Genomic DNA, 72,089 nt, shown 5'->3' on the forward strand with positions numbered 1-72,089 from the left:
GACATTCCCTCAGTTTCTTATTCTTTGCCACTACAAAAAGAAATGATAAAAATATTTTTATATAAGTAAAGCCTTTACCCCATCTCTACTCTCTTTGTGATACAGATCTAGTAGTGGTATTGCTTGGCTAAAGGGTATGCCTAGTTTTATAGTCTTTAGGGAATGGATCCAAATTTCTCTACAGAATGGTTATATCTGTTAATAGTTCCACCAGTAGTGCATTAGTGTCCCATTTTTCCCATGTCCCCTCCAAAATTTATTATTTTCTTTTTTGGTCATATTATCCACTCTGATAGATATGAGGTGGTATCTCAGTTATTTTAACTTACATTTCTCTAATCACAATAATTTGGAACATTTTTCATATGACTATAGTAGGTTTAATTTCTTCATATAAGAACTGTCTGTTCATATAATTAGACCATTTAATATTTTTTATATTCTTATGAATTTTGTTCAATTCTTTTTTATTTAAGAAATTAGGCCTTTTTCAGAGACACTTGTATAAAGAATTTACTCAAATTTGTTGTTTCCCCACTTTGGCTGTGGGTAGCTTTTTTTTTTTTTTAAATCAAGAGTTCCCACTAATCTTGGTTGAAAGTGATTTTATTTGTACAGAATCTTTTTAATTTAATGTAATTGAAATCATCCATTTTATTTTTATAATGAAATTCTTCCCTTATTCATAAGAGTGACAAATAAACTTTTCCATGTTCCTCCAATTTGTTTATGGCATTCCTTTTTTTTTTTCTATGTCAAGTATCTATTTTCACTTTATTTTGGTGGATAAGTGTGAAATGTTGGTCTAGACCTAGTTTCTGCCATATTGTATTCCAGTTTTCCCAGCATTTTTTGTGAAATGGTGAGCTCTTCCCCAAATACTTTGGATCTTTGGGTTTATTGGACATTGGGTTACTATAATTATTAACTATTGTGTGTTATTATCCCAATCTATTACTCTTATCTACCACTTTATTTCTCAGTTGGTAAGAGATTGTTTTGATGATGTTATATTGTTTTGATGACTTGAAGTTTGAGAGTTTAAGATCTGGTACAGCTAGACTTCCTTCTTTTTATTTTTAACATTAATATCCCTGATATTTTGACCTTTTGATCTTGAAGATGAATTATTATTTTATCTAGATATAGGTTATAATTTTTAAATAGTTTGATTTTAAATAATAAATTATTTTGGGGAGGATTGTCATTTTTATCATATTAGTTTGGCCTATGCATGAACAATTAATATTTTTCCAGTTGTTTGGGTCTGCTTTTGTGTGAAAATTGTTTTCTAATTGCATTCTTGCAATTAATGGGGTTTATTTTTTGTTATTTTAAATGAAATTTCATTTTCTGCCTTGCTGTTGAACTCTTGATAGCAAATAGAAATGCTGATCACTTATGTGGGTTTATTTTGTATCCTGCAACTTTATTAAAGTTATTAATTATTTCAACTAGTTATTTAGTTGATTCTCTAGAATAGATATATCTCTATTATAGCAAGGGAAGTTACAAAGTACAAAGAAACTGAAAAGAATTGATTAACCACCCACAAGGCTCAGAATTCTCCAAGGTATGGCTGGGTCAGAGTTCTAAACCGTTGAAGGAAGAGGTTTCCAACTGTATCTGGAGCAGAAGGTCAAGCCTGAAGGATGTGAATCTGGACTTTCCTCAGACAACCTCATCTTGTAAGCTGCCTTAAATTAAGATCAAAAGGATTGGGAAAAAGATCCTCATACAGGTGGACAGAGTGATTTTGGAGGAGCCTTTCTCTCTTTCCTGGAACATCTGAGGACTCAATAGCTGGATTCCTGCCACCTGACCCACCAAGGACTCTGTGTGTGAGATTCTGGGTTCCTTGTTGGACTTATCCTTGGAAATCTTTAGTTGAGTTAGTTAGACGGGTTAATCTTAGGAAATTAACTATAGTGGGTTAAATATCTTGGGGCAAATAGTGAGATGCAAACCTTTCCCATTTTTCTTCCCCATCATCCCTTTCTTTGTTAATAAACTCATTTATTTAAGTGTGTTTTTCCCTTTTTGTATAAACCTTTCTCCCTTCCTAAATTCCCCATAACACTATCAATGAAATTCCTATTACATTATCTGCAAAGGGTGATACTTTGATTTTCTCAACACCTATTCTAATTCTTTGCTGTCTTTTGCTGCTCTTACTGCCATAGCTATCATTTCTAGCATAACATTAAATAGTAGTGGTGATAATGGGCATTCTTGATTCACTCAATCTTATTGTGAAAGAGTCCAGTTTATCTTCATGTCTTACTTAATTCTATTTATCAGTTCTTTCTCTTGATGTGAACTTAAACAAGTCATTTTTTAAAGAATATTTCTGTGGCTGTACATAATGGTTCTCTTGGTTCTGCTCATTTTACTCTTCATAAATCCATGTAGGTTTTCCATGTTTTTTCCAAAGTAAAACTGGTTGTTATTCCTTATAGTACAGTCATATTCCATCACAACCATATATCATAACTTGTTAAGCCATTGCCCAATTGATGGGCTTCCCTTCAATTTCCAGTTCTTTGCCAGCATAAAGGAAACTATAAATATTAAAAATATATATTGGTTTGGGGTAGCTGGATGGCTCAGGAGATAGGCAAACAGGCCTCGAGACAGGAAGTTCTGGTTCAATTCAGGACTCAGACATTTACTAACTGTGTGACCCTACACAAGTTCCTTCACCCTCATTGTCTAGCCCTTTTCACTCTTCTGCCTTAGAATACAGTATTGCTTCTTAGACAAAAGATGAGTTAAATATATATATATATATGTACATTTCTAAGCATATATATGTATATGTACACACACATATATGTTGTATTACTTTTTCTCTGATTACCTTAGGAAATAAACCTTATGGATGTATTGCTGTGTCAAAAGGTATACACAATTTCAAAACACTTTGGTATAATTATAGATTGCTCTCCAAAATGGTTGGATCAGTTCACAGTTCCACTAACAGTGTATTAGTGTCCCACTTTTTCCACATCCCCTCTTAACATTTGCCATTTTGACCTTTTATCACATTAGCCAATCTTATATTTTTAATATGATTTTTTTTTTAGCAGTTATTGAGCAGAGGAGGAAATATGGCATAGTGGAAAACCTTCTGGTTCCAGGCAAGTCAGAGAACCCATTGAAATCCTGTGAAAGCTAACTGCCTAACCATGGGCAAGTCCCTTAATAGTACCCTGAGGCACACCTTATTGAAAGCCATGACTAGAGGTGGGAGGTCCTGGCTTCAAATCAGACCTCAAATACTTACTAGTTTTGTGATACTGAGCAAGTAACAGCTCCCATTGCCTAACCTTTCTTTTTCTGCCTTGGACAACATAAGTACTGATTATAAGATGGTTTAAAAACTTTTTTTTTAAATAACACTGCCTTAAGTTTTTTCATTTGTAAAATTAGGTGAGATTATTTCACCTCTGTGATATTTTCTAGTTTTAGATCTATGCAATGTGAGAAACCATCTTTAGATCTAGTGTTATGGTGAAAATGAAAACCAGAATTGAGTTAGGAAACACTGGGCCAGGAATTATGAGGGATTCAGTTCAAATCTGGCCTCAGACATTTACTATCTGGACAATCTGAGGCATGTCACTTAACCTCAGTTTCCTCATCTATAAAAATGAGAATAATAATAATACCTCCTTCCCAGGATTGTTAGGATCAAATGAAAAAAATAATTATGAAGCACTTAGCACAGTGCCTGGACATAATAAGTGCTATATGAATATTAGTTATTATTATTATTCTTAATCTGATTCGATGAAGGAATTTCTGCACTAGGATAATGTTTACATTAATGAAATACTATATCCAACAACTTTCCCCACACAAACAAGCAAAAATCAATTTTCTTTTCCCTTTAACTTGAATGATTCAGAAAACTCCTTTAACTTTAAAATGTGAGTCTACTACAAAATTTCATGATGTCTTTTCTAAATCTCTATAACTTTTTCTCAAAACTTTCAAAAAAATTGGGACAATTTTGAGATCCTGTGAAAGGTTTCCTTTGACTGATTTTTTTTTCTCACTAGATTCATGGGCTAAGAAAAACTTGTACTTTTACCTGGCATTTACAGTGAATTTAGCCTTCTAAGGATAATTTTGTTTTTTTCTCCAAAGCTGAGCTTATGTCACTTTCTGTATGGAGCCTTTCTTGATCCCCCAGGCTGTTTGTGATGTTTCCCCCCCTAAAAAAATTACCATGTACTTATTTAAAATATTTTGATATACATACTTGTCCCTCCTGATAGAATTGAGTACAGGGATTATATCACCTTTGATTTTGTGACTCTTACATCAAATCCAGTGTAAGAATTTAATAAAAACTTGCTCTTTGAATGATTGTCCTTAAAAGAATAGAAGAATATCTGTAGCTTGCAATAATGAAGAATCCATTGTAGGATGTGAAAGAAATTTGGTAGATTATGGTGGAGATGTTCTGGAAGCTATGAGTCTTTATTTACTCATTCCTTCTTTTGACCAGCATTTAAGAGTCAACATGTGAAAATTCTAATGAAAAATAATGTCAATTCATATTTATTTTGATACATTTAAAAAGCATGTAATGGAAATATATATCATATACTACATAAATTATTAGGGAAAATATTCAGGAAGTTAATGAACAAATATTAAAATAATTTGTTTTACTTAGCATAGAAATATGCCAACTAATATAAATTTACTCATGTCTAGTCACAGAAAACAGTAAAAAATAGTAGAATTTTTCCTTTAATATTACATATCAATTACAACTTGGAGAAATCATATATTGTTTAAATCTGTCCCATCTGGCTAATTAACTGGCAGCAGAAAAAGGAAATCACTTAAATGTATTCCTCTTGTCTGGATTTAAAATATATACATATAATACAAAAACACCGTTGATATATAAATTCTTGAAAAGAAAGTGTTAATACTTCATATATCATTTTCCATTTCTAAAGTATATGAAATTCATCCACTGAAAATATCATGTCATTTAAGTAGTACACTTATCATTTAGATAATTCTAAATGTGTGTTTTGTTTTGTTTTGTTGAAGGAAGAGTTAAATTTCTGCAAAATGCTTCCTTGCCTCGGAATTGAGAAATTGTCTTGTGCTTAAAAACAGAGGATAGTGATGTCAGAATATTCTTCTTTAAGGGAATTTTAAATTGATTTTTAAATTCATTTCTTGTCTCTCTCTGGTTAGTCTGTAATGAAAAGACACATTTATCCCTATGTCTACAATTAATAGAATACAGTCTAATTTAATCTTGTTGGTGGTTTTCCCTTTTCATCAATCACAGTGAAATGTGAGGAAAGGCAGCAGCTATGTTCAAAAATATGTTTGGATTCATCATGACACACCTGATGAGACATTTGTCTCATATTTATTATAAGACCATACTATTATTGTTATTATCTATTTGTAGTTATCTTTGTATTTAACAATGGGATATCCTTTTTGTGAATTAGCCTTACTCTTCTTATAATTCCATATAATCCTTGATGACAAAGATCATGTCTTTCCTTAAATTTATATTTCCCCTCCCTTAGTTTGTATACAATAAAAGCCTAATCAAACTTTGTTGAATTAAGAAATAGAGACCTTGCTAAACTGACACAAGGTTTGGCTTCTCCAAGTTTTTTTTTTTTTTTTTTTGTATCAAACATAAACAAATGCAAATAGTTTGAGAGGTCTGGGTACTATTATAATTACAATTTTAGATTTTACATATAACTAGAGGGAAAGTTCCTTTATAAATTTTAATATACATACAGATAATCTGAATCATAGGGAAGAAGAACAAGACAGAGTTTACAAATACGTGGAGGATAAATTAAGACAGCTTTAATTTGTCTTCTACTTCTGTAGAGACATAATCTCAGTAAATTTGGCTGCATTATTACTAAAGACACCAGAAATTGTATTAACATTATGTTTTCATGCTAAATTTTCATTCAACACATAGTGTCACAGTATATTTGAATGAGGCTTTTGTCTATTATGATGTTCTAAAAATGTGCATTTTGAATATTTTACATGCATGTCATAATATCTAAACTACAAGCTAATAATTTATCATGTAACAAATATATCTGTTTAACCTTGACTCTATGCATCAGTGATGACACAGAATCCGACTCCTTTATACATTAAGTATGTAGTATGGTATAAGGTCATGTTGGCAAACCTATGGAAATGCATGCCTGAGCCTGCAGGAAGGGGGCTGCTCTCCTTCCCCTCTCCACTATGCCTGAGGACATTTCTCACATCAAGGGTCCCTCTTCCCAGTAGCCTGGTGGGAGTGCTTTCTCCCTCCCCTATCTGGAGTAAATAGGGCGGCTCAAACATAGAATGAGGGTTGAAGTCTGGGTACTCGGTTTCTAAAAGGTCTGCCATCACTGTTATAGGGGAATCAATGTTACATGTGATTCAGAAGGACCTGAGATCTAATCCCAGATCTTTGTTAACATTATCATGTCATCCAAGCTCATAAAATGGGTTTGATAACACTTGTATTATCTATCTCACTAGATTAGATTAAAGAGTTATCATAGTTCATTGATAGAGCTAGACCTGAAAAGGTTTCAGAGGTTTTCTATTTCAACCCCTTCATTTTACAACTGAGAAAGCTCAAGAGCTGAAAAGTTAGGTTACACATGTAAGAACACAGAGCTACTACATAGCAGAGTTAGTACTTGAACTCAATCTTTCTCATTCCAAATTAAGTGCTCTTGAGATGTGTAAACCATGATGATTATTATCTTTAAAATCACAAATGGTATGACTTTGTAAAGTAGTTGCCACCGAGGTTAGGCTACATAAAAGTGTTGTTTTCCTACAAAATTATGATACCAAATCCTTCCCTTTGTTATTTTCATGAGTAAATTATTTCTTTGAGTTGCATATCTATACAAAGTAATATTCAGACATAGACAGGGAGACATTATCTTTTCTACTTCTCCAAAGAGTAATATTCTAGTCACATTGTATCACCTTTTCTCCCTGGAGAAACAAAACACTTCCAGCAGATTGGTTTCTTTGTCACAGCAGTTCCTGGTCATCATAATTAATAAACAGAGGCTCCCACATGATTGAGTAATAGCTAATCATCTAGCTCACCAAATCCCTAGTTGGCCATACCAGATTGGCCTAATATGAAATGAATATTTTTAGCTCAAATAAATATGATTTTCCCTTCCTAAGTTTATCATTCAAAATATTTGTTCTTGAATACATTGAAGCATGTCAACTTTATTTTTGCTCTAGCTCTCTCAATCTCTCTCTATGCATATAGACACACAGACATATATAAATATAGATATACATGTATCTAATTCATTTCTTTACTTTGTATTCAGAAAATTTGAAGTGTATAATAGAAAAATTCAGGCCAAAAGGTGGTGATATAAAAACTCCCCCCCAAAATAAACTACTGAAAAATTAATTCCTATTTTGGAAAGTGAGGAAATGAATGAAAGAGGAAGAGGGGGATAAAAGAGTGGATTCGAGAATAGGATTCATTAGAAAAAAAGTACATTTTCCTTTGTATGGGTTGAAAATTGACAATGTAGGAAAAAATTTCCTAAGACAAAGAAAAAATACAACACTTGAAATAATGTTCAAATACATGATGGTGAAATTTCCTGTTTTCAATATGAAAAAAAAAATCTGATGGGCTCTATCCTACGCCTCTGTAAAAACAAAACCATGCCAGTGAAAAACTACACACATTGCCTGGTCTGACAGTGACAATAGCCACCAAATCCTCAGCTAAACAGTGTTGGTTAAATCAGTTCTCTAGACACCATTCCCAAGGGCATATAGATATTGGGACAATATTTTTCTGTTCCCATTTTACAATATAGACACTTAGTTAATAGAAAATTAAAGATTAAATTTAATAAGTTCAAGTAATCCTGAAAGCATCTATACTTTGTACTGGCTCCAAGGCAGAAGAGTAATAAGGGCTAGGCAATAGGGGTTAAGTGACTTGTCCAGGAAGTATCTGAGGACATATTTGAACTTTGTTGAACTTATGTTTTTAGAACTCGCTTTCAATCCACTCAGTCACCTAGTTATCCCCTGTATCTGAATATAATTAATGAAATTTTAGATAGGAGCATCATATTATTGATTTGGAGCTGAGGGCTCATCTGGACTGACTTCATGCTCTCTTCCATACTGGTGAAGTAAACACATCCAGAAACCCATTTTTGACTTTTTATTTGTTTTTGGTACCCAGAGAAGAGTCAAAATTTGTAACTCTCTCTACGAGCTATACACGAAGACAGCAGAGTTCAATGAATAATGTACTCATTCTGGACCTAGAGGATCAAGGTTAAAATATTTGTGAAGTCAACCACCATGGTTAAATCTCTCATCCTCTCTGGACTTCCATTTTCTCCTTTTAAAAACAAGAGTATTGAACCAAATGACCCCCAAAGTCCCTTCCAACCCTAGCACAATGATCCTATATCAAACTTTCTTATGATTCTTTCTCAAGTTCTTTCCTGTGTCTCAGTAAAGCAAAGAATGCCTGTGTGCTATTGATTTTGGCCTGGGCTCCTTGCCAGGCAAAATGGGAGAGAGCCACATAATTCTTCTCTGTGGTTCTGAGTTGCTCAGTATAGTTGTTTCTGTGTAGCTGATGATGCACTACTCTCTGCTTCCCTGTTGCCTCATATCTTATCCTCAGTCATTGTAGTCTGAAGTCCTCCCAGCAACCCTCCTCAACTTTTTTACAGTGTAGATCTCTTTTTACAAGTCAAGAAGAGTCTAACTGAATGTTCTGAACATCTTAAGTAGCAATTAATGAAACAAATATTAAGAAGGCAGGTAAAAATCAGCTAACTTCTGGCAGATATAAGTTTTCAGATATGAAAATTCCAACCACTTAACACTGAAGAAAATTTTACAGATGACATTTATTTTTCTTATTATACAATTTTAATTATTTTTACCCTTTCAAAATAATTATAAGCTTTAAGTTTTTACAAGACATGTGAAATACAAACTAAGGGGGAAAAGAACTTCAATAAACTCAAACTATAACTGTTATTCTGTATAATATTTCTTCATACTTGAAGTTACTTTTGTTTTAATGTTTCTAATAAGTAGCATTTTTATCATAGAGCTTATAAAGCTGAAGTTGGTATTTTTTTAAATTTAGATCATTTTATCATCCTTGTTTTCACCTACTACATAAGTACATGGCAACAGTTAAGGACATGGCCTCCCTGCCATCTGGAAAATCCATGTAAAACTTTTTTATTCTCTTTCATACCAAAGAGATATGGCTTTTCTTTTTCTTTTGTGGTATATTTCCAGTACTTTAATATAAAATTTAGGTTGAGTATTTAGTCATGGGCTATATATAGGTCAATGTTAGGTAAAAATGAATTTCTCAGGGGGCAGCTGGGTATCTCAGTGAATTGAGAGCAAGGCCTAGAGACAAGAAATCCTAGGTTCAAATGTGGCCTCAGATACTCCCCAGCTGTGTGACCCTGGGCAAGTCACTTAACCCCCATTGCCTAACCCTTACCTCTCTTCTGCTTTGAAACCAATATTTGGTTCCAAGACAGAAGGTAAGGCTTTAAAAAAAATGAGTTTCTCAACTTTTTCTATGTTATCTACTGGACTTTAAAGCATGCCATGTATGTCTTTCACAAAACTCTCAAAAAATTCCTATTTAATTCTTATGTTGACCCATAAAATATTGATACTGTGATTGTAGAAATAGTGATATGGGAAGGATACCCATACTTTAACCAATTATCTACATGGTTTTGTTATGGCCTTTGTGGCAATCAGTGAAAACAAGATCTTTTGAGAAACAACTCTCTTTTACCATCAAATGTTCCAGTTTAAGTATCTATTAAGAACACGATAGTAGATCATGAAGCAAGCATTCCATTTAGGTTGACAACAGCACTCCATCTCTTTCTGAGTCTTGACTATGAGTAGAGCTTATACCAGTATCTGAGTCTGTATCATTGGTATAAGAAGTAAATACTCTTTGAGTAAAATGAGATCCTGCCACACTGCTACTAGTAACCTCAAGTCCTTTCTCTCTATCTTCATTAGATTGGCATCCATCTTTGTTGCTGAAATGAATCAAATTCAGTTCCTCTGCCAGGAGGTCATATTCTACTGCTTTCTTCTCAAGCAAGGAGTCATTGTATTTAATCTCTTTCTGGATGCCACTTAAGTGTGAATGAATCTTTAAGCCAGCTTTCATACTTTTCTCCAAATCATGTTTAACAGTCTCCAAATTTTTCTTTTCCAATTCTTCTGTAGATGTCCCTTCAGTCTCCTCATTCACATCTATGCAAATGCTTTTTACTTCTTTCTCTATTTCAGCAGATAGTTTGTCAATAAGCAACCTATAATATTGCAACCGTTCTTCTAGATGTAAAATCCCTTCACTCTCACTCAGAGAGTCAGGTGTCTCATTTTCTTCATATTTCATATCATTTTGCTGCTTGACCTCACTGGAACTAGGCAGTAAATAAGAATCCTGGACATAATTTTCTCCCTCATATTCTACCCGATCCAGATGAAATTTTGCCTCACATTTCTCAATTTCCAGATCTAATTCTTTCATTCTTTTGACCTGTTGATGAATAGTATGATCCTGAGAAATGATCAAATGTACCAATGTCTCCATGCTGTCCCGATCTTGTGTAACAGAGTCCTGTTTAATTTTTGCTAGTTTCCTAAATGTTTTCCTGACTATCCTTTTCTGCTTGTCTAATGGCAACATCTTCATATAATTAGCTGGACTGAGTTCCCATTGTTTTTCTGTGTTTTGTACTAGTTTTGCTTCTGCCGTCCTCCATAATGGAACAGGAACCAAAGCATCTGCTTTAACTAGGACAAAATGCATGTTTGGCTGTTCTTCCCCCCAGGCTTTCCAAAGTCTCAGAATTTTAGTGAGTGGAGGAAGGACCCTTTCTGAGCCCCTCCATTTCTCTATGATGCAGTAATCACTGGGCTGTCCAAAAAGAAATCGTTTCTCTCCCAAGGTAGCTTCATGTTCTTCAAGCAACGCCTGGATTACATCAGCCGAAGTGGTGCGTTTGGTCAGGCCACAGACAATCTTTTCTTCTTGGCAAACCCAAACGATAATTTCTTTCTCTTCTCCATCCATGTCCTTAGGTGGTGATCTAAAAAGAAATTGATGAAGAATATTATTTTTCTGCAAATCTTATATGGAAATTCAGAAAGGTGACTGAATGGTCCTAACTTTTTAGGTAACTTCATATTAAAATATCTTTTACTAGACTATATATGATCAAGATTCTTTGGGTATAAAATGAAAACAATAATTAAAAAAAATTCAGGTAATCTGACCACCAAGGAAGTTATTATAGTACTTTTTCATAAAATTACATCTCTAGAAATGGACAGATAAATTAAGGACCATTTCATAAAAACAATTTTACAAATAAAGAGATCTGAGGTGCATCAAGTATAAATGAGCTTCTCATGTCACACAACTAAGAAGAACCAGAAGCAGACTTTGAATCTAGGTCCTCTAAATCCACAACATGTGCTCTGATTCAGGCTATAGAAACATAGGATTAAACAATCAAGGCTGAAAAGGACCTTGGAGATCATTTAATCTAACCCTTTCACTTAACATATGAGGAAATTGAGACTTAGGGAAGTTAAATAATTTGGCTGATTTCATATAGGTTGCAATCATCTAAGGCAAGATGTGAAAACATGTCCTGTGATTCCAGAATCAATATTTTTTTCCTTCCTACTCTTCCATACTATAGATCTTCTATTTTCAAATCCACTACACTTTCCGCTACTCTTTGTTTCCTCAAAGAGCAAAGTTTATTTTTCATTAAGATCTCCTAAGCTCAAACACTTCCCAGCTGTGTGACCCTGGGCAAGTCACTTGACCCCCATTGCCTAGCCCTTACCACTCTTCTGCCTTGGAGCCAATACACAGTATTGACTCCAAGACAGAAGGTAAGGGTTTAAAAAAAAAAAGATCTCCTAAGGTACTTTTAAAAAATATGATACAGTGGTAGATCCCAAGTTAGGAGTTGAGAGACTGTTGTGGGAGGCACCTATGTTGTTGTTGTTGAGTTGTTTCAATCATTCCTGACTCTTCATTATCCCCATTTTGTGTTTGTTTTTTGTTTGTTTTGGCAAAGATACTGGAGTGGATTGTCATTTTCCTTCTCCAATACAGTTTAAAGATGAGGAACTGAGGCAAAAAGAATTAAAAAGCCTGCTCAGAGTCATATACCTGATCAGTACCTGAGGTTGGATCTGAATTCATGAACATCAGTCTTCCTGATTCTAAGCCCAGTGCTCTATCCACTATGCTGCCTCCAAGTGCCCACATATGTGACATGAGCAATTGTCTTTCTTTATTTGGCTCAACAAATGGTAAAATCATAGAATTATGGATTTAGAAACAGAAGAAAGATCTTTGAAGATATTAAGAAAACTCAATCCTAGGAAGGATAAGTTATTTACTTAAGATCATATACATAGTAGGTGGAAGAGCCAGCATTTGAAATCAATTATTCTGACTTAAAATTCAGTGCTCCTGATTATATTGGATGATCTCAAAGACTTCTTCCAGTTCTAAATCCCCTGCCTAAACCTCAGTTTCTTCATCTCTAAAATAAGAGAGTTTCTTTAAGAAAATTCTAAAATCACTTCATGCACTATGAAGGAACATGTTCAGCTTCTTTATTATCTTTATTATCAGATCCTTTTAATAATTTACTGTGTTGATAGCAATAGCAAAACTGCAAAAAGACAAGAGTCAAGAGATTCTATAGGGGGTCGCAGTATAAAAAGGGTTAATAGCCTCCATGCTGACATACTTCTCCTAGGACTAAAATATAAAATTTAGAAAAGTAGATTTATTTCATATCTTCCCCCCCGAATATTTAGCTGCTGCCCTTATCCATTCTTATCTTTATTGTATTTGTCATACTTAAGAATGTGTTGGAAAGAATAGCATGAGAAAGCAAGGAAGATGATCTAAGTAATGATATCTAAAACAATGTATGAAGGTGTGATAGTGAGGGCCTTGAGGTATAAGGTGATCATCCGTCCATGATATAACCAAGCCTGCCATCATTTCATGATTTTACCATTTGTTTATCTGATATTCAGATAGGGAAAAAGAATTTCAAAGACCACATAGATCAGGGCAGGTGGTGGACAATGGATAGAGATAGGGGCAGAGTAGCTAAAGCAGTGGACTCAGAATAGGAAGATTTATGTTCAAATTCAGACTCAGATACTTAATAGATGTGTATACTAGTGGTATCAAACTAAAAAAAATGGGGGACCACTGAACAGTACATAAGAATTTCTGTAGGCTATATATATAATGATTGGGTAAAAAAGGGGGGGACTCCTGTTAACATCATCTATGTTCTATTGTATTCCTACTTATTTTATGAAATATTTCCCAACTAAATTTTAATCTGATTCAGAATACTCTGGAGTGAAGCCAGTCACATGTGGCCTATGGACTGAGTTTTTAACACCTATAATTTACACTATAAATAGAAAGAACATTTAGATATTTAGTGTATTTGGAAAGGAAATTTCGGGAAGGAAACTCCAACAGATTTTTGAAATGAAGGGATTATTTATGGACCTCAGTTTCCTGAGCCATAAAAAGGGGAGCATTGGATTAGGTGGCCTCCAACATCCATCCCAGTTCTAAATCTACAATGCTTTGTTGGCAAAAAAGATTACCAGATTGCATAGATGCCTTGTGTGTGTATGCATACATACACATATATTTATGTAAATGAATCTATAGTTTATATTATAAAATAATGAAAATATATACCTACATATTAAACAATTAACAAATATCTACTTTATAGGGAATATTAATGCTCACCAGTATAAAGAGTCACAGATTATTTTTTTTTGTTATATAAATTCCATTGGAGATATAAGTCAAACTATTTTAGTCATATCTATTTGAGTGGGAAATGCAAAAGATATAAAAGAAAACACATGACTATAATATTTATAATTATATAGAGACAGCAATTTCCACAGAGGAGAGCATATTAGTTCTGGAGTGACAGACCCTGAGTTCAAACACCACCTCTGACAACTTGTTTGATTTTGGGCAAATCAGTTAATCTCCCTGGGACTTAGTTGCCTTAGATACAAAACTAGGGGATTTAGTTACATGATCAGTAAGGTCTCTTTCATCCTAGATCTATAATCAGATGTGAGAATTTTAAGAAACAATCAATTATAATATTGTGTAAAAGTAGTCATTGTAAAATATTATAGATATTTACATAGCACCCTTATTTTATGTGAATTCCAAAGAAACACTAGACATTGTACTTTGAAATGTCTGGGATTTAGTAGCAATGAAGATATTCTCCTTTCCTAACTTCATCTTAAAATCTGTTTTTAAAATCTGTTAAATATTTAAATATGTCAATGTTTATATTGGTAAAATGAATGGACTACTGGCTTTTCTCAGCATATGAAATTGCATCAACACCCCTAAAAGCAACATTGCCAATGAGGGTCACAGACAGTACTTAATGACCTTCAACCTAGAGCTCTTAACTAAATAGGAATGTTTTGTTCTAAGGAAAACCATTCACAACTGGGCTACTTTTTTACAAGTGATAATGCAAAATACTGGACCTTTTGGCTGCTGTTCTGTCTTATGGGAAATTTTTCTTGCGATACTTAAGATAATGAAAAAAAATGATACTTTCACCACTACTGGCTTTTTTGAAAGAGTTTGAAATATATGGTGATATAGAGTGATGGAATTATTTCCAAATTCAAATCAAAGGGAAGTTACCAGAAATAATGTATTTAACTTAATAAAATAATTTCCAAAACTAATTATATCAAACTAGGTGAAATAAAAATTAAAAAGTGAAGCCTGTGGTTGGCAGCTGTTATATAACTAACCTAGAAATCATTTTTTAAAGACCCAGATCATGCAGTCATTTTCTATTTGTCTCCTATATAATAGTCATGTATTTATGCTCTAAGTTTGGCTATTCAGCTGATATTTTTTCCTCCAGAAATTAGAATATCTCAAGTCCAGATTTTACCAACTGAAGATAAACAGATATAAAGAGCTTCTCCTAATCTATTGTCTCTTCCCTACCCAGGATCCCTTTATATATATATATATATATATATATATATATATATATATATATATATATATATATATATGTCCTGTAAGAAGTCTGTTTTGTATTTTAATAGTTATAAAGCCCCAAACCTAGAGTCACAGTTTCAGTTGTATTATTCCACCCTATGGGAACTAGATTCTGTGGAAAATAAAAGCAAAGAGGGGTTGTGTCAGTACTCTTCCATGCAGGACCAGAAAGACATAACCTTTACCCTTGTTCTGGGGGGTAGGGAGAGGAAGCTTTGAGTCATTCAGAGATTGAGCTATTAGTCTTAATTTTCAATATGCATTGATTTGAGGTTGTTGTGTTCATAATATTTGGGAATCTCAGATCAGAAATTATATACACTGGTTGGTATCTTGGTACAGAAATTTAGGTGAATGCTACTCACTGCATTTAGGACTGCTAGTTAAAAGCTGTTCCTAGCTATGTCTGTAAGAATCCTCATTTTGCTTTATAAATTTAAGCTCCTTGCTTCCCTTTTGGAACTTTTTTATTATAAGTTCTATCTGGCTTATTCACCAGCCTAACTCAAAGCCTTTATCTTGGTGTGCTCCAATTAATAATATAATGATAATAATTCAAATGTATATCCTGCTCTGTAAGGTAAATAACACTTTAGATATATTATCTCATTTCATCCTTAAGACAACACTGTGAGGTAGATATTAGTTATTATTCTTACTTTAGCAAAAAAAGAAACTAAGAATAAAACATGTTACAGAGTCACACAGTATCTGATGCTGGGTTTGAACCCAGGTCTTTTTTTGTCTGAGTCTAGCACTCTGTCTACTGCACCATGCATGATTTTCAAATACTTAGTAAATATTATACTCAATACTCCAAGGAAAATGTAATAAATCATATGGCATCTTGATAATTATTTTCCACCCTTCTAACAACAGACAGCAAAAAAGTAAAACATCCATCAATACATTTTGAAAAACACAAATAGCAATTTTATTTCTGTGATGGTATAAAAATAAGTTTATAGATTTGAAAGAAATCATAATAGTTTTCATAATAATAGTTATTAGTGAAAATGAGTGAAATCTGAAAAATATATCAAGTTGTGTTATTGGAATCAATGTGGCAAAATCAAGTAGTTTGTTAGTAAATACATGATTTTAAAATGATAAATCTATTTTTGGAGAAAACTAAAATGTATGCAACTTAAAACACCACATAGAAAAAAGAAAAGTAAAACAATGCATTTAAATTAGACAGACCAAAGTGATCCTTTCTCCTTCCCTGACATGACAATCTATTTGCAGTTCCTGGCAAATAATAGGTTCCTAATAAGCATTTTCTGACTGACTGATTGACAAGGTCCAAAGGAAGATACAATTCAATGACGTTTTCTACACCAAAGTCAAGGACTTGGCAACCCTGAAGAAAGTCCCAGGTCTTATTATTCTACATCTGGCTAATTCTGTAAAAAGATGCAGAAGAATCAATTCCAAGTGACCACCAAGGACGCCAGAAAACATAAGCTTACCTCTGCCTCCTCCTGGCCCTGGCTGCTGGTGTGTTTATTCCAAAACAGTAATGATGATTTTCCAATGAACTCAGATGATTTCATCAGCAAACCTGCATCTTACTGACTGATGTGAGGCAATTCATTGGTCTACCCCAATTATAAAAGTCTCCATTTCTTATCCTCCTCACACCCAAGGGGAATTTCAAAACCAGGACCTCCACAGTGGAGCCAGGCTCTTGTGAGCCAAGGAATTTACTTTCAGTTTTCACCGCAGGACAGGACAGGGACTAGAAAGAAGGGACGATTAGCTTTGGGGAGCATCCCTGCCAGTTGGAAAACTGCCATAGGAACTCTGGACTAAACAGTCATAGGGAAGCAAAAGGCATATGTCAATACAGATGTGCTCCACATAACTGAATTAAAAACAAAAACAAAAACAAATTGATCCTATTCAAAAATGAAAACAAAACAAAACAAAAAGGCTAAGGAATGACCATTTATATTATAAACGGAGCATGATTCCTTGAACTAATTCACTTCAGTGTTCCTTTAACATACTTCCCATACTATATTTTTAATAAACTTTGATTTATTCATAGGTTAAGGAATAAACAGACATTTGAGATTTTATTAAGCACCCACTGCATGCCAGGCACTATACTAGGCACTGAGGAAGCAAAAATAAATAGTAAATCATTTTTGTTATCAAGGAATTTACATTCTCTCAGGAGAGGTAATAATGATGATGATGATGATGATGATGATCTAGCATTAATGAGGACAATAGTTAACATTTGTATTATATTTTACTATTCACAAGAATATGGATATATTTACATAAATGCGATATATAAATACATTGTGTTATGTAATATAATATATAAATATTTATAAAATTAAATTCTCACAACCTTGTGAGATATGTGCCTATTTTTATTCCTATTTTAAATAGGTGATGAAACTGAGAATCAGTAAGTTAAAGTACTTCCCCAGGGTCACAGAGCTAGTGTCTGTGACATGATAAAAACTGTACTCTAGTTATATATTGCCATTTCTTTCTCCAGCTCATTTTACATATGAGGAAGCTGAGGTAAAGAGGATTAAGTAACTCTTACATGTATACATATACAATGTTCTAAAAGTTTTAGTGAGATTTTAAGCTTTAAATGACTTCAAGATTTTGATAATGTTTAAGCTACAAGAGTTTAAAGCTGTACTAAGACTTTGGGAATATCCTTAATACAAATATATATCTAAAATGAATATAAGGTAATTTGGGTAGGAAAGAGGCTACCAGTATATATTCAGGGTGGTGGGGCAAGTATTCATGATGTTAGCATTTATACACTACTTCAGTAGGTAGTAAAGAAAAGTATATAGAATAATACTAGACAAGAAGCCAGAAAGATCTAGGTTTGAATTTTACCTATGACCTCTACTACCTGGGTCACCATATGAAAGGTACATAAACTCCTCATTCATATCAAGAGGATAATATCTCAAATTTGATTTTTTAAAAACCTTCAGAAACTTTAAAGAATTCTATAAATACCAGTTGATATGAATTATGTCCCAAACATATTCACAGAATTATAGAATGTCTTATCTGTAAGGGGATTTGCTTTAGAACAATACACAATCATAGAATCATGGAATTAGAAGGAATCTCAATAGTCACATGGACATGTTCCTTTACCTTCTCTAATACTCCATACAGCATTAATTGTTAGGATTTTTTTTTCTCCTATATTGATCCAAAATTTATGTTTCACTAACTTTCACCCATCCTTCTTATTTTGACCTCTAGATTCAGAGAATAAAACTAAGCCTTTTTCTAAATGATGACTTTGCAAATGTTTTTAGACAACTATTATGTTTTCCTAAATCTCTTCGCCATGCTAAACAATTAGAATTTCTACTCCCCTAAACATTCAGGTTGACCTCCTCTGGGCACATACCTATTATCTAGTAATATTAAATTAATAAGCATTTTAAGTGTTTACTATGTGCTAAACATTGTGCTAAACACTGGGAATAAAAAATATAAGAAAACAAGTAAGTCTTTCTTAAGGAGCTTTTATTATAATTGGATAAATCTAGTTTAACAAGACAATAAATGAAAAATGACTCACTAAGAATGACCCAACTAGTGTCTGAGGGAAGTAAATCTCTAGTAGAGCTAGTAAATCTGAGACCAAGATTAAACTCATGAATTTGAGTCCTCCTGATTCTAAGGTTGATCCACAATGCCATCTAGTCATATACACATGATAAATTGACATAAGCATTGAGGAAGACCCAGAAAAATGTTCTTGCAGCAGATGGAATATTGGCTAAAATTCAAAAGAAGCCAAGAAGCCATGAGACAAAGACAAGAAGGAAGAAAATTCCAAGAATTGGGTACATTTAGTGAAAATACAATCTGTAGAAAGAATACTGGGTGTGTAGGGAACAGCCAATAAGCCAGCATCACTGAATCAAAGAGAATATGGTAGGGAATTTGATACAAGAAAACTGGAAATAAAAAATTGTCCATCGCCTTCCTAAAATATGGAACCCAGAATAGAACATCTTATTTAGAGTTGTGATTCAGAATACATTGAAGCTATATTTTATTTTATTTTATTTCCTTTTTCTTTCTTTTTTTTAAATTATTATGTCTGTATTTCCTCCAGCTTTGGAATCAGGAAGACTTGAGTTCAAGTCTTACCTTTGACACATACTAGCATTGTGAACTCAGGAAAGTTACAACCTCAGCAATTTGGACAAGGTAAGACAGGTACTATCAAGCTGAAGTTGAGGTAAATTTCAGTGTATATTTGACCTTGTAGGGGGAAACCGCATCTTTGTTTCAATGTAATTGGTTTCCTTTGTAATTCTATTTATCTTATTTTATGCTTTTAAAAACATTATTCGGAGATAAGATCCATAGGTTTCACCAGACAGCCAGAGGTATATAACAAAAAGAGGGTTAAGAATATTTACATTAAAGTTATAAAACTAATAGATGTAGTTGCAAAAACACTTCTGTGAAGGTATTTACTACACCGACAACTTCCAAAAAACAGAAAGTTAATGAAATTAGTTAAAATAAGGAAATATGTCTTGAGTTCAGCTTTCAGTCATGATCTCATTTTGAAGTTAACAAACTAACTGATGTAGGTGAACAATATATTTAAGACTCTGAAGTTATGATGACAAATAATAGAAATAACAATAGCTAAAATGTAAAGTGCTTATTGCTACAAAGCTCTTTACAGACACAAGATGGTACATTTTGAATTTGTTTTTAATGTTAGCATATTAGGAACAAAAAGCCTACCACAACTAATCTTTCATTTGTATGGTCAGCATGATTTAAATGCTGGTAGTTTTTATAGTCTGTCATATAATTTACAAAAATTGAGCCACTAGACTGAACAAGTTTAAAAATAATGACCATTCATTACTAAATTTTGGCAAGAAACCTTCCACACACCTAGTATATGCTTCATCATGTCTAAGGTCTACTTTATGGCATTGTTTGGGTTTTGAAAGTTGCATTTATTTCATAATCCTACTCTGATTGAGTTATTCATTAATTCTTTAATTCATTCAACAAACATTTATTTAACTATATGTATAAAGGTCTGAACAAGTCACTAAACCTCTTAGTGCCTTAGGCAACCCTCTAAGAATCTAAATTGCAAAGGAGATCTAGACTTGCATCTGTAGAGGGAGTTTACTTATCAGAGAGTTCCCTATAAAATGAAATCACATGTTCACTCATAGGCACTATCTCAGACAGAAAAATGAGGATACTATCTATCTATCTATCTATCTATCTATCTATCTATCTATCTATCTATCTATCTATCTGTCCCTCCATCCATCTTTCTATCTCTCTCTCTCTCTCTCTCTCTCTCTCTCTCTCTCTCTCTCTCTCTCTCTCTTTCTCTTTCTCTCTCTCTCTCTCTCTCTCTCTCTATATCTGTCCATCTGTCTGTCCCTCCATTCGTCCTTCCATCCGTCTGTCTATCTGTCGGTCTGTCTGTCTTTATCTCTATCTATCTATCTATCTATCTATCTATCTATCTATCTATCTGTCTGTCTGTCTGTCTGTCTGTCTGTCTGTCTGTCTTTCTGTCTCTATCTATCTATCTGTCTGTCTGTCTGTCTATCTGTCTGTCTGTCTGTCTGTTTATATCTATTTTCCTCTCTACAACATGTATTTCAGTCTTTCATTGGAAACTTCCCCATTCATTACAAATCAGGCCTCAATACTTTTGGATACCTATAATCTTTAGGAAGTTTTCCCTGACTCTCACTTTAACTTTGTTTATTTTCTAGTTCTACTTACTGCTTTTAGTTGTGTCCTCTGGGGCAAAGAAAAAGAAATTGAATCCCTCTTCTATGTAAAAGTCCTTGAAATAATTGAAGGTAGCTACCATGTTATTTCCAGGCCAAATGTCTTTAGTTCTTTCAATGAGTACTTCCTTGAAATAAATGTGAGATATTTCATCACTCTAATTAGCCTAATCCGGTCACCTCGGCTATTAAAGGCTTCCAAAATACTGTCATAAACTCAGTTTTTCAGATATAGCCTGATGATAACCTAGAGTGATGGGACTTTCACTTCCTATTCCTAGATTCCATGCCCTATTTTAATACTCCCTAAAATCTAATTGACTTTCTTCGCCTTTATGTCATACTGTTCTTATCATTTGAGTTCAATTAACAACAATAACCATATTAACCAATAATAGCTGACATTTCCATATTACTTGACAGTTTCCAAAACATTTAATCTCTCTAATCAAGTCTGACACTTCACATTTTATTTTATTGTATTTATTTATTTATTTTTTAAAAATCCTTACCTTCCGTCTTGGAGTCAATACTGTGTATTGACTCCAAGGCAGAAGAGTGGTAAGGGCTAGGCAATGGGGGTCAAGTGACTTGCCCAGGGTCACACAGCTGGGAAGTGTCTGAGGTCAGATTTGAATCTAGGACCTCCTGTCTCTAGGCCTGACTCTCAACCCACTGAACCACCCAGCTGCCCCCCACTTCACATTTTATTAAGTTATGTGGTAAGTTTTTGTTTACCTCAGGTGAAATAAGCACATTCAAAAGAATCACTAATTTAACTATAGACATCAGTTTAGTGAAGTCATGGTAAATTAACAGGTCAGAGCAAATGAGGTGATCCCAGTCACTTAACCTTTCCCCTTCAGCATCCTCAACTCTAATATAGGGGCAATAATAGCATCTGAGGTTTGAGATATGTGTAAAACACTTAATATAGAAGACACTTAAATGTTCCTTTGCTTTCTCTTTTCTACAGTCAGAGAGGATGAATTATTGAAGAATTTCTGGAGGAAGTTAATTCTCTGAAAGTGCTTGAAAGGAAAGTTTCTTTTCCCTCATCTGTAATATATAATGTTTCAATTTTATATGATTTTCAAAGCGTCTTACAGGAGTAACACTTTATCATGACAAGTAATATTAGAGATTTTATATGAGGTAATACACGTTTTTATACTTTTCTTGTCAATGAGAAAAAATGGCATAGTTTCTTTTCTTTTGTATTTTCATAGCCAGGCACCACAGTCATGATCTGTTCAATGAAGCATCTGTAAAGTTGATGTTAGGAAGGTCTGTTTTGTTTTTGTGCCCACATGTGAATAACTGATTTGGGGAATATTTTGGTAACTAAAGTGAAAAATAATGTAATTTTGTCTGTAAGACTAAGTCAATGTCAGCTAAGGTCACTTAATATTTGTTAAGATAGAAAACAGGGAATGAACTACTGACTTCACTGGGATCTGGAACCTCCTGGTGAGGAAACTCTTTCTTCTAATGCAGGTGGCACCTTCTCTGCAATTTACAAACTTTAAAAGTTAACAAAAAAAAAATAACAGAAGTTAACTAGATCACTCGAGAACACAGACTTAGAAGATGTCTGAGACAGAATTCATATGGAAGTCTTCCTAGTGCTAGAATCACATCTATACTTCCTATACCAGGCAACCTTTCTAGAGTATCTTTAATAAACAAACAGACTATGTAAGACAAATTTCTATCATATAACTTCTTGCTGTTATTTAAAGTTTGGGACACATAGTTCATTATTAATTAATTGAATTAAAATTCTTTATTATGCTTTTGAAAGTTCCATGACTTAAATTCAACTAGTACATAAATAAAATTATGATTTCCTAATAAATGCTTAAATTGCATTTTCAATTTCTATATAAATCAGTGTTGTTTACTAGGAGTATTATATTTGAAGCTAGAGGGCCTGGATTCAAATTTTACATCAAATCCATAGTGTCTGCATGATTTTGGACAAATAGCTTAATATCCTTGGGCCTCATTATTCCTGTCTATAAAATGATTGGAATGAGCTGATCTCCAAGGTGCTTTCCAAATATAAATGCCTAATATTAACTACAATTAATCCAGGATTCAAAAAAGAGTATATGCATAATCATGTATGCATGTGTAAATACATAATCAATAAAGAAACTTAAACCCAGTATCTAAAAAACAAGAAATAATATTCTATAATTGAGACTGGTCTTAGACAAACTTTGTCCTTAAAAAAAATAGATATTCTAGAGAATATAGATAGATATGGAGATAAATGTGTGGATATTCTCTCTCACTTGCTTGCTCTTGCTCTTTCTCTCCTCCCTTCCTCTACTTCCTCTCCCTCTTTTTTATCTCACCCCCCACTCTTCTCTTTCTCTCTAATACACACAAACACACACACTATACACATTTTACAAATGTTTGGATATACATGCATACATACATCACATACATATACATAATGTGTATATGTGTCTGTATGTATTCAATGGATTCAAAAATATAACCTCTGTAGAAAAGGTTCTAGATCTAGAACCATCTACTCTAACCTCCTTATTTTACAGAGAAGGAAACTGAGTTCTAAGGAGGCTAAGTGATTTACCTAGGGTCACTCAGTTAGTAAATATGCCTGGGAGGACTTTAATTCAGGTCTTCAGATTCTCATATTAGTGAGTTTTCCATTAGACCACATTTCCTAGAGAGTCACAGGCAATAGATTTGTGTTGCTACTCAACAGATGATAATATAAATCATCAGGCTAAAGAGAAAGCCTCCTTACTTCTTGCCCTACATAGCATTCAGGAGGAGCCCTGGCCACTTTGGCCTAACATGCAACCAAGTACTTGTTTTATGGATGTCATTGGGAATGAAACCAGCTAACTCTGTGCTGAGCTTCTCCAAAGCTGACTTCTATGGTCTTTGGATGAAAGGTTAGGATCCATTTTGAAACTATTACTATGATTTCTATTTTCTTTTTTATACCAAACTTGTATTTTAATTCGTAGAGGGTTCTCTCTGTGGGAAATTCCCTTTCCTAAGGCATATTACCACTCTGCAACTTAGGGCTGTAGAGTCTCAAATATCCTGAGTCAGGATTGAGACAAGGCAATAATGACAGCTGGATCCTGAAGCTGACCTTGCCAAATCACCCTCTGACTATTCTAGAACTCCAAGGCAGAATCCAGGCAGGCATATGATTGGGGCCAGCCTGAGACCCAGAGGGCTTGGGAGGCTATTTCTGTATTTGAAATGAACACAAACTGTTCCCCTCAAGAGAATGAACAATGAATTAAAAAATGGAAACACAAATGGAAAAAAATGGAAAATCTCTCATACATACATACACACATGCACACACACACATATATACATATATGTTTGATAGATGATGGCTTTTATGGTTGTGGGAGGAAAAGGGATGGAGGAAGGGAATGAAATACTTTGAAATGAATTTTATTAATTTAAAAAAGGAAAGAAACGCAAACTCTCAATTGTGGTCAGTCTGAATTGACTGAAGTCTTTCACAAAAAACATTAAAAAAGTCATAAGAGAGAGGGCAGCTGGGTGGCTCAGTGGGTTGAGTGCCAGGCCTAGAGACAGGAGGTTCTAGGTTCAAATCTGACTTCAGACACTTCCCAGCTGTGTGACCATGGGAAAGTCACTTAACCCCCATTGACTAGCCCTTATCAATATATAGTACTGACTCCAAGACAAAAGGTGAGGGTTTTAAGTTTAAAAAAATAGTAATAAGAGAACTAGAAACTATTTGTGTATACATTGTTCCCTGTATTATGAATAAGATAGGTTTCAAAATACATATAACTTGGTTATTTTTCCCATAGAAAATGTTGTTAAGTGGTATGAATACAGCCCGCAAAGGGCATTTATTTCCCACCCTTTCCCCCAGCAGAATTATAAGTATTCAGTAAGCACTATAGGACCAATTATGCTCCTGGTATGATGTGGCCTCTGTAACTCACAGAGTAAGTTTGCTTTTTCTCTGTCCCCACCACACCCACATTTTATTTGCTAGCAAAAGCTAGGATTAGGAGTAGGAAGAGTGCCATGCAAATAATACTATTATTAGTAATATGCTAACATTGTAGGCATAAAGAAGGGCTCAGAAGGGGGAAAGAAGGATTCATATGGCAGGGGGTACTTCTTTGGGGCTTCTGTTGGGGTGTGGTATTTCAAATGGTGGGAAATAGCAGCCCCTGTAGGTGAGAGGTGGTGAAGGGGAACCTTAGGCAGTTTGCTAGGGTGGAAAGAACATTTTCAGGGCAGCTAGATGCCTGGATGGATTGAGAGCCAGGTCTAGAAATGAGAGAAACTGGATTAAAATATGGCCCCAGCCATTTCCTAGCTGCTTGACTCTGGCCAAATCAATGAACTTCAATTATCTAGGATTCACTACTCTTCTGTCTTGGAACTGATAGAGTTTTTGTTATTTGATTTTTGTTTTCTTAAAAGAACACTTTTTATTAAAAGCCTAAATTTCAGGTTAATATTCTCAATTAGAAGTTGTGTTACTATGGAAAAGTCACATATCTATCCAAATTTGCAACACTACACACAATACAATACAGCACAAATATAACACAATACAAATATCCAACACAAATGTCTTATATTCTTCACCTGTCCTATGAGGATAATAACACCTGTCAATGTCATTTCACCATCATCTATTTATTTTTTTAAAGCCAGCCTATGAATTGCATTAATACGGGGGAACTCTCAGGGTGCAAACTACCTCCATTGAAATGCATCAAGGATACCCCTTTATATGATATTTTTAGAGGGATATCTGAAGCAAAGAGCGATTGTAAATGATTTGTCCATGGTGAGTAAACTATTAAGTATCTGAAGCAGAACTTGAAACTTGTTCTTATGGAAGTCAAGTGGCCCTTTCTCACCATTACAGAGTGCCTCTTACATAGCTATATATAGGAATATGTGAGATTAGTAAAATGAAAGCACTGGATTCCAGTGAAATCAATAAAAATTTAGGAATACTTAATATTGATTACTTTCCTGATTTATTTATTAAAAGTTATTCCTAATTGTTAACCAGACCTAGCAACTAAATTAAATTAAGATAAATACTTGCTTTGAAATCTAGGTAACAATAGATTTAGTAAAGAACGAATCATATAGTAGCAGATAAATTAAAGTAAGAAATATGTCTTTGTAAGAACAAAAACTAAAATAATATCATAGGCTTTTATTCTTTCTGATATCTGGTTGCTAAGAGGAGACTTTCTCTTTTTCAGCAACACCAGCAATATCAGCTCTTTTAACCACAAAGTTCCCCTGATAAGTCCACACTCTGAAAGTTGGCAATAGTAGAAAAATTGAATGTAAGAAGCCACAAGAAGTACCCTGGTCAAAGTGACCTGTGTTGTCTAAAAAAAGGTTCTTAAGATTTTTTTTTTGTCATTTTCTGTAACTTGTAAAACCCTGTCACTTATGTCAAGAACGTCATCTGTTACTTATGCCAAGAACATCCCCTGCAGATCCTCCCCTACACTGTAAGTTCTTTTTTTTTTTTAAACTATAAATTAACCTCTGTAAATCATCCATTTGTCTGTGATCTAACTGGGAAATTAGATGGCCACTGATTAAACAGAAGAACTTCCTGACTTATTTTAAATATCTCTGCTCAGAATCTTGTCTTTTGCAGGCTTTTCCTTTATATGAATTTATAGAAATTTATTTTAAACAAATGTTGTAAGGCATGTAATGCTAGCAATGTTAAAATTATGGTTATTATTATGGGTAGCAAATATGATGTAAGCCAGACAGGTGTAACTCAAAGACTGTCTCCCTTTGTTGAGATCAGTTTAGATGTTATAGAGTATTAAATTAAGAAAGTCATATTTGTTCAAAGCTTGTCTAATCTATTCAGGGTGTGGTAACTCCAAAACATCATTTGATGTAATCAGTAAAAATTTAAACTGGGAAAATTTGTTCAGATTTGGAGAAAATACAATATTTTTTTCAATTAACAGAAAGGTAATACAATTCTTAAACCAAAGATATTTCAGGCAATGATTACATAGCAGGTATTATTTGTATTATGTTATAATTCATTAGTTTAGCAATTATCCTAATTAGTGTATTTTGTAGGACAAATAATTATTGAGCTATTTATTCTGTCAATATTCAATGAACTGTAAGAATCAATGATTATGAAGTGGAAGTAATTTTGAAAATTTAATCAAACTTCCTCATTTTAAGGATGAGGAAACTGGAGACCAGGGATATTAGTTTCTAATTGTTCACTTAGACCAAAGAAAAGAATCCTTGGATTCTCTTAAACATGTAGTTTCTAGAGCTATGGAGACTCTAGGGAGTGGGAAGACTGATGTCTTTACAAAAGCCCTGGCTCTGTAATCAAAGAACCTGTATATCAATCCCATTTTTTCCTCTTGCTACCTACATGACTTTGGGCAAACTACTTAATCGCTAGGAAAATAGATTTTCTCACTTGTAAAATAAAAGGGTAGGACAAGAAATGCTCTGATGCTCCTCCCAATTCTAGGTCTATTAGGAGACTGGATGATCTAATGGTTAAATTGGAGGAATCAGGAAAGCCCAAGTTATAATCCTATCTCAGACACTTAGGAGCTATATGACCTGAGAAAGTGACAAACTCTTTGAGCCTCAGTTTCTACATCTGTAAAATGAGCATGTTGGGTTCAACAGATGACCTCTGTCCCTATTATCTTATATTCCTTAGTCAATAACAACAAACAATCTAAGGAAAAGGAAGATTTTCTATAAATACATTGCTAAAGATTTTTTAAACTTTTTTTTTAACCATTTGTTGGACTGGTTTATCTATTTGTAATGTGTGGCTTGTAACTAAACTATAAGAGATCTGAGTAGCTAAAGAAATATGAAATCCCAGGGTATGTTATGGTTTTCAAAAAATGTTCTTTTATTACATCTTACTAACTTAAACCCCAATCATAGTTAATGGGAAATCTTATTTCCCCAAAATTACTCTCTTTTTAATGACCATTCCAACTATATGTGTCTGCATTTTTTATATAAAAACATTGCTTCTATAATTATATACTATGCATTTATAACATTCCTACAGACACATGTTATATGTGGCTAGGAATGTCCTCTGACCATTTTTATTACAGTCTATAATGCAATCTCTTAAAGTTAAAATTCCCACAGAAATTTTAATGGGGATTCACTTGTGGGTACACGCTGGGGGGAAAAATATTGCCTCATCTGGTCAGTTCACTTAAGCAAGCTTTGATGTACTATTTAGATAATATTTTTGTTACAAATATTTTCATGCTCTTATGCAATGTTGTTTCACCTGTGTGAACGTCAATATTTTCTACACATAAGCTATTGAAGTAGCACCTAACTATTGTTATTCACAGGCATTTCAAAGGCCATTATCATCTTTCAAGATCATAAGTAATCCCAGGCTGCTTATAGTACTACAAATTCCAATCTCTACTGTTTGTCTTTACAAAATTTATTTCAGGCAAAAAACCAGTGAGGTTGCTGGACTATCCCTTATATTAAATTTCCATGATTCTGATGGTTCCTCCATAATTATTCTCAATGTTTTTAATGTATAGACTGTTTTGCAATACCTTTATTTAAAGGCTCTATCAAGTAATCCTATTTTGATTAGCCTTAATTCAAAGAAAGAAAGGTGGTAGGCAAAAGAAGCTCATCTGTTTGCAGAAATTACAGCTGTACTCTTTACATATTCATTCTCTTAAATGATGTATTTGAAGCTGAAGGTGCTGTCACAGGAGAGGCATTTGCCTTTGCATCTCCCGCACAAATCCTGCCGATGAAGTCTTTTGGGATCCACATGGCGAAGTTTCACTGGACAGGAGCATCTTGTCTGTTTACAACTGTGGCAGGTGATATCCTCCACTCAGTATGGGTTGTAAGACTTCTGACAAGTTCTACAAACCTTTGACTTTTCAAAAGGTTTCTATGAGGAAATCAAAATACTTCCAAAGGATCTAGTTCAAATTTGACAATGAAAGATATCAATTAGGGTTTGTAATTAGAGTCTGTAAAATAAGGGTATTAGCTATAGAATAATTTAAAAGGTAGTACAGTGTTATGGAGATTTGCCCTCAAGGGCAAGTAGACTAGAGTTCTCCCAGCATTTGTATTCATAGGAAGTTGCTTGGACCACTTAGTAGTGATGAGATTTGACAACTGTTATACTGTCTAGACCCCTGTCTAGAATTCCAGAGGCTAGATTTGGAGATAAACATTTTGGGGATCTTTGAGATCTTAGGATCAGAGACCTAGAAGTAGAAGGAAACAGAGTCTATATAGCCCAATCTCTTTAATTTTCCAGAAAGAATATTGAGGTTCAATGACTTGCCCAACGGTCACAGTTAGTAAGGGACAGGGACACAGACCCCAAATCTAATATAATTTTCCTCTTTAATATTCTTTCTTCTGATAGCATACCAACTATTACAGCAATTGTTATTGAATGTTAAATGATCTAGATAGAGGCAATATGAGTCGATAGTTAATTTTTTGTAGAGAATTCACAAGAATATTTCAGATGAGAAGGCCTAGAAAGGTTGTGATCTTTGCTACTGAAGAAAGTAGGCAATGGCAGATCCACTAAAGTCTATTTTTTCCTCAAGGAGTAATCATCTATTTCTGAGACTATTTTACCTCTTCACATGACCCTACCTTGCATGGCCTCCCAGGTAAATTAAGCCAGCCAACATCACTTAATGACCAAACTATAGTAATGAAGTTTTGAATGGCAGATATATTGTATACACTTGACCTATATAAGAGTGTGCGGCAAAATGAGCTTAACCCTATAACAAAACTGAATGTGTTTCAATTTTACCATGATTGCTCAGAAGGCACTGAAGTTCCTCAGAATTTTCATCATGAATGTCAATAATTCTATGACAAACTAGAGACATACATTAAGACATCTTTTATTTTAATGGTGGATGGGACTACTGGCTGAGGAAACAATCTTTAGCAATAAAGGTTGGCAGCCCTCTGAACTTTCTAGATAGATATCTAGACTTACTGGGGCATTAAGTTACTTGTCCAAAGTCACACAGCTAGTATGCATCAGAGGCTGGTTTTGAACACCTGCATTTCCTTGCTTAGAGGCTGGCTCATTCACAGTACCATATTTATTCTCATTTTTGTCATCTACTCTGAAAAATTCTGCTTTGCTGGACTTTCTGGTTGTTTTGTGGATGAATAATTTACTGTGTAATACTCTGTATATGCCAATAACTCAATCAATCAATCAGTCAATAAATATTAAGTGCCTGCTGCATGCCAGGAACTATGCTAAGCACTGGGGATACAAAGGTGAGAAAGGCAGTGTCTCTCCTCAAGAAGCTCACAATCTAATAAAGAGGAGAAGGGGCAAACAAGTTGTTTATGTGATAAATGGAAAATAAGAAGGGAAAGGCATTAACAATTCAAATGGTTGGGAAAAGTTTCCTAAAGAAGATGGGATTTTAGTTGAGAATAAATGTTCCTGAACTGCTAACTACAGAGGAAAATCAGAATCTACCATAAATATATTTGTGACATAAAATGCTTTCAATTGTGTTCAGATGACCCCTCAAGACAATAGCTAGAGAAGCTCACTTTTAAAATAAATTTTAACTATACCTTGAAGAGTCCAAGGGAATAAAAGGTTATTATTAACACAGCTACTGGAAAGAATATGACAATTTATGCTTAAACTTCCATTCACAGTTTCTATGATTGCTTCCATGGCTTAAACTGCCCCTTCCATGCCCATGACTCTGCATATACTTTTAATTGTTTAGTGGAAAGTAAAATCCTTGAGGTCAGGATTCTGAGATTATAGATTTAGGACTGGAAAGGACCTTAGAGATCATTTAGTTTTTCTCTAGATTTCAGGACCTCTTTACAAAAAAGAAAAAATTAAAGTCCCCAAAGAGCTTTTGTTTATTTCAGTTATATCTATTTATGTTTACCATATTTGAAATGAAAACATCTTAAAATTATTAGGAAAATAGTTTTGCCTTTGTAGGCCCACAACAGTAGATTAAGGGATCCTTAATAGTTCCAAGACAAGGGGGTACTAGTAAAAGTTTAATAACCAGTTCTTTAAAAAATATACAGTTATGTACTTTAAAGTTTAATTATTATTATTAACATCTTCTCTATTATTTTCTTGTCTATATAAATCAACAAAATAATAAATTAAGCCCTGATTTGTATGATTTGTTTATTTCTGTGGTATAAGTGTTCACAGTGATAATTTAACAACTGGATCTGAGTACTATTTAATTTTGACTCTGGCATACCTCTGTCCCCAAACCACCCTTCAGGGAGAACTTCTGATCTAGTCCAACCTCCTCATTTGAAAGATGAGGTAATTAAGGCCCAGAGACTTTGAACAGCTGGTTAAAAATTCCCCTGGAACAAGAGCTAAGCCTAAGTACTTTGATTCTCTTTCCATATTGGTTATAATGCCAAAAGATACTTACATTTGATCTTAGAGATAATAGGGAACTGCCAGAATTTGCTGAATGAAATTTCAGATTGTGTTAAATAATAGCAAAAGGATATGTTTTAATGTGCTAAATGGCACATAGAGAAAGCACTGGACCTGGAGTCAGAAAGACCTAAGTTCAAATCTAACACTGGAAACAAACTTACTGGCCTGTATAACCCTAGGTTTCTGCTTCAGTTTTCTCGTCTATAAAAGGAAGATAACAATAGCACCCACCTACCTGGGTTGATGTAAGTAGAAAATTAAATAATATTTATAAAGTGCATTATATAAATTCTAACTCATGAAAAATGAGTATTTCCTGTTTTCTGTTTTAAAAGACAAGGGGCTATGTAAAGTATTGTGCCAAGATTTCTAGCAAGAATTATTACGTTTTTTATTTTATTTATTTATTTTTTAATTTATTTTATTTATCCCTCACCTTTCATCTTGGAATCAATACTGTGTATTGGTTCCAAGGCAGAAGAGTGGTAAATGTTCAGCAATGAGGGTGAAGTGACTTGCCCAGGGCCACACAACTGTGAAATGTCTGAGGTTATATTTGAACCCTGGACTCCTTGTCTCTAGGCCTGGCTCTCAATCCACTGAGCAACCCAGCTGCCCCTAGGAATGGTTATTTTAAATGGGGGGAGGAGAAAGGAGGTTTAAAAGGAAAAACCTTGAATATTGGAAAAATTCTTGAATTTGTGACATTGCAGTCACAAGTGATGTTGAGGGATTACTATCAATGCTCTATGCTTCCTTCACAAAATCATAAACTCTGCACTATTCCCAGGGAAAAGAAACTATGTGGCTACAAACAAAAAGCCAACAAACTCTCTCCATTTAGAAAGGCCTATTGTAAACTTCTAGAGAGCTCAATAGAATTTCAAAGGAAAGGGATGAAGGCTGATAACTTGTTGAAGGCCTGCAGGCCAAGAGAACGGCAGAATATGATAAGAACTGTTTACCTTTGAATAACACTATATCTTTGTTACTTACTAGACCTAGGTCTCTCTCTGGTCTTCTAAGTTTCCATCTTTCTTTGTTACATTGTCTCTGACTCCCTTTCACCGCCCCCCACTTTTTTTTTTCTTTCACAAGTGTTAAAATTTCTGTCTTGCCTTCCACTTTACCCTTTCTCCTCCTTTCTTTTACTTTTGTACGCATAAGCATTTATTAGGCACCTAAAGTATTGTCAGGCAGCTAGATAGCACAGTAGATAGAGGGTCTGGCCTGAAGTCAAGAAGAATCATGTTCTCAAGTTCAAATCTGGACTCTAGACACTTACTAACTATTTAACCTTGTGTAAGTCACTTAACTCTTTTTGTCTCAGTTTCCTTATCTATAGTATGAGCTGGGGAAGAAAGTAGCCAATAACTATTATCTTTGCCAAGAAAACCCCAAAGGAGTCACAATTGAAAAATGGCTAACTAACATATAGGACATTCACTGTGCTGGGGTCTAGTAATTTATTTATTTATTTATTTATTTACTTTTTAACATTGAAACAGCCCCTGTCCTCAATAAACTTATAATATGCCCCTATATAAGTAAATACACAACTTAGAATTTAGGTACAAGATTCATTTGGGGGAAAGTCACATGTAGTTTTCTCTGTGATTCTTTATCCTTTGCTTCTATTTCTCCTTTTTTTTCTTTCCTGATCCTTGCCATTTCCTCCATCTCTTCCTTTTCCTTCCATTTTTCTATGTCTCATTCCTCTTGGTCTTTCTGTTTCTGTACTGTATTTTTTGGTTTTGTTTTGTTCTTTTATTCCTCACCTTAATATGAAATGAAGAATGTATTACTGACTGGATAATTAAATGTTTTTTATGTTCTCAAGTCTTAAGTTTTAAAGAGCATTGATAAAAAAATAATCTCTTTATTTGTAAAATATTTGAGTGGTTCTCAACTCTATTTTTACCCCCCACCCGAAAACAGAATAAAAAAGGAGTATTAACATGACATTCTTAGAAATGTCATTTATGAGGGAAAGTCCAAGATTTTATTTTTCTGCCTTTATGGCTCTGAGTAAGACATTGTTCGGAATTCTATCACTTTCTTCTATAAAATAAGGAGGTTGAATTAGATAATTATATTTTAGTCTAAGATCCTAAAATTTCTAACAACTATAGCCTTTTTAACTTTAGGACAGAATAAAATCTTCTCTAAAGTAAAAGATTGGTGATTGCATAAAATAACCAATTATGTATGTTGCCAAATATGATTTTTCACTTTGCTAGTTAATTAATAGAGATGTCAAGCCAGTACTTTTTAATAGAGAGGTGGCCCAGGTAATAAATAAAGTATAGGGTTTGAGGCTGAGACCTAAGTTCAAATCTTACTAAAGAGACTCCCTATTTATTTGTCCATAGGTTGTTACTTTACTTCTCCAATCCTGTTTCCTTGACTGCAAAAAAACCTTATAATAATCTATGGATTAACCATGGTTCTTGTGAGAATAATTTATGCCAGTTTGTTAGTTAATGATATATGTCACATGAAGCATCATTTTAAAATAAATAACAGAGTAATAGGTTTCATTTCAGTAGAAGAGTCCTACACATTTATTTTTTTAATGTTTATTAATTTGTTTTTAATTGCCAAAAAAAAAATAAAATTTTGTTGGTTGCAGTTGAATATCTTCTCTCACTTCCATAGTCAATTTCTGGGAGGATATGGACAAGACAGGACAAACTGACATTAGTGGACTATGATATGTAAGGGAAGGAATAGCCATAACCACTTCACAATTCTGTTTGGAGTACTGGAGGACCATTTAATAACATCTTTTATGGAGATTAGATTAATACTCAATATTGAGGAAATTTTATTGCCTGGACTACAGCTCATATTCATGAATGATAAATTTCACTTCAACATTTCAGCTGAGAAACAAAGGAAAATGCTCAGAACATTTTAAAAAAAATGACCCACTTTAGTCATAAATATTAACATTTTCTTTGATCATTGAGAAAGTTCTGAATCTTTCTTTTTGTTTTGTTTTGTTTGGTAGAGAAAGATAATGATACAGGTAATCTAGTGTCAAAATATAATTTATTCTGAACACCAAACCACAACATTTCATATAGATAGGTAGAGAGACAGACAGATAGATGGGATACATGATCACAGACATTTTTTATATTTTTCGATTAAAATTCTCTGCCTCCCATGACTCACTGGGAAAAATATTATAAAATATGCAGGAAATATTATAATATATAGATGCAAAGATATCAAAAGAGGGAAAATTTTCTGAATAAAAACATTAATCAATTACTATCTGTCACAAAACTCAGAAAAAAATATATGTGTAATGAACCTATCAAGAATAGTACAACTAGTGCTACATAAAACCAGATAAATATTACTTATTTTCTACTTATGATTGCCTTCTAATGGCATTTTTATTTTCTGGCAAGCTGATAGCATCAATCACTAATACATATCGAAGAAAAACTTTTCCATAATAAGTGCATGCATTCTGTAGCTCAGAATGATCATAAATAAGTGTCTGGTGTGTGTGTGTGTGTGTGTGTGTGTGTGTTTTCCTGCCCTCTAAACCATATGCAAGCACATATTGGGGGGCAAGGTGTGCAGAGATTAAATAAACTGAACTCAGTTTAAATTCCGGAAATTGTTTATTATTAAAATCTAAATATTTAATATAAAGCATTTTCCAATTGGCATATTTTCATAGATAAACCATATATTTATTTCTGAGGCAAGGCAAATACAATACTTGGCAAATATCCAATTTCATTCATTAATATTGGCTCTTGCAAGAGAAAGTATTGAAATAACAATGCATCCTTTTTATCCAAAGCTATACAGTTAGATCAGCTGAGTTAATTACTAGCTTAAGTCATTCCAGCATTTAGTTCCAGTTCCTCTTTTGGCCAGCAAAATATAGAGTCTATAAATTTAAAAAATGAATATAGTGATACCCTAATTCTGATAATTCTAAATTTATATTTATAGGTTACCCTTAAGTATTTTCTTATAGTTGTTTCAGATTTGTTTTTAAATGATTCATGAAATCAAATAAGACATTCTACACTGTGAAAATATTAAAAGAATTTTTTTTTACAATTCAAGGAATTTAATTTTGTATAGACATGGTTTGCAATAATCTACATTATAACTTGATTATGCTCAGCTGACCCTTGAGGATTTCCAGTCTTAACACTTAATAAATTCTTGAGAATGGCAACTGAATACTTAAACACACATTAATATCAAAGATAAAATGCTGCTTAAGAATGAACCTATCAATTAGAAATATGGGGTAATGGAAATAGTATTGGAATTAGAGTTTGATTCCTGGATCTTCTATTAGTTATGTCACCTTGGATAAGTTACTTCATCTCGCTTTGGGTCAAAGTTTCTTTGTAAAATATGACACTAGAATGGTTGACCTATAAGTTTACCTCCATTTCTAAATCCTATGACCTTCTTAAGGACTAGGGATTCAAGGAACTATCATTATGTTCAACACTGTTATTTTAAAATAAATGAGTAAATTTTGAATTAGAATTAAAGCTTTGATCTATTTAAAGATAGTTCATCTTGATAAAAAAGAAAGGAGAAAAGGAACAGGTACCTATGTATCTAATATGTGCCAAGCACTGGGCTAATTAGTTTCCTTCCTTCCTTCCTTCCTTCCTTCCTTCCTTCCTTCCTTCCTTCCTTCCTTCCTTCCTTCCTTCCTTCCTTCCTTCCTTTCTTCCTTCCTGCCTTCATTCCTTCCTTCCACCATTATTTCTTTCAAAATGTATAAAATCATTGCCTGTTCTGTGCATTTTAAAAGGAGTTTTTAAAATGAATATTTGGAAACTGAGTTTTTAAATCAATCATTTTGCTTTCACATTTTCTTATGTTATATCTATACATTAACCCATCAGTTAGTCAACAAGCAATTTAAGCATCTCCTATGTGCCAGACAGTTTGTCAAAATCTGGAGATATACATAAAGGCAAAAGCAGTTCCTACTCTCAAGGAACTCATAGTATAGGAATGACAATATGAAAACCCTGAAGTACAAATAAGATATATAAAGGATAAATTAGAAATAATCTTAGGAGCTTAAATGGATCTGAGGAGGCTTCTTGAAAAAAAGTGAAGTTTTAGTTGAGATATAAAAGAAACTGGGAAATCTAGATCTAGCTGAGGAGAGAGAAAATTCCAGACTTGGAGGCCAGCCAATGAAAATGAACTAAAATTGGAAATTGTGTCACTTTTGTGATAATGGTACCATTGGATTATAGAGTGCATGGAGAGAAGTTAAAAATAAGAAGATAGGAGTGTTAGGTGGGTCCTAGTTTATGGAAGGCTTTAAAAGACACAAAACTTTAGATATTTGAAAGTAGATGTAATTAGATCTTGGAACTTCCTGAATGGAAAGAAAGACATGGTAAAGATCAGTGTGCCAGCTCAGTGGAGGGTAACATGGAGCAAGAAGAGAAATGAGTCAGAGAAACCACTTCATGCTACTGAATTTAAAAGAATGAAAGATGCTTTTTGATTATTTGATGTTGTATTATAAATTTCATGTTTGTCTTAGAAAAAAACTTTGATTTTTTTCCCAAAGGGGGAAAGTCAGAAAGAAAATAGATTTTGGTTTGTTGAAAATAAAATCTTAAAAAAAAAAAAAGAGCTATGTTTTCTTTAGTGCAGGTGTCTCCTCTAACAGCAAAGACTTCTGGACTCCACTACAAATTAATGGTCTTTGGAATGTAGTTGTCACTGAAAAAATGTTCATCACCTTGTGGCCAGCTTAGTGATGACCCTTTTGGAATGGTTGTTGATTATAATCTATCCCAGTATATAACTCAAAGCCTTTTTGATTTAATAAAACCTGTGAGAGTTAACACCTCTCTGGCATAATCTTTGATATACCCCACACTAGCATGAAGCACTATGGAAGGAATTTGTTGGAGGATGCTAACATACATGAAAACAAATGACTGGATTGTGTGGGAACATATAAATTCTTTCTTGGCTATTCCAATCAATTACCTCAATTATTAGTTATCTAATCGAGGAGGAAAGACACCTGCCATCTGGACATGTTCTCATTGAAATTCAGTCCATCAAAATCATCACCTAAAAAGAATAGTCCTAATTCTTTGAGTGTTATCTGGCATCTTTTTAGAAGTCTAGGAAGAGCTTTCTTAGTCATCAATATTAGGACAAGACCCTTAAAAAAACCAAACCCTTAAAAACCAATGTAGACATTTTTGTGTAATAGAAACACTTATATACATTCTCTAAAGTTCCCATAAGGTTTCCTTAGTTTTCCTCTACTTAATGTGTTATTCTTTCCAACAGAGAAAGGTAGGACAACTACTTGGGATTAGGAAATTATCGACTCAACAGAAGGATATGAATACCTGTACTATAATAATAGACTAATGTTTGGCCCTCTGATCTCAAGTATCACCCCTTCCTCATCTAATTTTTGTACAGCTTCCAGAGTAATTGTCCTAAAGTATTGAACATGTCCCTTTCTCACTTACTAAAGTAAATCTGAATCTAATTTAAAGACTCCTTAGGTAAAATGGAAATTCCTTTCAATAGTAATAGCAATAATAACAACATTAACAACTCATATTTACATAGTACTTTTATTTTTGCGAAGTTCTTTTCCTCTAAGCAGATGATCTAACCTTGGTTGAGGGTAACCAACAGGCCTTGAACCTGTAGGTGAATTAGAGGGATGTCTACCCTGGCCATGTTAAAATTGGCCCTGGAGGAATGGGCAGATAAGAACAATTGTTCTGAAGATCATGAAGGTAGCTGAAGCAGGCACTGTGGAACCCTTAGAGCTGGTTCAGATATTGAGAATGCCAAGGTCTTTCACTGCATCCCAAGCCATTGCAGTAGTCCTAAATTTAATTCTGCCACTAGATTTCCATGACTCTGGAAGACAGAAAAAGGCTAAGTGCAACTCTGTTTCACTTAAATCCAATTCAGGCCTAAGTCAAGATATTACCTTGTGATATCACTGGTTCTCTTAAAAAAATGGACAAATAACAACAACAAATTTTCCTTTTTTGTTTGTTCCCCCCATAACATTGGGATATAGGGAATATTATTATTCCTATTTTATAAATAAGGAAACTAGAATAGACTTGCCCAGAGTCACACAGTGTAAGGACAGTACTGAACCTGTATCCTTACTTTTATAATCTCTTCTTAGTTATGGATAAAAGGCCAGTTGTTTAGTTGTTGATGGTGAGCAATTGGTATACTCATGGGCCTAGTAAATTGACTGGCTGTAAAAAGTCTCAGAGACAGATATATAAAAATACCTATATTTAATATTTTAAAGTTTTAAAGAAATGAAAGATAACAGGGTTCAAGGAAAAAGGGTTCTCTAAAAATTATGGATTCTCTAACTCAACCCACACCCAACTCCAAGACCCTTACAGACCCTCTTCTGTCTGGGAAACTGGACCTGCTCTTTCTCCTTATCTCTATCTTCCCCAATATCTAGCTAAGCCTATTTCTAATATCTTATAAAATAATATATAAATCTTCAAAATACTGTCTCAAGATGGTATTTCTGCAACTGCTCTATTGCCTGCCTAGCCAAAAGTTGGTTCTGGTTGAGGCAGGAATGGCTACCCGCCTGGATAGGCCAAATCCTGTCCTTTCTCTGCTTTCTCACAGAGATCAGAGAAAAGAATCTTCTTTTCTTCTCTCTGTCAGTCTTTTTCACTTCAGCCACCGCCACACAGTCACCGCTCTCTTCCCAAACTGCCAGTCTAGTATTCCCAAAGGTTTCATAGGGAATTTGCCAGAGAGCTAAGGAAAAGCTGCCTTCCAGACCTTGCTTAGCCCAGAGAGTTCAGAGAGAGAGTCCCCAGTGGCAGTTGAAAACCTCCCACTCTTATAACCACCTGAGAATTGTAGCAGCATCTTTGGCTCCAAATTCTAGCTGAGTCTAAGACAGTCTCAAAGGATAACAGGATCCACTCCTGTCATTCACTTATAAAATCCAAAAACCTAATAATACTCTTAATAAAAGCTAACAAGTTTCTGGAGCTGGATTTAAATTCAATTCCTTAAGCACTCTATCTACTGTACTGCCTAACTGTCTACAACACATTTCCACAATTTGCACCCAGCACATCTTTCAGACTTCTTATCCATTAAATGTTTTTCTTAGTGAGGATTTTGTACATTGATTGTTCCCCTATAATCAAACTAGTCTCTTTTATATTCTTCATATATGATACTTCACATCCACTTTTTTATGACTTTGCAATAAATGCCACTCTAACTTCTGTTGCTGAATAACCAAATAAATTTGTTCCTTTTCTTGGGTGTATCCTAAACTCTTTTGATGCCCCCAGGACAAGAACAAAGACTAGGAAACAGCTATACTTAGGAAGACTATTCAAGGGACTCTTTCTCTTATTGTCTCATGGTCCTAATTGTTTTAGGGAGCAGTACTTTCCCAGGCTAATCCAGTGAGAGTTGAATTAGGTGTTATTTTGGAATCTATAAAAACTGATCGAGATTTCTCTTTCAGATTATTCTAAAAGCTTCAGACTAAGGTAAATTTAAAGGTTTCCTTTATATTTATAAAAGGAAGAAGGGAGTAATGGGGGAATGGAGGGAATATATATATATATATATATATATATATATATATATATTTTTTTTTTTTTTTTTGCTTCCACACTGGCAGAATAGATCTCACCTTCCTGGTGTGATCATTAATTTAGAATTCCAAGTTGTCTACAGGAGCACTAGACTAATTAGATGTTGGGGACAAGTACAAGAAGCACTGACTAGTTTGAAACATGTTTAGCATGTTTCAGTGAGACTCACTTGCAAAGTGTCTGTCAACAGATTCCAAATATGGACCATTGCCACTTATAGCAGTCATCCCTGTTAGATTGCAAAGAACACAAAGACAGAGACAATGTCTTCATTTTCTAGTTCTTCTATTCTAGTAAACTGCTTTGCACATAGTAGGGCTTTAAGAAATGGACATTAAAATAAGTATTCAATCAGATAGTATATATAAAGATTCCTTCATAATTTCTTCAGCTAAACTTTTAACAACTAAATTAAATTAGCTTGAAATTACATATTTGAAAAAGAAAAAAATAGGTCAATTCTTCAGCACAGTGTTATGGCAAGAAAATGGACTTCAAATTAGCAGATATCTTGATACCCATTCTTCATCTGATAGGTGCTAGCTTCAATCTAAATGCTTTTGTCTCCTATTTCAATCCCAGTGCCATAGATTTATTAACCTCTTCTTAATTATGTTGATGTTGCCCAGATGTTTGCTTGTCTTTGGTTTCCATATGTGAGTCAATCTCACTTGTAAATCATTTGGTCTCTTCTTACATATCCTCTCAATGAATTCTTTCATACAAGCCCATCTTCAAACTGTGGGAACTGAGTCAATGTTATCAGATGATGATTTTGTTTCCCCCTCACCCACTCTCATTGCTTTTTTCTCTACTTCTACTTAGTGTTAGTCAACATCCATGGATCACCCACTCAGTCTAAGTCAAGACATCATACCATGCATGATGTTACTGATCTTCTTTCAAAAGAAGGATAAACTGAATGGCATGATATGAATCCTGAAGACATTCTAGTGTGATTCTGTCACATTTATAATCCCTTTTGAACAGCTACAGTTTATACTATTTTTTAATGTGGTCAGTTTAACATGAACTGATGAGTTTTGAGAATAGACTTAAATCTGTTTAGTTATTGATCATTGGTTAATTCTATATTTGGTGTTATATCAAATGTATAAAAAATAGGATGATTATTAGAAAAAAAATTACTTTACCCTTTCCATCCTTCAGTTAATGTCTCTAAAAAACTGAAATATACCTTGCCTCCTGCTGTTTTCCTATGTATGTTATAAACACAAAGAAGGCAGCCCTATGCCAACCCAAACCATATAACACATATTAAAAAATAAAAGTAAAACAACTTATCTTCTGTCTTAGAATTGTTATTAAGTATTGGATCCAAGGCAGAAAAGTGGAAAGGGAAAGGCAGTTGGTGTTAAAAACTTGCCCAGGGTCACACAGCCAGAAACTATCTGTGGTCAGATTTGACACCAGCGCTTTTGTATCCAAGCCTGATTCTCTATCCACTGAACAACTGCAGTGCCCCAAAAATATTGTTAAGAGGAAGCAGAAGTTGGAATGACCAGGAGTGAGTCCCTCCAACTCTCCTTCTATGATCCTAGCATCCTCAAATATTCTAGGATCTTAAATATCTTGTAAAAGATATTGTGGTGGGTACTGCTGCTACAATGACAAAATATAAAAATAGTAGCAACAGAAAAAGAAGTAGTAGCTACAAAAGTAAAAACAACAGAAACATGTACATTTTGTTAGAGGGATATAAAATTTGGGCAGATAAGCATATACATGATCATTTGAGAAAGGAGGAGTTATAAGTAAATACCAAAAGTTTCAGGAAAGTTTTCCTATCAGAATAAGTGGAGCTTTTAAGCCACAAATGGATTTTAAGAAGTGTAGAATAAGACTGAGTTCAGAGGCAACTAGATGGCTCAGTGGATAAAGAGCAAAGCCTTTAGACAGGAAGTCCTGGTTTCCAATTTGACCTTAGATAATTCCTAGCTGTGTGACCCTGGGAAAGTAATTTAACTCCAGTTGTCTATTTCTTACTGTTTTTCTGCATTAGAATAAATATTTAGTACTTATGCTAAGACAGAAAGTAATTTTTTTTAAAGTTCAGATATTAGAATAATATACAAAAACAAGTGGGAAGGAAATTGAGAAGCCAATTCAAGTAATATCAATTAGACTAATTTGCCTAGAATGTAGAGCTATTGGATGTGTGTGTAAGGGGGTTATATGTCATAAAGGACCTTAAATGACAAGCTGAGGAATTTGTACTTTCTGGAAAGGACAGTGGTGTGGTCAGCACTAATAAGCTATCTCCTGTTATAAGATTACAAATGAAGAGCCAATTAATTCACTGAAAAGAGGCCTAGGATTTGAGTTTCAATGCATTTTCAAAATGGGTAGACTTGGCCAAATTCCAAAGGTGGTCCTTCACACTACTTGCCATTCATTTCTAATTCTACCCAGTGACTCACACATTATCAGGTTTTTAAATCAATAGTCTTTCCTCTCCCCCAAGAATGAGCAAAACCAAGGCCAATGATGGTATGAAATTTCTAAGCAGGTAATAAAAACTGGGATGACTGGATTCAGTAAAAACCATCCATATGAGAAACTTAAAAATGTTAAGTGAACTTTTGTTTCCTGAGTCTAAGGGATATGAGTCAATGTTGAATTTCCTTATGATTATTAGCATTTCTATTATGCTTAAAAAGTCAGAGGAATGTTAAACATTCAGCATACAATTCCTGTCATATGAACAACTACTGGTTACAGGACCTTAAAATTTGAATTAGAATGGTCAAGAGTAGCCATATATTTCAATTCACATGCAAGAGGAATTCTAATAATTAATACTAATAGTAATGATAGAATTAATCTGGAACTTTAATATTTCTAAAATACCTTAAGATATTAACTCATTTTATCATCAAAATCATTCTGGGAAATAGGAACTATTATTATTCCCATTTTACATGAAGAAACTAAAGCAGAAAAGAGATTGATTAGTTGTCTTGCCCAATGTCACAATGGTAGTAAATATCTGAGGCTAGATTTAAATGCCCATCCTCCTGATTCCAGGTCTGATACTAATTACTCATGTGCCACCTTATAGCATTTAACATGTCTAACAAGTGCATATCCAGCCTCTGCCTGAATATATACATGGATGGGAGACTGACCATCTCATGAGGCAACAAATTCCAATTTTTTTAACCCTTGCCTTCCATTGTAGAATCAATATTGTGTGTTGGTTTTAAGGCAGAAGAGTGGTGAGGGTAATGGGGGTTAAATGACTTGCCAGGGGTCACACAGCTTGGAATGTCCAAGGCCAACTTTGAACCCAGGACCTCTAATTTCTTGGCCTGGATCCACTTCTTTACTAGCTCTGACTGTTAACACCTTCTTAATCCTAGAGAGTATGGCTCTCAGTGTAGTCCAAAATTATATAGGGTTTTGTTTGCTCCCATATTATATGCCAAGTTGAATGTGTGCTCACTAATCCTCTCATATCTTTTCTTTTTCAGAACACTTAGCCCATCCTATGCTTATAAAGTTGATTAAAATTTTTTGCTTATATATGTCTTATTTTTCTCTATTGAATTTTATCTCATTAGATTCAGTCCAAAGTTCTAGCCTGGCATGATTCTTTAGGATCCTGACTATCATTCATTATAAAAACTAAACACACACATATATATCTACATCTAGCATCTCTAAATTTGTTTGTATGCCATATATGCCTTTATCTAAATCATCCAATAAACATATTCTTCAGAAAAGGGCCAAGCACAGATTCATGGGATATTCCACTGGAGACTTATTGTTTTTCCAAAAAGTCCCTGCTTCCTTCTTTTGGGGAAGGAAGCAAACCATGAGATCATTTGGGAATCATCTCACCTTTCTTCCTTATATTCTTCCTTTTCTTAAAAAAAAAGAACCTTAGACCCCCTTCTATAGAAAATATTCTTTCCCTGAGATCTGTGAACTATACTTGAATTGCAGCACTATGACAACCATGTCACTCCAACATATTAGTTTCTTGATCTTGTTAAAAAAAGGTCCATCAGGGATGATCTAACCCTGTTGAAGCCTTGTTAGGTCTTTGTAACTACTGTTTTTCATTTTAGATCTTCATCAATCATCTCCTTAATCATCCTTTTAGATTTTTCTCTAGAATCAAAAGAACAATCACTGATTATAGTTTGAAAGCTCTGTTCTCTTCCCTTTTGAGAAACAAAGGAGAACATTAGCCCTTCCCCAATCTTGCTGTGCATCTTCAATTTCCCATGATCTATCATATATCATTGACAGTAGATCATAAATCACATCTGCTAGTTCTTTCAGCATATATGGATGTAGTTCATCTGGGCCAGATGACTTGAATTTATCGAGGGCAGCTAAATGCTCTTTTATTATCTCCTTAGTTATCTTGGGTATAAACACCCTATGAGTAATTTTTCTTCTTATATATCAGTGCATTTCCTTGGCACAGAAAACAGAAGCAAATTAAAATGAACAGCTCTTCCTTTTCCCTGCTATTATCCCATCTATCCCAAGGAAAGGTACAATCTTTTTTTTTTTTAATTTTCCTTTTTCTCCTAAAAAGATAAGATCTCACCCTATGATTCCATTGCTATGGGAACTTCCAGGTAAAGAATTTCCCTCTCCCAATGCAGTTGTGTAATAATTGTCTTGGAGAGTTACTGAGAGAACTGAGAAAATGTTTTACTAAGGGTCAAATTGCCTAGATGAGTCAGGTGCAGGACGTGAAGGTAAGTCTTCCTGGCTTTTATGTCAGATCTTTAAACACCATTATACACTGTGACTTCCAATATAGAAAAATGAACAAAAAACCCTTTTTTTTTATCTCCTTTACTTCCATCCTAAGGCTTAGCTCATTTTGTCTTTGTAACATTTCTGATGCTACTTTTCAGAATACTGAGCTGTGCTCTTACCTTCATTCTCTGTTGCTTGATATTAATGCCATCTTCTTTACATATCTTTTAAAAATCTAGATTGGTTAGTGAGTTCTCCATGTCTGCCAAAGACTTTATAATGATTGGCAACATTTTTTCAAAGCTTCCTTTTCTGAATCTTGTTTGCATCCATATTAATCACCAGAAGCGATCACATTATCATTCATTTTGCTAAATCTTGGAAGGTTCTGTGTTATGTTTTTAAAATATATCCCAGAAAAACAGTAGATCTTTCCATTGTTATTAGGACAAGTAACTGCTTCATTTCCCCAACATCAACAGTACCCAACAGAGAATCACCAAGAAAACACTAAGTGCTGCTTCTTGTTCCTTTGGACCTTACTGGCTGAACCCTGACCTGGGAATTTATCTGGATTTATAAATGAGATCATTCAAGAATAAGCAACTTATTTGTTTATTTCTTTTCAGGACATTCAGCAGCTTCAAGAAAATCCTCAAGCTTGAATACTGAAGCTGAACATCTTTCTCTCTTTTGTTTTTCAAATCTCTTCTATTCACTATTATACTGACAAGTCTCAGGCCTTCTTTCATCTTCTTCACAACCCTTTTCCACCATACTGAAACCTTAGTTCTGTTTACTTTAGGAACACTCCATTTCTCCAGACCAATCTGAAAGATGGGGTAGGGAGGGACCTTTTTTGAATTCTTTTATCTCCTCCTAGAGAGAGATGAATCTATTCTTAGAACACAAATAACAGTCATTCGACCTGTGTAAAAATATGAATTTGAAGCAAGTTATTGCACAATTTCCCCTATTATCCACAATGAGTGTTTTTAGCCTTAAAAAAGAAAGCCTACTTGTGAGTATTTGAGCCTAATACTAACTGCACCATTTCCTCACTTACAATTTTCTAGGTACCCTTCTTGAGTGAGCCTTTTGGGGTTCTACTATCTAATCGTTCATCATTTGTATATCCTTAAATTCCTTTCTTCCTGCTTCATTTCTGATAATGAGCTAAAATTTGAGTAAGTTTCTGTGCCTTTAGATTGCTCTACTTCAAATTTCCTTAATTATTCCAAAGTGTTTTTAAATTCTTCCTCCCTGGTTTCAAACTCTGAATTATTTCACTAATACAAACCCATCCATGGAACCTGCAGAATTTCCTTCTCTTTTTGAGGTCAAGTTTTTCTTCTCCTCCTAGTTCTTCTATAACCGTTTTCAGTAGTTGAAAAGCCATGGTAGGAGAGCAGATTGGCACACTCCATTCAAGAAAATTGATAGAGTTGATTTGTTTATGTCATGATTCCAGTAAGGGGAAGGAGAGGTAGGGAGAAGCAGAAGAGAGGAAAGAATACTTATATGGTGGCAGTCTCTAGAGAAGATATGGAAGCCAAATGTTAAGTGGAGAGATGGAAAAATAATATTTCACTAAATATGTCATGTGTAAAAACTAGGTCTTATTGATGGCCATATACCTATTCATTTGTGCATTTGAAGGTCTATGTAGTCTGACTTCCATCTACTAACCCAGATTTATTTCATATTGCCCTTCTCCCTTTTAGTGTACTCTGTTTCAACTAAATAGACCCATAAGCTTTTTCTTTTATAGGTCTTTCCTTTTCTGCCTCTATGACAAATCATAGAGTCCCCTGTGTCTGGATAGACACCTTCAAAACTCTGAATCACTAGCTGTCTTGAAAGCGCAGTATATAGGTATACATATATATATATATATATATATATGTATATATATAGTATATACATGAGAACCAAAGTTAGTGCTTTCTCTTTCTTGAAATTGCTTTTTATTGTCTTATATATACTTTGTATTTACTTATTTGCATATTTGCTTTATCAGCCTAATACAATGTGAGCTACTTGAGGGCTCCTAATCTGATCCCTAATTATTTACTAGAAATTCTCTCCAGATACATACATGATAAATATACAAAAAATTCATTTCTTATACTTATATCTGTAATGCTTGGCACTATTTTAGTTATCTATTCATCAATGCATCCACCAATTCATATAGGTGATGCAGTAGATATTAGAATCAGAAGGATCTGAGTTCAAGTCCAATTTCAGACACTTACTCATTCCGTATGGCTAAATCACTTAAATTCTGTTTCCCTTAATTTCCTCATCTGTAAAATAGGATGATACAAAAGCTTAACTCCTAGGGCTGTTGCAAGGATCAAATTAGATAATATTTGTACATTTCTTAGAAAATTCCTGGGATATCATAGGCACTATATACATTTTTCCTATTCATTTTAGCCATTCATTTGTTTGTTTGTTGATCTACTTACTTACTATATTCCCTTGTAGAGAAACTATCCACTGATACAGATAGTTTACTCTGCTATAACTTGTGGTCTTTGAGACTTCCCTAGAGTAAAGTTTAGATGATTTTCCTGGGGTCACAGAGGCAGGATCCATCAAAGAAAGGACTTAAACTTATGTCTTCTTACTGAAATCATATAGAAGTAAGCATTTAATGAATGTGGAATTGAATCTGATTTTGAGTTTGAAAAAAAAAGAACATATGTAGAGATGTGAAATGATTTATCAGTAGTATGTCTGCAGATATCTATGTAGAGAACTTTTCTTTGCAGATATATTTGACATTCTTTTACTGATATTCTCATGGGTTGTTTTAAAATATTCAACTTTTCACCACTTGCTGATAAATAGTTTCCCTAAGTTCTATTTTCTTCCTATAAAGTAATTACTTTTCACTTGGTTGATCATTTATATTTATAATTGTTTGAATTTTCTTTGCAAGTTCAGCTATCTGATATGCAAACATTTTGGGGATGGTATAGTATTGCAGGATTCTCTTATCATTTGCGGGCTCCACAGGAATAGAATAACCATCAACCCCTCAAGGAAGGTTAATCATTAACTCTTTATAAATTGGCTTGTATGTGTGTGTTTGGGGGTGTGTGTGCCAGAAGTATAGTATTCATAAAAGTCTGTTAAGCAGTGAGGCAGCTAGGTGGATAAGTTGATTGAGAACAAGGCCTAGAGAGCCGGGTTCAAATCAGACCTTTCTGGCTGTGACCTGGGCAAGTCACTTCACCCCCATTGCCTAGCCCTTCTGCCTTGGAATCAACACATAGTATTGATTCTAAGATGGAAGATCAGGGTTTTAAAAATATCCATTGAATTAATAAAGATTAGAGAAGATAAATTTATCTATGTAGGATAGATTCTGATGCAAATATGCTATCTGGAGTAGTAATGTGAAATCTCATTGTAGACATTGTAGACAACAGATAATTTAGATGTAAAAACACAAATAAAACCAAAATCCCCTTGTCAAATGTTGGAATCACCAAACTTTACTTCCTTAAGTCTTTCTTCCCCCCAACCCCCCAACTAAACTCAACACAATATTTATCTGGTGTTTTGTGATATTTGGATCTATTTTCCTGATTTTTGTCTTGAGGGAGGTTTCAGCAAGGACAGTTTCCATGTCAATGAATGCTAAAAGCTTTCTAAGAAATGTTAATCAACTAATAAACTGCTCACTTTCAAAAATGTTTATTTATTTATTTATTTATTCAGTTATTTATTTATTTAACCCTTACCTTCAGTCTTAGAATCAATACCGGGTATTGATTCTAAAGCAGAAGAGTGGTCAGGGCTAGGCAATGGGGGTTAAGTGACTTGCCCAGCATCACACAGCTAGAAAGTGTCTGAGGTCAGATTTGACCCCAGGACCTCTGGTCTCTGAGTCTGACTCTCAATCCACTTTGCCACCCAGCAGCCTCTGCTCACTTTGTTTTTAAAGAGTAGAAAAATAAACTTTTTACATGTTTTGGATTTTATCTTTACAATGATAAGAGAAAGTGAAGAAATCTCCTAGCACATTGGATAGGCCAAACATAGTGAACTCTGGTAGGATATTTACAAAGAGTCACATAGGAAAGACAAACATAGATGGATTATGACCCATGTCATTGGGAGAATAGCCACATTAGGGAGATCAAATATCAATCTCCTTTGATCCTAACTACTGCTAGCCATTGGTATTTGAACACGTATCTTAAAAATTCAATATTTTATGAGATATGTCAACCTCATTTGTAAGGCCCAACATGTATGAACAGATTTTAATAGATATGAATACATACTAATGTGGACACTACTTTTTTTGGTGGTAAACATCTCAGAACCTGCCTTTAATCAGAATTTTAGGTATCTAGTTACACTTGAATTCCTGTATGATGTGGGGAAGGGGATAGATAGAATAGAATGAGGGATATGGGTACAGATCCCCATTATTTAATGCTAAGGGACATATATGTACTATAAATCAACTGCAACTTGGGAGTTGATTTCTAAGTAATTATTAAAAGACCAGGGTATACACATTAATATTCAATAATTGCCAATGTTCCTGGTGACCAAATCTATTTAACCTCTTGACTACATAGTCCTCTCTTTCCATTAAAATTAACAATAAGTTCTGCTACTCCTTATCACAATACCTTCATTTATCTCTCTAATAAGGTAGTCATACATACTAAGTCCAAGTAGTCTGCCAGGAAATGGAAAGAACTAAATCTGCCCTAAGATGCCCAGGGCCATGATTCACTGGAAAAAGTGTAGTATTGAGAGCCAGAAAACCTTGGTTCAACTCCCAAACATGTCACTTTCTACTCGTGTCCTTGGGCAACTGTTGTAACCTTACTGGGCCTCATTTGCCACATGTACAAATTTAAGGAGTTGGAATAGATTAGTTCTGAATCTATGTTTCATAATTACCTTTGTATAGGCAATGTACTATTATGTCCTTTCATATGAGGAAGAAATCACTGACACCATCCTCACCAACACAGATACATACACACACACACACACACACACACACACAGCCATAATCACCTCATACCCCCACCCCCACACAGTAGGGAGGAGAAAGAGCACACGTAAGGGAAGCCTTGTAGAGATATTTGACATCTTTTGGCCTTGCACTTGGGGAAAATTGGACCTAGTATATTATAGCATGGTTCTTGCCATATATTATGGTTTGCTTTCCCAGAGGTTATGTGAGTAGACTGCAAGCTTGGACAGGTCCTACCAAGCTGGAAAATCCATCAGGATGGTCCCTGAAACAGTATGAGTCTGTTGTTAGTCTAACTAACTTCTTAGAGGTTCTTTCCCAGCAAGTTGGCCCTTACCCAATTCCTTTTTGGGCCATACTCACAGAAAGAAATTTTAATCCCAAATTCTCTAATCAAGATAGAAAGAATGTTGTACCATTGTTCAGATAAAAAATATTTAAAATATGATTTATTGGTTTTCCTTTAAAGGAGTGACTTATTTGGCTAAAGAATGATTTTTATTTGGCAATAGAACTGTGACATATACTTAATATTACAACTATATGTAATCCCTTTTCTATATAATATATGTTCAATGAAGGTAAATGTAAGATAAACAGAAGTTATAGTTAAAATATTAGGACAGATTATCATTATTATAATAATCATGAGTTTAATATATTTTATTAATTATAGAATCATAAGGATTATGGCTAGAAGGAGAGTTAGAAATTTATTAGATCTATCTTAGCATTTTGTAGAAACCTATAGTAATTCACCCAAGACCACAGAAGAATTAAGCAGAAGAACCAGGATCTAAATATTCCAACATTTTTTAACCATTCTAATTCTATAATGTCATTTCTACTACTTCTAAAATGCATTCAAATTAAATGTCATGATTTTAAGCCTATATTGATCAGCCTATACATTGAGATCTAATATATTATTTCCAATGTTTATATAAAATTTATGTAACTTAAACACCATTTATAGGTTTTATTTCTAGGAAAATTCATTTCTAAATAGGTATTTCCTTCAGAAATTTTAAGTTCTGTAGAAATGGCATCCATTATTATTTATATCATAGGATTGGAGGATCATTTAAATGTATAGTAATGCAGTGGGATAGTATGTAGAGTTAAATCTGAATCATAGCTCTAAAGCTGGAAGTGACTTCTGAGTCCACCTAACTCAACCCCTCATTTATAAAATGAAGGATGTGAGGTTAAGAAATTTGTCCAAAGTCATAAAGTATTCTCAAATATTCAGATTGATTTGTGGTTATTGTCTTAGTTTTTCCCTCCAGTGATAATGATCAGATCACATCTATGATTACCAAACCTGGGGGACTCTTATTCATGTTTTTTTAGGAATGTTTCCATAGGGAATTCACCCTAAATGCAGAAAAAGTCTTCCTTTTATCTTATAATTGAAAGGAAAATAGTAGAACGCTTAAGTAGTATAGCAGCAGTTATTACTAAATTGACAGAGTAGATCATTTAATAGATTTAACATTGACCAGTTTTGTTTTTTCTAACAAGTACCTCATCATTGATTTTATTGTGATAATCTAATATACTAGACAGTCTAGTATAGATTGACACAAAGACATGAGTACAGATATAATTATATATTTTAGATGATAAATTAAATTGTAATATCCTTGAAGTCAGGGACTCTAGTTTGCTTCTTTTTATGTACTCCAGAGCTTAGCAGTGCCCACAACACATAAGTGCTTAATAATTGCTTATTGACTAACTACGTACAGAAATAAAGATGGACACAGAAACAGACATAGACTCTGACATAAATATATAGATATTATATAGGTATAGTGATAGGCTCAGAAACAGATTTAGATATGTGTATGTATATATACATTTAAAAGAGTTGATGGATGAGACAATTATTTTTCAAAATATAATGCTTTATAACAAAATTCTCATCTAAATGAACAATTGCCTTTTATGAATGCCATTTTGAGAGTCTATTAGCTAAGAGGAAAATGTCCATTGGTATGATGTGGAAATTTAACCCCCTCCCTGATTATATGTCCAGTTATTGTATGGCTGGATGCCAGTCAGTTTCCTGTTGCTCACTTTACATGAGCCATAGAAGCAACTCAGTTAAGTCATACAAACAAACAAACAAAAAATAGTCTTTAGGAAAGTTTGTTGCTTTTTGGGGACTTGAATAATTTTCTGGGAAGGAGAACTCTAATCTCTCTACCTTCTTCATTCTTGACTGTGACCTGAGATTTGCTTAGAGAGACATATATCAATTTTAGGAATCAATGACAGAGTATTCTATTGTCTCATAGCCAATACAAAGGATACATGTCATTGAACCAAAGAGATCTGAAATTCACACTTATCCTCTTAGAGAGGATTCTTGGTTACAGAAGTGATGAAATGAAGTCTCTCGGTCTCTGTCTCTCTGTCTCTGACTCTGTCTCTCTCTCATCTCTTTCCCTTTCTGTCTCTGTCTGTCTGTTTGTCTGTCTTTTTACCCCTCCCTACCTCTCTGTCTCTCTGTCTCTGTCTCTGTCTCTGTGTCTCTCTCTATCTCTGTCTCTCTGTCTCTGTCTCTGTCTCTGTGTGTGTGTGTGTGTCTCTCTCTCTCTTTCTCTGTCCCTGTCTCTCTCTCATTCTAGAAAAAAAAATAATGCTCCCCATTCCACCCACCCTTCCCAGTCATTTGCTTGAAATATAATTCAATCGCAACTATTATAACTTTCCAGTGTACACATTCCATTGTTAAATGAATTTGCAACTAAAAGATTCAAAAGCTAGCACAGGGTGGTGGTGGTTAGAAGCTTGTTTATCGGAGAGACAAAAAAGACCTTTTTTTCTATTAAAATCAAGGTTTGTCATTTACTATTAAGGTAATTTAATTCCCAAATATGGATGCTCTGAAGAACTTACTCAAAGGAACTATATTTCAAAGAACTGTGAGTTTCTTTATGTTTTTTTTCCCCCAAACTATTGACCTGATGTGACTCAAAGGGAAAAAGGCTTAACTGCTTCTATTAAACGGTAGCTTTGTTTCCAAAGCCCTTTAATTCTTTGTCTCCTTTTAGGCTTTGGATGATATTAAGTATCAAACCTCACTGATACTTTATGAAACATTAGCTTCTTTGTGCTAAGAACTAAGCTTGCCTTATGCAAAGCTAATAAACTAGTCTTTATGTCATTACCATATTCTACCAAGTACAAGTCTTTTTAGTTTAGTGTTAATTATGATTTGGTTCCAAAAACCCAGCCCTTTATTCCCATTTTTGGAAAGCTTTACTACCTTTTTCAATAAACTCATCACCCAAGACAAGAACTCTTTTTGATTATTAGTGTTTAAAAAAACAGAAACATACAAAAACTTTATTGGGGGCAGTTGGGTACCTCAATGGATTGAGAGTCAGGCCCAGAGACAGAGGTCCTAGGTTCAAATGTGGCCACAGACACTGCTTAACTGTGTGACCCCTGGACAAATCACTTAACCCCCATTGCCTAGCCCTTACAACTCTTCTGCCTTGGAACGGATACTGAGTATTGATTCTAAGGCTGAAGGTAAGGGTTAAAAAAAAAACAACAACAATCTTTGTGAAATATAGTTAATACTCTATTAAGGGAAATAAAAGATTTTCAGTGAATACAGAAGTTTAAATTGTATGATTTGAATTCAGATCTCTTTAGCACATATCCTATCCTCATCTCTCTCCTTCCTCTTCTCCCTGTATCTTCTCTCTTCTCTTTCTCTTCCTCTCTATTTCCCTTCTTCTCCTCTCTCCTGTTACTAATGAAGCAATTATAATCAAGATCCCCTTGCAACTTTTCATCTTGGTGCACATGCTTAGTTAATGTCACCTAAGCATTTAGTGCAATAATGTCTGCAATGCGTCTGGAAATATGTAAAGCACAACTTTGGATACAGGTCTGACCATAGAGTTTAGAAGACTTGCATTCATCTCCTATAACTGACATATACTGGCTGAGAGACCTTAGCAAATTACTTAACTTTTCAGTGGTACACATCAATTTTTATAGAGTTTCCTTACTTAAGAGTTCCTTATACCAATGAAAACCTTGTTGTTGTTCAGGCATTTTCAGTCATGTCCAACTCTTTGTGACTCTATTTAGAGTTTCCTTGGCAAAGCCACTGGAATTGTTTGCCATTTCCTTCTCTAGTTTATTTTATAGATGAGGAAACTAAGGCAAACAGGCTTAAGTGACTTGCCCAGGTCAGATATCTGAGGTTGGATTTGAACTCAGAGAGATGAAGCCTCCTTACTCAATTCCTGGCACTCTGGCTACTACACCCCAGAGCTATGCTAAGAAAAACACAGGCCCAGTAAAAAAATAAAACACATATGAATTATGGTATACATTCATCAGCAATTAGAATATGGAATAGGTAAACCCATTATTTACAATCATTAGTTAGTCAATTTAATCTATTATGAATTACTTAACCCAAGTTTATTTTTGTATAATTAGGCTATTTTCTATTCAATTTCCTGGGAAAGGAAGATGTTTCCTATTTTTTCCTCCCTGCACAATCTTCATTTTAGGAATAACCTTTGATTTATAGCTGAACAATAAAAATTGTTTACCAAGCCAAATACACACATATATAGAGAGTGTAGGAGGGAGGGAGAGAGGGGGAGAGAGAGACAGAGAAAGAGAGACAGACAAACAGACAGACGGACAGAGACATAGAGAGGGAGAGACAGAGAAAGGAGGTGGGGTGGGAGTGGGGGGAGAGATGGGAAAAACCAAGAGATGACTATATCATGGTCCATCTCAACAGCAGTTTCCACTCTACAGACTATGAAAATAATTTATTGTGATCCTAACTATTCAGGAAAGGGAAGGGTCACTATTGGTAAATTATTGCATTGGGCCCATGTGGCATATTCACCATCTTCATCTTGAAATATCATAATATCCATCTCTTCAAATTATCTTCAGACACGATATAGTTTCACGACTCTATATATAAAGTCCTCAAAGGAAAAGCGGTCTTTGTCTTAGCACTGCAAATTTCCACATATTGTCAATGTTCTTACCTTTGTCAATAAATGCTCTATCCCTGACAGAGTATCTCCATTGGGGGGGGGGGCATTCTAATTTCTCAGAGAAATATACAAAAATGAAATTCTCCTATTTTGCAATGGACTTTGACCTTTTCATCATTGCTATGCATTGGAAATTTCATATTTAAAAAGATCTGTGGCCTTCATTTCTTCAAAGGAAGTAGGTTCTTATTCCTACAAAGTAGTTAGTTCAGTATTATCACTGATATAATGAAAATGGGAATGAACCTCAGTGAATAGGTGTTACCGGTGAATGAATAGAGATACTTTTCTAAACTTTTGAATAAATTTGGAATTACTGAACTTTTCTACAAATGACCAATATAATTTGAAGACCCTTATGTGCATTGAATCACTTTAAATTCCTACTTAGTAATATTGCTTTGTAAAACCAATAGAGGCTTTTCTTCATGTGGATTTTTCTTATCTATTACCATAATTCTCGCATTAAGCTGATTATGAGAATTACCATTAAAATGTTTAAACTATGTTCAAGGCTTTTTATTGTCTTGGTTAAATAATAGATAAGGGTCTGTTTAATTATTAGGAAACTTACATTCATGATAAATTACTGAGAAGACATTTTAAAAGCCTGTGTGTATGTGTGTGTGTGTGTTCTGAGACCTTCTTTCTTTAAGAAAATTTCAGTTAACCAAAAGAGGAATACAGTTAGAATCACAAGGGAAGAATTTTCAAAGAACTACCTTTTCCAGTTTGGAAATCAAAGTCTGGAAATTTGCATGAACATTTTATCAGTCCATAACTCCATAGAGACACTTAAAAATAATTATGCTATTTCCTACCATGTAATTTTATGCTTTCTAAATTTATACTAAGTAAATGATGACATGTAGAAGCAGGTATAATTGGAAGAAAAGTAGTGGAAAAGTGCCCATGCCAAAGTAAATACTTTTAAAAAATAAAACCTATATCTAAAATTATCCTGAGATTTTTTTAACTTAAAAAAAGTGAACATCTGAGGGAAAACACTTTAATAGAAACTGATACATGCATTCCATCTTAGAGTATATACACACCCATATTTTTTAAACTGGATTTCTACCTTTTGCATAATAGCCTGGAAATAGCAGAGTAAATCAAAGGTAAGGGAGAAGAAAAAAAAAAAGATATACAAACAACTGGTTCCCACAGGTTCTTCCTCCATCCATAAAAATACATTCTAACAGCCCAAAGAATCAGCCAATCCAAGTAAAATCTATTTGAATCTACATTTTCCATTCGGAAACTCCCTTCAGTTGTGGGACAATGTCATTTATTACATCCTAAAAAAGGCTTCATTATAATTTTTATAAAGCAGTGGTGTATTTGAGGGTCTGAATTAGTTATTATGACTTGTGTACTGTATTTGCATTAACATCCCAATTTTAAAAAGTCCCATCTCATATTTTTTCCCTTGGGCAAAATCTAGTTCAGCATCTTAGGGAACACAAATGTTTAGATTTCAGGTTCTCTTATTGAAATGCCCTGTTAGCATCTAGGTTAAATGGTGAGGGGGGTGGGAGACAAAGCATGCTGGATAAATAAATATAGAAAGTGGGAAACACTTTTTTTCTCTATTTTTTCTCATACCCTAGTCTAGCCCCCTTTGATGTTAGATAGTCTATCAACATTCTCCATAGGTTAGAAGTTTTTAGCAATCCCTTGTTAGCTGAGGGTTGAACTTTTTCCATTGTTTTGTTCTTCAGTAGCCTTTCTGTCCAGAAAGCCAAGGTGGAAAGTTGGAAGAGAGAGAGAGAGACAGAGAGAGACAGAGAGACAGAGAGAGAGAGAGAGAGAGAGAGAGAGACAGACAGAGAGAGAGAGACAGAGAGAGACAGAGAGACAGAGAGATAGAGAGACAGAGAGACAGAGAGAGAGACAGAGACAGAGACAAGAGACAGAGACAGAGACAGAGAGAGACAGAGACAGAGAGAGACAAAGAGAGACAGACAGAGAGACAGACAGAGAGACAGACAGAGAGACAGAGAGACAGAGAGAGAGAGAGAGAGAGAGATTAAAAAAAAGTGTCACAAATGCCTTTACCTGTTTTTATGCCGAGTCTTTAACAAGTTTCTTCCAAAGGGAGCCATGATCTCTCGAGCAGATTAATAACATCAACAATTCCAAAGAAAGCTGGAGTGCTGACTGGTTGTCTAGAGATACTGATGTGTGTGTTTGTGTGAGGTTGAGAGGATATGGAGGTCTCCTGCTTGCCCCTTCCTTCTCAGATCTTTCTAGGTTGATTCAGCTTCTTAAGAGCCCAGCCAGGAGAGTTGCTCAAAGTTGTGCAATTGGCAGCTTAACTTTGATCAACTAGCTGCTTGTTGTTGCTGCTGCTCCTTTGGAGTTCTGCCCAGCTTCAGTCTCGAGGAAGGCATTTATAAGCAGGAAAAGAAAAAAAAATTGGGGTGGGGGTGGGGTAGAGAGAAGCCCTACTATTGTGTTTTTAAGTTATTTGCAGACTTGCTCAACATCAAGACCTGCCAACCCCATGGGAACAGTAATGGGCATGGAACGGAGACTTCCCTGGAGATGGAAACTTTCTCTTTTCCCCTTCATTCTTCCCCCACCCCCTCCACGGAGCTGAATACATATAAAAAGGATTAACAATAATTTTCCCTGTTTGGACCCCCTTTCACACCCACAATCCTGACCCAAGTCCATGAAAAGTAACTTGATCTTGTTCAGCAGATCTGTTGAGTGCTGGTGTGGGGAGGGAGGCTCACCCTTTACCTCCTGTAGCTGGTTTTTCACAGTAATCCCCCTGCCAGGGGTAAGGTCTCTTTAAAGATGCTGGTCAAGTAGGAGCAGCATGAAGGAAAAGGGAGTTGGGATCAGGTTAGCTGAAGCCAAAGCCCCCTTTTCCTTTTAGAAGGAAACATCTTTGAGTGAGTCTTGTGTTCCAAAGTCATTAGTGTCACTCTGATTTGTTTTTAGGCATTAATGGGCAGGAGTTTGGAGGGTCAGAATGAAAGTATTTGGGGGAGCAGAAGATCCTTGGTGGTGATAGAGAATTGGATGTGATCCATCCAGGGTTCAAAACTAGGGTGGCATCTGCAATCTGAGACTTAGGGGTGGCTTAAAGATATGGGAGTAGCAGAGCAAGGCATTATTTTTACTTGGTAGTGGGATGGTGGGAGGTCTTCAGAAGGGCATATAAAAAATTCCCTAATCAAGAAGATTCTGTTGGATACCTGACTTAAAACTTTTCCCCTAGTTCAGCTTCTGTACTCCATCTTTTACATCATCCTCCAGCTCATATACCAGCAAGAGATAGGAGTAAAGAGTACTCACTCTGAACACAAAGGATATGGGTTCAAATTCTTTCTCTGATGCTTGCTGAGAGACCTCGGGCAAGTCCCTCTATTGTCCTAAGTCTCAGTTCCATCTCTCTGAAAGAGGGGAAAAAAAGAAATAGCTATCTGGCCTCTAGGTACTTTGTAGTTCAGGATCTATGATCTATTTAACTGAAATGGGAAGTAGAAAGGAAAATACTTTGGATGTAATATGATGTGATTAAGGAAATCAGATGGAGGTTGGAGGGAGGAACTTTCATGTTATTTCATGTAAAGCCTGAGGCTAGAATATTGTAAAAAATATGATTGGATAGTAGCATCTGTTTGGGTGAGTGTGGGGTGGGTGTACAGGGAATGCAGAACAAGAGCTAATTTGGAAACAAAATTATCTAAGTCAGGTGTTTAACAGAAATTTCCAAATTATAGTCCTTTTTCTACTCCAATCAGGAAGAAATCCTGACCTTCCTTCATTCCTTTCCCATTTCTTTCTTCTGATCTCCAGCATCCACTTCAGACAGGCAGGATTCTGAAGCAAATGACAAGGTGTTGATCATCCTAATGCTGGGGGCTCTAGGAAGCTCAGTTTATTCCCAGGTTCCTCCATTTCCATTGGAATGATGACAAAGAAATGCATAAAACTGTACTTTCACATATTCCCTTTTTTCTATTGCTAGTGATGCAAAGTATATATGTGCATCTTTGCATGGCCCCACAGGGGCACAGGAAAACATTCTCTTTCTGTCTCTGTCTCTCTCTCATTATCTTTCTTTTCTCTCTCCCCTTCATTATCTCTCTGTCTCTCTCATTCTCTCTCTCTGTCTCTCTCTCTCTCTCTCTCTCTCTCTCTCTCTCTCTCTCTCTCTCTCTCTCTCACACACACACACACACACACACACACACTTACTCACTGAATAGACAGGTGTCCCCTCTGAGGTATAGCTGATTTCATAGGGATTCTTTGGCAAGAACATTTTTTCCCTCCCAGATAGTGAAAGCTCTTTACCACTAAGATGGAAATTAAATAAATTGTATTTTTTCTCTTCCCCTTAGACTAAGATAACTGAAAATGGTTCTGAATGCAGAAAATTGCAGCACACTGTATTATATCACTTTTCAGCTCTCTTTCTTGCTTCAAAGTCTTAAAGAGATGGTGGTTGCATAAGTATATTTTTATATGTATCATTTTCCATGATGTCCCACAGAAAGTATGAGAATGCGAAAGTCCCAAAGGACTAATGATCTTGTTAAATTAATGTCTATTATGATTTATATTGGCTGTATTTGTGATTTGCTTACACACAGCCACCTTTGTACCATCTTGCAACATATACTGTTATTGCTATTATTTGATGAGATTGATAGAGTTTAAGGGTTATGTACAGCTATGGTTGGTGGCATGATTTGAACCCAGGTTTCCTAACTGAAGATTCCGCACACTCCCTTACCAGATCATAATGCCTGCCCATTGCACCCTAGCTTTATTATGCATGTATATGTCTGCTTCCATATTATGTTAAATATAGAAAGTTGAATAAATATGCTCATGAGCAGTAGACAGATTGGGAGCTAGAGGACCCCAGCTTGAGTCTTGCCTTTAACAGCTCAGTACCTGTATATAGTTAAACATGTCACTTTGTCCTGCATCTCAGTTTATCAGTTAAACAGGTAGGGGTTGGTCAATGCCTTGATGGCCTTGGAATTCTTTCTAGTTCTAGAGTTATGATGCTATGTTCCTATAAAATATTTGTCACATAAATTAGACAATGAGATGGAATTTTTCAGGTCTCTATTTTACTTACAAGACTATCGCAACAGATTAAAAATGTTATGGAAAGCTGTCAGGCAAATGTAGAAATATTCATCATTTCTCCAAAGGTATGTTTTTAATATGGTTATCATGGTTTTAGAAAGAATTGAGGTTTGGCATTTCTTCTCTGTACTGACTTTGCCAGCTTGTATGAATGGCAAAGAAGAGACAAACTTCCATCTTCATTATCAGGATTTTATGGGGCTTTTTCAAGTTAACACAAATAGGAAGTTCTGTTATTATGTTATTCCTCACCTACAATGTCCCAATAGGATTACTTATGACAAGCTTCAAGATGAATAAGCATCATTGCATATTATTAAGAGGTACTCTTCCTTTTAATTTGATCTATGCAGAGAGATATTCACTCTATCTAATGAAATTCAGGGGGGAAAATTATTGCTTTTATTATTCATCATTTTCAAGTGTTAAAAAAAAAGTCTCTTTGATAAAGCTATTCACCCTGATGTGAATACGCTAATATACTCCCTCAGTTTTCAGAATCATATCTTCCTTTCCTGGTTCTTCCCCTCATCCCTTCTCTTTCCTCAAACTATATTGTATTTACTTATCTGTATCTGCGTTGTAGACCTTCTCTTGCCAAAAGGATGTATTTCAATCATTCTATCTCCAGTATCTAGCACAGTATCAAATATTTAATAGATAATTAAGGAATGTGGGTTGACTTGAAGCTTACGCAGTTTCTGATTTTCCAGATCCAGAGATGGAGGAAACTTTTCTTATTTTCTTTAAACCCTTACCTTTCATCTTAGAATCAATAGCATATATTACTTCCAAGGCAGAAGAGGGATAAGGACTAGGTAATGGGAATTGTCATTTGTTCAGGATCACACCACTAGGAAGTGTCTGCGGCTAGATTTGAACCTAGGACCTCTCATCTCTAGTCCTGGCTTTCAATTCACCTATCTGCCCTGTGTTTTCTCTATTCCTTTCCCATTCTAATTCATATTACACCAGCAATATCAGATTGATATTTCCTAAACATAATTTGAATCGTGCCACTTCTACCTCCAACATTTTATATGAAAGGATAACATTCCAAAATCAAAAGTCTTTAACTTATAATGAAATATGTTCATGGTCTTCCTCTAAAGTAATTTTCAAGTCTTCCCCTTCCCTTATCCCCAGTATCCTTCTATTCCAAGAAAAAACCAAGAAACAAACAAACAACAACAACAAAACACTGGGAGATCTAATCTCCATACATTTGACATGTCTTAAAAGCTTCTAACTCCATGCTTTGGCTCATGCTGTGCCAGAGGCTATTCCCCTGAAGCAATTAGCTAACTCTTTCTATAAATGTTGATTTCACTAAAACAACAAGAAGGAAAGCTAAGGATTTGGAGAGAAAATTGGAGCAGTGTGTTCTTCATATTCGTTTGGAACTGACAGGATCCATCTTATATAATAATAATTATCCCTGGCATTTATAGCGCTTCAATGTAAAAATTGCAAAATACTTTTCATAAATCATTGCATTTAATTCTCATAATCATCCTATGAAACAAGTATCCTAGTATTAAAGAATTAGGCTGAGAGATTAAATGAGTTTCCCAGGTACCTATCAATAGTATTAGAGACAAGATGTGAACACAAGTCTTCCAGATTCCAAGTTGGGCACTCTCCCCACTGTTCCAAATATGTTAGACAGATGAAGGGGAACAGTTAAATTGCAGCATTCATTGTGTTATATAAAAAGCCCTGAATAAGGGGTCTGAAGATCTCAATTCTAGTCATGATTCTGCCATTTATTAACTATGTAATTGTGGACAGATCAGCAAAAGTAGTTTCTTTTATAAAAATAGAGTTAATATTACTTGTCATAATCAAATCATGCATTCAGAACTCATTGAATTAGCTAAACCTATAGAATGATTATTAAAGGTTTCATAACAACTTGGAATAAGGTCTTCTCCAACCTATGTATGTCCTACTATTATTTCACATTTTCATCAGTGACACGGATGAAATGAAAGACGGTACACTTGTCAAATTTTCAGATGGTATAAATCTAGAATGGGTAGCTAACACAAAAAAATCATATACAGAATCTGAGTATTTGAAGACATTCCATTGCACAATCCATATTTGGCCAAGGTTCTTCATTATAATATATGTGTGTATATATATATATATATATACATATATATATATATGTATATATATATATAATAAAATTTACCTAGCTTGTCAAAAATTAGAGACATCTATTAAAGAGTATACACCATTGCCAAAGTCAATACACTTTTCTTCTAGCCAGCTCTACATTTTGTCTTTCCTGGCTCTTTGAGCTTTTCCTGATGCCCTTAGTTTTGTCCTTTGGCACTAAGAATGAATCTAATCAAATAATAGATTGGTGGGCCAGTGGAATAGCTTAGATTCACAATACACAGTAGCAGGAAATGACCATAGTAATCTACTGTTTGACTAATACAAAGTTGCAAGATTATGAAATGAGAGCTCATAATCTGACAAAACAAAAAGCTGAGAAAATTAGAAAGAAATTTGGCAGAAACTAGGTATATACCAACATCTCATATCAGATCCCAAGATAAGATAAAATAGATACATGATTTAGACATAAAGAGTGATATCATTAGCAAATTAGGGAGTCTGGACTATCTCACCTGTCAGATCTATGGATAAGGAAAGAATTTATGACAAAATAAGAGATAGTAACAGGAAGTCAAATGGATGATTTTGATTGCAATAAAAATAGGTTTTCCACAAACAAATATGGAGCAGCCAAGATTAGAAGGATAGCAGAAAACTAGGGGAAAATATTTTATACTCAGTTTCTTTTATAAGGGTCTCATTTCTCAAATATTGAGAGAACTAAGTCAAATCTATAAGAATATGAACAATTCCCAAATGACAAATTGTCAAAGGATGTAAGTAGGCAGTTTTTAGAAAAAAAGTAAAAAAGAACTGCAAGAGGAAGGAAGTCAGGACTTTGGTGATAGATCAGAGTGCTGGGCTGGGCCTGGACTTGGGAAGACGTATGCTTAAATTTGGCTTCAAACACTTACTCTGTGACTTTGAGCAAATCACTCTACCTCTATTTGCCTCAGTTTCCTCAACTGTAAAATGTGGATATTAACAGCATTTTCTTCACAGGTTCTTGTGAGAAGCAAATGAGATAGTTTTGTATAAAAGCACTTAACACAATGACTAACAAAGAGTAAATACTCTATAAAAGCTTATTGCTAAGCAAACAAAACAACAATAATAATGACTATAACAACACAATTCTGGGGTACAGTATCAAGCCCTAAAAATGGAGTTAGGACTAATGACTCTAAACTAGGGCCCTCCTTAGATCCATGGGGCACATTAACCTTCAAAGAAACACAAAGTTCAGAGAAAGAGTGGGCTTAGGGTGTGATGGCTGTGAGACCCATATAGAGAACACATGTAGCTAAATGGCAAACACATAAGTTCTGGTTGTTGGAAGTCCTTTCTCAATATTATATTTGGTATCCATTTCTCGTTTGAGGCACCTAGATGCTGCTTCCTTCAGTTGGCTACTTTGAGCTGTCTGAAATTGTTCTCATTGGGTGTATCTCTGCTCCCCGCCCCCCCCCCCCCCAGTCTGTTGTCTTCTACAAGTCTTCTGTCACTACAAAGAAGTATTGAAGTAGGGGGAGGGAGGATATAACACTGCCTATGGAGTGATTCTAATCTGCTTCATTCTGCAACAACAACACTTCCTGCACTTTGATATTGGCATAAGAGTCTGCCTCCTAAAGGTATTTTTGAATCTTGTGCACTCCACTTCTGGTCTGCAGCACTTCTAAAATCCCCAAATAGACCTCATTATGTCAGGAAATCATGGAATAAATTATTCCATGGATTATCTTCTGTTTCATCCAATGATTGGAGCACCTCAGTCCTCCCATATTGATTAAGGACTTATTCCTAACTAGTTTATATCTTTGTATGATTGATTCAATCTAGAAGTCTGCTCCTTCTGTGTTTGGAATAATTGGTAATAAACAGGAAAACAATTTGGAGGTTTCCAGGTATGAGGGAATTCCAGAGAAGGGGCAGGGCAAAAGGGCTAGGGTATTTGGCAAGAAGAAGAGATGTGATTAAGGAAGAGGCAATCTGTTAAACGTAGAAAAACTAGGCCAGAAAAGTGAGGTTTTTCTTGAATGCAGTGGTGGGTGGGGTGGAGATGGCATTCAGCATTTCTTCTAGGGCCTAATTAGGCCATTGAATTACCTGAAAATTGAATTCTAGGACAGGAAAACTAGTCAACTTTCTCTCTTTCCTAATATTTACAAAATGTAAATGATAGTTGAAGGCTCTGTAATTTTTTTAGATGAAGAACTGCCCATTTAGGAATTCTCTCCATCAAAGAGCAGAAACAAGTCTGGGATTTGGTGTATAAGTCTGAGGAAGTTACCAGAAGCAGACTAGATATTACATGACTTCTTTAAATTCAAGCAGTTTGTAATGAGCAGAGGCAGGATTTAAACCCAGGTTTTCCTGATCCTAAGGCTTGATCTATTGCCATTTTGCTCCATTCTTAATAGACATTATAAATAAATGTTTGTTAAATTGCAATACTGAGAACAACAGAGGCCTTTAGTCTTACCCTCCTCACCAGCCTTACATGTAGCCACTGCTATTTATAGGAATGGCTAATGTTGTAGGATCTTATATTCAGAAGTGGAAGTGACTCTTAAAATCATCTAGTCTTACTGCTCGTTTTTATGATTGAGGAAACAGATCTAGAAACATTTATAAAACTTGCTCAAAGTCTCACTAATTGTAAGTGATGGAGACAAGATTTGAACTCAGGTCATCTGTTGTGAAAATTCTTTCCAATTAACTATGGAACATCTCTTGTCCACTAATAGAAGAATTGATTGATTAGATTAACTCCTTATTAGTTATCATTCTTAGAATGAGTTGCCTGCTGAAGGTATGGATCATTAGACTTTGATTTTGTTTTTGTTTGTTTTTTGAGTCAAAATATTATTTATAGGGTACTGAAATGGTGCCCTATTGAACAGTATTATGGTAGCAGTGATGACTTGATTGATTGGGAATAGGGAAGTAAAAGATGTTTGGAGGCCAAGAGAGAAAAGAATAGATTATTGGAAGAGTCAGAAGACATTAGGTCGAAATCTGGCATTGCTATTTGCTCATGGTATAGCCTCAACTTTATAATTTTAACATTATCAACTCTGCTTCCTCATTTATAAAATGGAAGACATAATACTTGATTAATATTCATATCCTTGACTAATAATTAAAATCTCACAGAGTTGATGCCCATTATTTCTCCATTAATCTAGGCCTACTCTTGAAACTATTTGTCATTCATTTTTAGGGGAAAAAAAAACCCCAACCTCCAAAAAACACACCAATTCTCTTGAAACCTTGCCTAAAATCTAGTCTGATTATAAGAATTCTGAAAAAAAAAAAGCCTTTAAAACACTTAGGTCCAGCTGATGTAAATTTAATCTTTTGCACAAAATATTCATTTCACGTAGGGGTAGATAGCCATTTATCCTGGATAATGGACCAAAAGCAGACTTTCTCTGCCAGCTTCAGGATTCTGTGATGACAATTCTCCTCCTAAGCTGTGCAGACTAGGAGGTATTCTTGCCCATTAGCAATGCCATGGTCTAGTTTAGGAAGGCTGGTACACCCTTATGCCAATTAGCACATTCATCTTCCAACAGCTTCAGTAGGTGTTTTCAAACTTTCAACTAATTGAAAGTCAGTACTTGAATAGGTGACTGGCTGGGTGTTGGCCAGATTTGTATGCCCTAAATAAGATGCCAGGTTTCTTCATTTAGTTATTGTGGCTTCTATTAAGTTTAATTAGGTGAAGTGACACATCTAAACAAGGGTGGCTACTGCAGAAATGATGAAACTACAAAGAAAGGTATAAGACACACTGACAGGTACTTCAACCACATCACACATGTGCTTATGGGCATACAAATACCCACAGAAGCGCATTCCTCTATTGAAGAAGCAACTCGTAACATGCTACGCTTTTAGCTTGTTTTAGTAATTTATCATTTACCTAGGACTTTCACATTCATGTTCTAATGTGATCCTCAGAACAAAGCTATGGAGCAGGGTGGGCAATTACCGCAATCCCCTACTGAACATTAGTCAATGGTTCCAACAGAAGGATACTGGGTAAAATAATGACAAAAGGGAACAAAGGTGCTTTGGTTTTGTTTGAAGTGCCTTGGCCAAAGTCAAACAGGGACTCTAGGCATCATCAAATTTTGGTACTAGCTGCTAGTTTGGGAATACTGACTTGGAATAGTAGCATGCTATATTTTGGCTTAGGGGAGACTTCATAGGTTATCTAATAATAGATGGATTCGACTTTCTTGAGCAGAGGGATGATTTCATTCTTTATATTAGTTTTCCTAGTCTTTAATACAGTGGTTAGCATATTGTAAATACTGGTGCAATGCTTGCAGATTTATTGCTCATTTAAACTCTGTAAAATTGAGATTTGAACTCTGGACTCCATTCCCCAGGAGTCCTTGCAAGCTCCCAGAATACCCCCTAATCTCACTAAATTCTCACCTGGGACGAGAGCAAAATTTTATTTAAAGGGTCTTCCCCTTAGGCGGGCGCTCTTTACTTCCTGTCTCTGCTGACAAACAGATGCGCCTCATGATGTGAGTGAAATTTTGGGTGGGCCTTATGGCCCACCTGGCACGTCCCTTTTCTTACTTATATATTCTTAAATTCTCAACCTTTAATAAACCTCATAAATATAATACTCCTTACAGAGAGAAACTAATTTCTACCTGCCTCAGTCTCCCCTAAATTTTAACTGTTACAACTCCTCAGCATAACAGATGAGGAAACTGAAGCCCAGAGAGACTTGCCCCAGTCAAAAGTGACTAAATGATAGTCAGGACTTGAACCTCCTTGCTCTGGTTCTACATCAAGTACCTTTTCTGCAGCCCCATACTGCTTCTCTCAGTGAGGCCTTTTTCTTACCATTTGCACCCCCCCATTGTATACTCTCAAAGTTGAAAGGGTACTTAATTCCTTTTTATAGAGATGTAGTACTGCAGAAAGTCATTAAGAGACTGCAAGATACATAGGGGATTTTTTTTCTGGGGTAAATGATAAGGTAAGGAAAGTCAGTGAAAGAAATTGGATATGTTTAACTTGGAGAAGGGAACTCTAAACAGGGGTATGATTGTTGTCATTCAGTTGTTTTCAGGTGTGTCCAACATTTCGTAACCCCATTTAGGATTTTCTTTATAAAGATACTGGATTTTTTGCCTTCTTAATTTTACAGATGAAGAAACTCGGGTGAACAGGGTTAAATGACTTGTCTAGGGATGCACAGCTACTAAATGTGTGAGGCAAAACTGAACTCTGAAAATCGTCTTCCTGATTTCAGATCCTGTACTCTGTCTACTGCCCCACCTAACTGTCTAAGGAGAGGTATTCTCCTTAGTTTCCAATTATGTGAAAGATTAACATTGTTTCTAGAGGAGAGAATTAAGAGCAACAAATAAACATTGAAGAAGAAAATGTCTTCTTAATAAGTAGAAAAAATTCCCAAAGTACAAAAATATGCAAAAGTAGGATAGGCTGACTCAAGATATAGAGAGTTCCCCATCACTCATGGTCTTCAAGAAAATGACTTTTGTCCACTTGTCAAAAAGAATTCCTTTCATATAGGATCATCTTCATGATCCTTTCTGCTACTATGAGACAATATATTACTTACTTCTGTGTTGGGTTCTTGTGCTTTTCTATTTAATTTCCTTGGAAGAATTAGAGCCATAAAACCCTGTATTCTCTTCTTACACAGAAAGAAGGGGAATTCTTCCTGCTAGAAAGGATAATCCCTAGATTTAAATTTAAATCCTCAGATTCACCTGGGTTGTAGGCATCATAACTGATATATAGGTGCCACTGTCTCCGGGAGATAAGAGCACTTAAAAGAATCATAAATCTAAAACTAATGGAATGATAGGATCTCAGAGTTGGAATTAAATTAAGAGGTAGGCAGAGGACTAATTCTTTGGAAGTTCTTTCTTATATCAAGTCTAAATTTTCCAGCAATTGGTACTAGTTTTACCTTCTGGATCTAAGTAGAATGAATCTTGATCTATTTGGCAATATTTCAAATATTTGAATCATGTTCCCCCTACCTTTCCATCCATTGCCAGATTAATTATGCTGTTATACCCTGTTCCTTGAACAGGTCCTACTATAACATGGTTTTTAATCTTCTCACTTGTCTAATCCACCTCATTTGGGCCAGCTCCATTTTTTTTTTAATAACCAAAGACATGGGGAGAATTGAAGCACAAAACTCACATTACCATTTGCCTCTTGGTTCACCAGGCACTGAGCATTGCCAAATGGATTAAGAATGCAAGATAATGAAGTACCTATGACAACACAGGGATTTCTAAACAGAAACCACAGGATCAGTGATGTTTGAGCTTGGAGTTAAAACACTGCAAGTATTGATAAGGGAGAATGCCACTCTTACAGATATAGCAGTGATGAATTCAATATGCATAAATGAGATCTACTTTTTTGTACATGGGCAACATGGGAATTTGTTTTGTTTGACTAGATATGTGTTCAAATATGTTTCGCTCTTTTCTGTCTCTCTCTAAATGGGGTGGTTAAGGCAGGAAGGAGAAAAATGAATGCTTTTAAAGTTACAAAAGTAAAATAATAGTGAAAATAAAAGTTATATTTAAAAAGAAATAAAGGAGATAACTTTCATTTAGAGCAATTAGAAAGATCAGGTTTGGAGTGGGGTGAAAGATTGATACTCATTTCGTGGATACCCTTCCCCCTACTATAACCACTATTCACTGAGATCTTTTTAAGATTTCAATTGAGAGCAAGTGGGAAGAGAGGAGAGGAAAGAGGAATTATGGAAGGAGAGGTAAAGAAGGAAGGAGACCGAGGGATGGAAATTCAATACTATCACCTGAATTGTGGTCAGATAAGTTAAAGAGATGGAAAAGCCTCTTGAGAAATGTGGATTGGGGAATTTGGGGCATCTACGAGTGCTGATTCATTATACTGGTTTAGCTTTAGCATTAGCATAGAAATCTCTAAGAGCCATGTGGCTACTTGGTTTTGCCACTGCAGACAGTGGACCACTAATTTGGTGACTGTAAAAAGTGGAGGAACTGGGATTGCTATTAGTCATACCTGATGTTATAACATTCCCAATATCAAAAACAGACTCCATCAAATGCCATAAGTGAGGTTATTCATATTATTATTATGCTCCAGGAAGGATTTGCATACTTACATTTTTACTTTTGATATTGCATTTATATTCCAGTTTTCTAGTTTTTCACTCAAAGTATGAAGTGCAAAAGATAATGAATATCTTCTTGGAAAGTATTCTTCTTCTCTTGATAAAGTCCAAGGGAGTGACTCATTAATAGAAAAGATGTCAAATTGGTTAGTAAAAAATGTATCAACAGGCTTGTATTTCAGGCTGAAATACACAAAATAAAAATTTAATAAAAATAAATATAAAGCCCCAGGCCTGGGTTAGAAAAAGAAATAACATCATAGAGAACCATTCTTTGTAGCAAGAAAATATAATTCATCAAAACAAGTAGCAGAGAAAAACGTTGACAGTGACTTCAAATATCACTTCTGTTCCTTAACACCTTTGGAACCATGGGCAAATCATTTAATCTTCCTGAGTCTTCATTTCCTGATCTGTAAATGAGAAGCTTAGCCTAGATGACTTCTAAGGTCTCTTCCCATTCTAGACCTATGATCCTGTGAACATATTTGCTATGTCTTGCAACATCTACCTCATTCCACACATGTATTCTATGGAATTTCTAATTAGCAGTAGATGGAATATTTTATCATCAGGCCTTCAAAATCATTCACTGGTCACCTCATTGATCAGACTTATGGATTCTTTTACAATTTCCCCCCATTGTTTTGGTTATGTAGCACAACATTTTGTTATGCTTACTTTATTCTGCAGTAAGGTAAAACATTCCCAATTTTCTTTGAATTCTTCATATTTATCATTTTTACATAATTATTTTCTATAATATTCATATGCCACAAATTGTTTAGTCATCCCAATGATAAGTGAACTCATTATAGTTGCCTACAATCTTTCTTTCATCTCCATCTTTTGCATCGTCACCCATGCCTGAAATACTCTCCCTTCTCACCTCTGCCTTTGTTTTCTTGGTTTCCTTTAAAACTCAGATAAAATTGCCCCTTCTTCAGGTCTTTTTTGTTCTTCCCAGTCACTACTTACTCTTTCATAAATAACCTTCTATCTACTGTGTATACGTTTTTCTTTTTTTTCTTTCTTTCTCTTCCTTCCTCCTCCCTTCCTTCCTTCCTCCCTCCCTTCCTTCCTTCCTTCCTTCCTTCCTTCCTTCCTTCCTTCCTTCCTTCCTTCCTTCCTTCCTTCCTTCCTTCCTTCCTTCCTTCCTTCCTTTCTTTCTTTCTTTCTTTCTTTCTTTCTTTTCTTTCTTTCTTTCTTTCTTTCTTTCTTTCTTTCTTTCTTTCTTTCTTTCTTCCTTTCTTTCTCTTCATTAAAATGTGAGTTTCTTGAGGATCTGTTTTCAGTTTTCTTTGGTATCCAGAGTAAAACATTTAATAAAGCTGCAAACCTAGTAATATATACTGATTGAATGGCTCAGATGTTATTTACATCTCTGCCACATGCTTTTAGAACTTTACCATCATCTTCTTTACTTCTTCTCTCACTTCAATCTTTTATTTATACCTTAGAAATGGGTTTTTAAAATCTCAGTTCATCAGTGACCAAATTGGGTCACCACAAGAGTCCTTTTAGATACTCTCCCCCTTTTACCCTAATGCTAACTCTTTCCAATAGCAACTATCAGTATTTTGTATTTGAGAATCTCCTATTACTCTTTAGCCAAATCCCTTTAAGAGCCTCAATGCTGCTATTTGTCTTTTTTTTCAAATTGAAGTTATTGAAGTCACCTTTCCTAATTCTCTTGACAAACTGTGTATGATAGCCCCTCTTCTTATCTATTATGAATTCTAAGGTGACATGGTTATTTCCACCCACATTTCCCATCATTGCGGCTTTAGAAACCAGTTCCTCTTTATTGGACAGATCCAGAACCAAGATACTACTTGATACCCTTGCTTCTTGCATACTCTAAAAAATAAATTATCAGTAAGTCAAGATTTGATCAGCTACTTTGCTTTTAATAGAGAAAGAGTACCACATGGCAATTTCCTTTCTCTATATCAGCTTTGTAATCTATATCAGGGTCTCAGTCTCCATTTCCTTTAACTGTCTAGGAAATATGTAATATATTACCACCAAAAGATTGCTTCTCTTTCTCTCTATTTACATTCTTACTTACCTGCTTTCAAATAAGATTTTCTCTTTCAAGCTCAAGAATTTTTACAGATTTTTAAATTTAAAATGGAGCTTTTCTACTCCCCCTTAAGGAATGTTTTCTTTTGAACAAGGCGCACTTTCATAGTTTTATTACAGTCACGATTTCTATTCCACCAAGATATGGTGATTCTGACTAAGATGTGTTTTCCTATGATTGTTTCATCATTCTTCTATGAATAATAATCACTTGGAAGCATAAATAAGAATCTTGAATTTGAATATTAATGTTACTTTGTAAAAGATTTGATCAAGTTGAGAATCTCCTATGAAATATATTTCAAATTCCAATTCATTTATAGAAATCTAAAAGATGTCATATGATGACAAATATATGATTATTTTAATTGATATATAGCTAATTCTCCCCCAGTGTTTTCTGGATAAATAATGCCTAATTCTTATTTGTCAAATAAGAGTTGAAATAAGTCATTATAATTGGCAGTGCACATGAAAATAACATCAATCAGTACATTTGGTCATTGTT

The 72,089-nt window shown here is 34.7% G+C and overlaps 1 protein-coding gene across 1 annotated transcript; it reads right to left on the reverse strand.

Moving 5' to 3' along the window:
* Window positions 1–4,534: 4,534 nt before the first annotated feature.
* Window positions 4,535–57,599, reverse strand: RASSF9 (Ras association domain family member 9). Its single transcript, XM_007503112.3, has 2 exons — window positions 57,115–57,599; window positions 4,535–11,189 (listed from the first exon to the last, which is right to left on the reverse strand). The coding sequence occupies exons 1-2, from the start codon at window positions 57,159–57,161 to the stop codon at window positions 9,938–9,940; spliced, it is 1,299 nt and encodes a 432-aa protein (XP_007503174.2). The 5' UTR covers window positions 57,162–57,599; the 3' UTR covers window positions 4,535–9,937.
* Between the last annotated feature and the right edge of the window lie 14,490 nt (window positions 57,600–72,089).

Source organism: Monodelphis domestica, chromosome 5 (assembly GCF_027887165.1).
Source record: "Monodelphis domestica isolate mMonDom1 chromosome 5, mMonDom1.pri, whole genome shotgun sequence".
Classification (NCBI taxonomy): Eukaryota; Metazoa; Chordata; class Mammalia; order Didelphimorphia; family Didelphidae; genus Monodelphis; species Monodelphis domestica.

What these genes read in the sequence shown, in the direction of transcription:
- RASSF9 (XM_007503112.3), bottom strand. Translation starts at nt 57,161, where the DNA reads ATGGCTCCCTTTGGAAGAAACTTGTTAAAGACTCGGCATAAAAACAG. An exon ending in AAGACTCGGCATAAAAACAG is followed by an intron (nt 11,190 to 57,114) that starts GTAAAGGCATTT and finishes ATTTCTTTTTAG; the next exon opens with ATCACCACCTAAGGACATGG.